The 72,089-nt window shown below is 35.0% G+C and overlaps 7 protein-coding genes and 1 non-coding gene across 8 annotated transcripts; 5 read left to right on the top strand and 3 right to left on the bottom strand.

Annotated features, from left to right (window-relative positions):
* Window positions 1-3,060: 3,060 nt before the first annotated feature.
* Window positions 3,061-3,603, bottom strand: LOC131659712 (uncharacterized). The gene has a single exon (XM_058928867.1). It carries the CDS (start codon window positions 3,601-3,603, stop codon window positions 3,061-3,063), a length of 543 nt encoding a protein of 180 aa, XP_058784850.1.
* Window positions 3,604-18,134: 14,531 nt separating this feature from the next.
* On the bottom strand, window positions 18,135-18,676 carry LOC131659701 (uncharacterized). The gene is made up of 3 exons (XM_058928857.1): window positions 18,497-18,676; window positions 18,272-18,418; window positions 18,135-18,188 (listed from the first exon to the last, which is right to left on the bottom strand). The coding sequence occupies exons 1-3, from the start codon at window positions 18,674-18,676 to the stop codon at window positions 18,135-18,137; spliced, it is 381 nt and encodes a 126-aa protein (XP_058784840.1).
* A 3,553-nt stretch (window positions 18,677-22,229) lies between these two features.
* Window positions 22,230-26,787, top strand: LOC131644663 (pyruvate kinase 1, cytosolic-like). Its single transcript, XM_058915224.1, has 16 exons — window positions 22,230-22,669; window positions 22,770-22,866; window positions 22,962-23,059; window positions 23,188-23,343; window positions 23,724-23,801; window positions 23,985-24,116; window positions 24,254-24,334; window positions 24,423-24,494; window positions 24,593-24,682; window positions 24,811-24,955; window positions 25,110-25,198; window positions 25,337-25,432; window positions 25,683-25,750; window positions 25,943-26,042; window positions 26,171-26,230; window positions 26,340-26,787. Exons 1-16 carry the CDS (start codon window positions 22,601-22,603, stop codon window positions 26,490-26,492), a joined length of 1,584 nt encoding a protein of 527 aa, XP_058771207.1. The 5' UTR covers window positions 22,230-22,600; the 3' UTR covers window positions 26,493-26,787.
* Window positions 26,788-27,517: 730 nt separating this feature from the next.
* TRNAR-UCU (transfer RNA arginine (anticodon UCU)) lies at window positions 27,518-27,590 on the top strand. Its single transcript has one exon. It is a non-coding gene; the product is annotated as a tRNA-Arg (tRNA).
* Window positions 27,591-27,730: 140 nt separating this feature from the next.
* On the bottom strand, window positions 27,731-29,769 carry LOC131644664 (uncharacterized). The gene has a single exon (XM_058915225.1). The coding sequence runs from the start codon at window positions 29,446-29,448 to the stop codon at window positions 27,931-27,933; it is 1,518 nt and encodes a 505-aa protein (XP_058771208.1). The 5' UTR covers window positions 29,449-29,769; the 3' UTR covers window positions 27,731-27,930.
* A 10,608-nt stretch (window positions 29,770-40,377) lies between these two features.
* LOC131620521 (mitochondrial import inner membrane translocase subunit PAM16 like 2-like) lies at window positions 40,378-43,797 on the top strand. Its single transcript, XM_058891638.1, has 4 exons — window positions 40,378-40,688; window positions 40,811-40,898; window positions 43,130-43,263; window positions 43,365-43,797. Exons 1-4 carry the CDS (start codon window positions 40,686-40,688, stop codon window positions 43,491-43,493), a joined length of 354 nt encoding a protein of 117 aa, XP_058747621.1. The 5' UTR covers window positions 40,378-40,685; the 3' UTR covers window positions 43,494-43,797.
* A 3,405-nt stretch (window positions 43,798-47,202) lies between these two features.
* On the top strand, window positions 47,203-49,347 carry LOC131659693 (uncharacterized). Its single transcript, XM_058928849.1, has 3 exons — window positions 47,203-47,768; window positions 48,762-48,898; window positions 49,130-49,347. The coding sequence occupies exons 1-3, from the start codon at window positions 47,203-47,205 to the stop codon at window positions 49,345-49,347; spliced, it is 921 nt and encodes a 306-aa protein (XP_058784832.1).
* A 17,126-nt stretch (window positions 49,348-66,473) lies between these two features.
* On the top strand, window positions 66,474-69,045 carry LOC131659686 (uncharacterized). The gene is made up of 2 exons (XM_058928844.1): window positions 66,474-67,620; window positions 68,293-69,045. The coding sequence occupies exons 1-2, from the start codon at window positions 66,616-66,618 to the stop codon at window positions 69,043-69,045; spliced, it is 1,758 nt and encodes a 585-aa protein (XP_058784827.1). The 5' UTR covers window positions 66,474-66,615.
* Window positions 69,046-72,089: the final 3,044 nt, after the last annotated feature.

The raw sequence follows: 72,089 nt of genomic DNA, 5'->3' as shown, positions 1-72,089 counted from the left end.
TTTCAGAGTCTTAATTTTTCTTATATGGTAGATTAGTGAGTTATAGATTCTTATAAAACGAACCAAATGACATTTGACAATCTTTGTAACAAAATGGTGAGTTATAGATTCTCTCATAACTAACAAAGTGACAATCGAGAATAATTGTGAGAATTCATAACATGTTTATAATAGCTAAAACCCAAACCCAAAAACACAACTCATTAATTATTAGAATAAATTATTGTAAATATCTTATAGTATATTTTATATTAATTTATACTATTTCTAAATTAATATATATCCAATATTCTAACATTAAATAAACTGATTCGCAAACCGAACCAGTTAAATCTAAAATTCGCGACCACCCAAATTGGACATTCTTGTTGCTTATCGGCTTCTTGATTTTTGACAATCTCAAAACATGTTTTCTTTCTCTTCATCAACAAAGGTTTTAAGACATGCTTCAAGAGAGGAGATTTCCAAGAAAATTTATTAGGAGAACATTTCATAGGGATGCTTCACAAATATGGCGAGTTATGGATTCTCACATAATGAACCAAATGAAATTCAACAAAATTTGTAACAAACTGGTGAGTTATGGATTTTCACAAAATGACCCAAATGACATTCGACAATCTTTATAACAAAATGGTGAGTTCTAGATTCTCTCATAACTAACAAAGTGGCAATCGAGATTATTTGTAACAAAATGGTGAGTTATGAATTCTCTCAGAACGAACCAAATGTAACCAGACAATCCTCGGATTCAAAAAAGTGAGTTACATAAATGCTCATAAAAACCTAGTGGGTCCTAGATTCTCTTAGAACTAAAAGGTGGGTTGGATTCTCTCATAACAGATTGGTGGATTCTGGATTCTCTCATAACATAATAGTGGGTTTTGGATTCTCTATGAAGGAAAAGGCAGGTTTAGGATTATCTCATAATAGAATGGTGGATTATGGATTCTCACAGAACAAAAAGGTGGGTTATAGTTTCTCACAGAACAAAAAGGTGAGTTCTGGATTATCACAGAACAAAATGGTGGATTTTGGATTCTCTCATAACAAAAAGGTGGATTCCTAATTCTCTCAGAACGAAAAGGTGGGTTTTGGATTCACTCAGAAAAATGTGGGTTCTAGATTGTCATAGAACAAACCAAATGGTATCCGAAAATCCTTGGATTCAAAAAGCAAGTTACAACATCCCTCGTAACAAAATGGAGTAACATCTGAAAAATCCTGGGATTCAAAAAGGAGGGTTACATAAATCCTCATAACAATATGCATGGTTGATTATGGATTGCTCATAATGAACCAAATGGCATATGGTAATCATCAGATTCAAAAAGTGAGTTACGACATCCCTTGTAACAAAGTGGTGGGTTCTGGATTCGCACAAAATGAACCAAATGGAATATGTCAATCTTCGATTTCAAAAAGCTAGTTCCAACATCCCTTGTAATAAATTGGCGGGTTCTGAATTCTTAGAGATTGAACCACATTTGATTATCATCGGATTCAAAAGTGTAAGTTATGAAAATCCTCAGAACAAAACAACTAAAAGATATATGGAAATCCTCGAATTCAACATGCTTATAAATTTGGTTGGACAAGAAACTAGCCTTTGTAGGTGTCAAGCAATGATGGACTTTGATCCAAGGGTACAATGTAGATAACAACCGGTCTTTGAGAATGCATATGAGTGCCACACATGATTAATTCTATACATGGAACTTTGAGATTTTCCTCAACATATTCATAATCAATGTCGAAAAAGTTTTCTACATCATCTATATCGACACAAACTACTTTTCTTTAAAAAGACTATTATTTAAAAAAATAATATAAGAATTAAAATAAATCTAAATTATTTTTAAGAAAAAAAACATATTTAACCTTTATTAAAATATGCCAAACCGATGGTGGGACAGACTTGAAATAATTTTTAAATAGTTTGTGGTTTGAGTTATTTTAACAAATTAGATCAATAAAGATCTTCTATTAAAAAAAAAGTTATAGGTCGGTCTACTGTGTTGTGTTGATCAATAAAGCAAATTAGTAACAATAAATCAAACTTATATTTCATATCTTAAATAATTAATATATGTAATATCTAAAAAAAATTAAAAACCAAATATAAAATTAACATAGTAACATTGAACGTTAACCATAAAATCAAATAAAAAAGAATCCTTAATCAATCTTAAAAAATCAAATTAAATCTACGCTAATTATAATTTAAATTATATCTGAAAGCATATAATATGTCCCGATTTAACTTTCAATCTAATTTTTTTATAATAAATTTTAGTGAAAAAATATCTTTTACTCTAAATATTTTATTATTATAAAATTCTCATCTTTTTGTTAATAATAGTAACGTTTAGATTTAGACTATATTTTAAGCTTTATATTAGTTGAGCCATATATGAAAGACAAATTGAGTTTCGATGTAGTTTCTTTCTTTCAATTTTATCCTTTATTTTAAATCCATTTTTTTAATTTTTTTTATACATAATCAAATATTATCTGACTCGAATTTAAGTTTTTAGTCAAATTAAATCATATCTAACTTTTAAAAAAATAATAACAAATTAATTAAAATTAATTCTAATTCAAATTAAAATAAAAACACAGTAAATAAGATATAAATCATTAAATTTATAAATGATAGGATTTCATTCAAATCTTTAAAATTAACTTATATTATAATAATATTATTTAATTTGAGAAATAAAATAAGATAGAGAAATTTGGCGTGTGAACATACTCTAAGTATACATTGATGTTAATAAAAAATTGAAACTATAATCTGATATAATTTCAATACTTATGTCCGGAAAGTAAAAAACTCAAAGCCAACTTCGCTGCATAACTTCACCGCATGATAATATTTTTATCAACACATAATTTATATATGAAAGTATAAAAACGATGATAAAATGTAACTTTACATCAAAATTACATGATTAATTTATAAATTTTTTGATATATTGATATATAATAAAATCTTCAATACTTTCACTCGATGAATTAAAAGGCTTACAGAAAACAAAATAAAAAACAATAAAATACTTATAATAAGAAAAGAAGTCTTCCAACTTCAAAAGAGATAAAAGCATCCAGACACGCATATTCAACTTGCTTAAGAGTAAGTGGAAAATTACTCCAATTACTCAAAGTAATTTTCTTTGGTTTCTCAATCTCTATACCAGCAACACGAAGAGCCAATGTTTTAAGCCCTGCAAAATTCAAAGCTTTGTCACTCATCTTTTTAGATGCAAGTGTGCGAAGATCCACAAAGCTTACAACCTGCAAGGAGAAGTCTCTAAGAAGCTTGTCCACGTCGTCTTTGATTCCAACACCGACAAACTTGTAGTTTTTGTTGCCCAAAAAAGCAATGAGTGATTCTGGAATAAACGAGGTGTGTAAAATTTGAAAAATAAGACATTCTCCACCGATGCAAAGTTGAAGGACAGCAGCTGTGTTTGGCATACCACGACGTTTAGCGAGGAGACATTCAACATCCAAGCCGACAATGACGTTGTTGTTGTCGTTGATGTAAGGCTTGATACTTAAAAGCCATTTGTCGACCATGGAAGGAACATTTGTGATCATTGTGTGAATAATGAAAGAGTTGAAAAAAACATCGTACTTGTTATGAGTTTTGCATGGGAGAGCATAATCAAAAATAGTGATAGACATTTTGAATTTGCAAGGTATAAGGAGTCCTAGATAGGTAACCAATACTAGTATATATAAGGTGTTTTAATATTCTGAAATTATTATTTTTTAAAATTGACATAAATATTTTAACAATTTATTTTGATACTTTCCATTAATTTTTGAGGGAAAAAAATCTCCATTAATTGTTTTTCTAATTTTTTAGTCAACGTATTATTGGGTTATTTTTAAAAATTCTTTAACTTTTTTAAATTGACATAAATTTTGTAACAAACTTATTTGTATTACTTTAATACTATCCATTAATTGTTTTCCGTCTTTTTTTAATTTTAGATATAAATTTTTAAAAAAAATTGCGTATTTCACTTAAATTTCTCAACAAACTCTATATACTATTTAGATTATATCCAATGTGAGATCTTATGCGTGAAATCTTTCATTTAGATTTTTTTTAATTGTTTTTTAATCAAAAATATTTCTCCAAATTACAAATCACTTAAATAGTAATTCAAATAATAAGAATTTTTATTATTTGAAATTAGAAATCAAGTTGTAATCAAATATTGATGTTTTTAAAAATAGAAATCAATTAAACAGGAATTAAAATCAAATAGAAATCAATTTAATAGTAATTCAAATTACAATTTTTTTAGTCAACGTATCAATTTTACAGAAATCAATTTAATAATAATTCAAAATAAATACTAATCAATTAAATAAATCAAATGACAACAATTTTTTTATAGTAATCAAATATATATTTTTTAAAATAGAAATCAAATATTGTTATTAAAACTAGAGATCAATCAAATAATAATTCAAATTAACATTAATCAAATAAACAGAAATTTAAATTAAATATTTATTGTAGTGTTTTATTCCTTTTGTCTTTCTATTTTATTTTATACATTTCTCGATTTAGTAGTTCAAAACATTAAAAAAAAAAAACTACTTAAAACTATTAAGAGGAGGTAATGACCCTATAATTAGGGGAAACAACTCCTTCCACCGCTTAATCACTTGAAGAAATATAGTTGGACTTGGATAATTTTATCAGGCTTGGATATAGTCAATCTAAAGAAGAAGAATAGGAAGCGGAGAAAGAGAGAAGACAGAGGAAAAACATAGAAGAGAGGGTAGTGAAGAGAGAGAAACAAAAGTGATAAATGAGAAGGTTGAGAATATGAAGTGATATATTAATTTGGGATTGTATTATCTACTTAATACAAATCTAAGGTTGTCATGATGATAACCATAGACAAAAACTCTAGGATTATGTTTATGTGGAAATCTCACAAAGCTTCTCAAGTTAAACCAAATTTCCAATTTTTTTTATATTTTATAGAATTCTATATTTAGTGGATTAGGTCTTGCTATCTCACTATTGTAATTCTCTTATCTTTTTTCCGTTATTTTATACTGAAGTTAAATTATATTAATCTAAAGGTTTTAATTTATATTTTAAATCAATATTAATATTGAAGAGAATTTTTTATATTGGTATGTTTTTTCAATATTATGGATTAAATAGATATTATGGGAGATTTAGATATCTTTCAAGAAAAAATAAGGGAAATAACAATAAGTTTTTTTAAAATCTCCAATATCACTTTAATAAATTCAGTATTAAATATGTTTATATTATATTATATTATATTAAATATTTTATTCACTTATTAAGTTTATCGTATTTAACATGATTATATATATATATATATATTTATATATATATTTATATATATATATATATATATATATATATATATATATATATATATATATATTATAAAATATTAAATTATTGTTAATTTTTTATATAAAAAATAAACTCAATATAAAATATCAATACAAATATATTTTATATTTATCTAACTAATTTTGTATCGATAAAAATTTAATAAAACGTATTCGCGCATGTAGATGTCTAGTCTTAATAATAAAAGTGGTGTGAATGGTTAAGTTCACGGGCATTTTTAGGGGGTCGAAGTTGATGCGGGTCTCTTCATCTATTTGCAAATTGCAGCCTCTCCTTTCTCACTGGTTGGAAAAACACAAACAACTTATTGTGTTGAATTATAACTTTATAAGGCACCATTTGCTATCCTTTCAGATGATGATTCAATGTTAGATTTGAATTTGTATTACTATTAGTTAAGCTTTTAATCACCTGTTTAATATAATGTTTGAACTTTGAACTAATAGTGTTTTGAATTATCTTTTAGACTGGACCTTCTCAGACTACTTTTTGTTGTGATATATAGACAACAAAGCTACTAGAATTAATATTGTTTCTGCCATGTGAATTTGTCTTATATCCTCAAGCTGAGCAAAACAGGTTCCCGAGTAACCATACCCATTTGGCTCCTTAGTTATTCCAATTTCAAATTCTTGATGTTTTCACCATCTAACATTTTGTTCAGAGTTTTGAAATTATCATTTGAAGGCATAAAGGAGATGAGCTACTTGAGATTTTCTTTCATGTCTTGACTTAATTATATATCTTTGTTTAGCTTCAAATTAGCTTCGGTTTTTGTCGTAGCTAATGATAGATTTTCTTGTAGTGTAGTTAGAGTATGTTGAATCTAATTATCTTGGTACTAATGAAACCCTACAAATGGAAGTTAAAAGCACAAAAACAAATCACCTCAACTGATCATTAAGGAATAGAAACCAATGTGTATTATGCATCAACAACAATTTTGAGGGAATTTTTAGTTAGTTGTTGCTTGAAAATTGGATTTGACCTAATGCACCACATCAATTTTCCAATTTTAGATAACACAATTTTCTCTCTAGCTTTAATTGCATCCAATCTTAATGAAAATGTTGAAATATGTAAAAGATCGTTTTCTTGCTTGCACAAACCAACATCTATGGCGGAAGAAAATTGGCTCGGTTATATATGAGAAAAATGTACAAATACATGGTCAATTTATTTTATCTTTCATAAATGAATTTTTCATTTATATTATTTTTAAATGTTATATAAAAATTTTAAAATAATAAAATTATTTTATATTTTATTCATTATAAATTAAAAAACTATTTTGATACAGTAATTTAAATATGTATTATCAAAAATTAAAACATAGTGAAATTTTAAACCAATCACACTCAAATAACACAATGATTGCATTTGTAATAAGTTTTTTTAAAAATAGAAATTTCTCTCTAATAATGAGATGTTTTCTTATCCTTTCCCTCTAAATTAAATTAATGTTTTAAAAATCGGACCGATGAATAAACCGACAAAATGTGTGGATCAAGATTCAATCGGTTCAACTGGTTAAACTGTGGTTGAACCACATATTAAATTTAAACTAAAAAATTAATAAAATATATTATTAAACATCCTAATAAATTAATTTATATCATAATTTATAAAATAAAATTCTCAAACAAATATAATATTAATAAACAAACTTCCAAAAGAAAAAGAATACAATGTAAGGTTCAATAATAAATCAGAAAATTGAATAATGACCAATATTTATATATTTGTCCTAATTCCCTATCTCACCACGGCAGGTTCTTCATCACTTGATGCCAGAATTGACCCTCGAATCGGACTAAATCGGTGGTGAAAAGCCAAAAACAGAAACATAAAAAATACATTGATTTTGTGAACCGTCTGGTTAAGCGAAACTGGTCCCAGTTCTACAGTTATTTCGATTTTTCACGGTTGAAACATTTTATCTCAATTTTTTTTGACCTAGCAATTTGTTGATCCAAACTGAACCGAATTAGACTACAGTTTAAGATTGACCTGGTTCAACCGGACTGTTTGATCTGATTTTTAAAACATTGCTTTAAATAAAACATACAAAGTTCGGGGTTGGAGATATGACATTTAAGAAAATGGTCGAATTGAATCAAATTAAAATTTAAAAAAATTGAAATTTGGTTAGTGAACCAAATATACGTTGGATAAGTAGTCATAGAACTAAATCAAATGAAAAACAAATCGAAAAAAATTGAAAAAGAAAAATTAAAAAATTTTATTTAATTTTTTTATGAAAAATTATTGATGGTTGAATTCTTTACAAATAATTCCGTTTAAAAAAAATACACAATAATTTTTAACGGTTTGGTACGGTTAGTGTAACGTCGAAAATTTTGATCCAAAATATTACTAAAAGAAATACTTATTTATAATTTGTGACAATTTTTTTGTCATATTTAAACAAAAATAATCATTCATGAAAAATTCTAAAAATCTTAATTAAAAAGATTATTATAATAAACTATTAAAGATGATACAAATCCCCATCTTTAAATTTTGTTAATAAAATAATCTTCTTTACAAATAAAATTACAAAGTTTAAAAGCATTTACTGAATCTCACAATTGCACGCATTATTTTATCCTTGTAGCTTCACGTATTGAACTCATTAGTACCTAATATATTATTTGTAAGGGATCAATCTTCCATCATCCATATTAAATCAAACAAAATATATTGTACGGTATTATAAAACAAATCATACAAAACATAAAAACTCAAGAAAAATCAAATAAAAAAACATTATTTTACAGATATCTCCACATGTGAATATGCATGCTCCTAAAAATAAATGATAATAAATGATGTAACTGATAGTGAAGAAGTTAGTTGAGTGTTAGTTAGAGTTAGTTACACATGTATGGCTATATATAGTTAGCTATCTTGTATCTCACTCTTCAATGAAAGTTTTGCATTCATTCTCTCTTATTTCCTACTCTCTATATTTTTCTCAAAGCTCTCAATCATGAGAACTATACATTGCTAATATTGTATCAGTCGCTTTTCATTCATCTTCATCTTCTTCTTCTTCCTCATAATTCTTGCTTTTCGATCCTTTCTTCTTCACCATGCCACCACGTGTTGCTCTTGTTGCGCATCGCATCATAAATGCAGATGTAGATTCAGTTTATTACATTCATCCAAGTGAAGGTCATCACTCTGTCAACATCACACCGCCATTGAATGGTTCTAACTACTTAGCTTGGTCTCGATCAATGCAACGAACTCTTGGCGCGAAGAACAAACTTGCATTCATCGACGACTCAATTCTGATTCCTGATCTCAGTGACCTTAATAGTTCAACATGGGAACAGTGCAATTATCTTATACATTCATAGATATTGAATTCTGTTACCACTCCTATTTCCCAGACTATTGTGTTTCTTGAAAATGCAATAAATGCTTGGAATGATCTTAAAGAAAGATTTGCCAAAGTTGATCGTGTTCGCGTTTCTAATCCTCGCATGGAACTCAACAATCTCAAACAAGGCTCCAGGTATGTGCTTGATTACTTCACTGCTATGCGTAGATTATGGGAAGAACTCAACTCTTATAAACCTATTCCATCTTACACATGTCCACAACAATGTAGATGTGCTGCTATGAGATTTGCTCGCAATTTTCGCCTTAAAGATCAAATTATCCAGTTTGTAATAGGTTTGAATGAGAAATTTTTAGTTGTTAAAACTCAAATTCTGTTAATGGATCCCCTTCCTAATATCAATAGAATTTACTCTATGGTTATTCAAGAAGAGAGTAATATTGTTGCATTATTCCCTAAACCTGATGATGATGTTCCTACTGAAGAGATTATATCTCTTGCTAATGCTTCTGATTCAATAAACTATCAAGATCGCAATATGTCTTCTAATTCTTCCAATTTTCCCAAGAAAGATAGCAGGTTATGCACTTATTGCCATAAAATAGGTCACACCATTGATGTCTGTTATAGGAAACACGGCTTTCCTCCATCCTTTGGTAAGAAGCTGGTCTCAGCAAATGCTACAAATGCTGATAATGGTGAGTCAAATCAGGTTTCCACTGGTGTAGAAGGTACATCAAGTAACCAACCTACTGGTATTACTCAAGAGCAATACACTCAACTGAGTAGCCTATTGCAGCAATCTAACTTGATGCTTCACACCCCTAACCCCAGTTCCAACCAAATTTCTACTTCTCCTGATTTTGGTCTTTCACCAAATGAGCCCCCAGGTATTACATATATATCAGCCCTTTCCTGTTCCTTTACCACCAAGTCTAGTTTTTGGCTTATTGACTCAAATACCAATGATCATATTTGTTCCTCTTTACATTGGTTTAGCTCTTATCATAAAATTAAGTCAATTAATGTACATCTTCCCTATGGTTCAATAGTTATAGTACAATATTCTGGCATAGTTACTTTCTCTCCTCATTTGTATTTGAATGATGTTTTGTACACTTCTAGATTTTCACTTAACCTTTTATCTGTCTCAAAGCTATGCTCAACCTTGATTGGTTTGGCTAATGATGTTGGAGACCTATATAGACTTGTGTTTTCTTCAGATTCATCAGCTGGTGATACACTTCCATCTCAGTCAAGTATCGTTCATAGTCTTCCTCAATGTCATGTCAATAATTGTAAAGTGATCCCTAATCAAGCCATTTGGCATTTTAGATTAGGACACCTTTCCCATGAGAGATTGTCCAAGATGTCTAAATTGTACCCTCAAATCACTTGTAATAATAAAGATGTTTGTGACATTTGTCAATTTGCTAAACAGAAGAAATTACAATTTAATTCCAGTATTTCTAAAGCTGAACATGCTTTCGAACTAATACATTTTGACATATGGGGCCCTATTTCCACATCCTATATTCATGGCCATAGGTACTTTCTCACTGTCCTTGATGATTTCAATATATTTGTCTGGATTATTTTACTTAAGTCCAAATCAGAAGTGTCTAACCATGTCCAACACTTTGTTGCCATGATAGAAAACCAGTTTCACATATGTCCTAAAATCATAAGAACTGACAATGGACCAGAATTTCTTATCCCTCACTTTTATGCTTCTAAGGGCATTCTCCACCAAAGGTCTTCTGTTGAGACACCTCAACAAAATGGGAGGGTGGAAAGAAAACATCGGCACCTCCTTAATGTAGGCAGAGCTCTTCTTTACCAATCCAAACTTCCCAAGACTTTTTGGTCTTATGCTATCTCATATGCTACCTTCCTAATCAATAGAATCAATACCCCCTTCTCAATCACAAATCACCATTCCAATTACTTCATAATAGGTTGCCTGACATGAATCAAATTAAAGTGTTTGGATGTTTATGTTATGCTACCACCTTACAAAATCATAGAACAAAACTTGATGGTAGATCCAGAAAGTCTATCTTTTTAGGCTACACTGTTGGTTTCAAAGGGTCAACCCTCTTAGATCTACATACTCATGAAGTTTTTATTTCTAGACATGTCTCCTACCATGAACACATTCTGCCCTATCAGTCTCAAAACTCATCTGCCACACATCAATGGGATTACTTCAGTTACTTGCCTGACAAGTCAACTGACATTTCCTCTAACATTTCTGATCCTACTTCAGCTACAACCAATTCTACACCTATTCCTCAACCCATTTTTCATTGTGATGATACTGCTTTACCTCATACTACTGATTCCACCATTCCACCACTTGATCACTCAATATCTCCACCTGGTCGTGTATCATCCAGACTGAAATCCAAACCATCCTATCTTTAAGACTATATATGTGCCTCTTTCAAAGACACACCAAATCAATCCTCCTCGGATATTCCTTATCCTAATAATTATCTTATGTCTTATTCAAATTTATCACCTTCTTAGTATCGTTTCAGTTTGTCAGTCTCTTCCCATCCTGAACCTAAGTCTTACACTGAGGCAAGCAAGTTTGAATGCTAGAATCAGGCTATGAAAACTGAACTGGAAGCTCTTGATAAAACTGGTACTTGGGAATTGGTGGATCTTCCACCCAATGTTAAACCAATAGGATGTCGTTGGGTTTACAAAGTTAAATATAGAGCTGGTGGAAGCATAGAGAGGTTCAAAGATAGGTTAGTAGAAAAAGGCTATAACCAAATTGAAGGAATAGATTACACTGACATATTTTCTCATGTAGCCAAAATGACAATTGTCAGACTTGTGATAGCTTTAGCTTCCATTAACAAGTGGCACCTACACCAACTAGATGTCAACAATGCTTTCTTGCATGGTGACTTGCATGAGAATGTGTACACGATTGTCCCTCAAGGAGTTCCTACTAATAAACCAAATCAGGTTTGCAAATTGATCAAGTCACTTTATGGATTAAAGAAAGCTAGCAGACAGTGGCATGAGAAACTTGCTTCACTCCTTGTGCTCCATGGTTATACACAGGCATTTCCAGATCATTCTATGTTTGTCAAACTCATAAATGATTCACTGACAATCCTTCTTGTCTATGTTGATGATATGATACTGGCTGGTAACTCCTTGGCAGAATTTCAAAGCATGAAAACCATTCTCCATCGAGCTTTCAAGATTAAAGATCTTGGCACACTCAAATATTTTTTAGGTTTGGAAGTGGCACATTCACAAACAGGAATTTCACTTTGTCAAAGGAAGTATTGCACTTACCTCTTATCTGACTCAAGATTCCTTACTTCCAAACCTGCAAATACTCTATCTGACCCAAGCATCAAGTTATTCAATGACAACAATCCTCTATATTCAGATGTACCTGCTTATAGAAGATTAATTGGTAGACTCATTTACTTGAATACTACCAGACCTGATATTACCTTTATTACCTAGCAACTTAGCCAGTTCTTGTCCAAGCCAACTATGACTCACTACAATGCAGCCTGTAGAGTGTTGAGATATTTGAAATCATGTCCATGCCGTGGTCTCTTCTTCCCCAGGAATTCCACTTTGCATTTAACAGGTTTTTTTGATGCAGATTAGACTGGTTGTGTGGATACTCGACGATCCATATCAGGCTCTTGCTTCTATATTGGATCTTCTCTCATCTCTTGGAGAACAAATAAACAAACCACAATTGCTCGATCATCCTCAAAGGCTGAATATCGAGCTCTTGTTGCAGCTACATGTGAATCACAATGGCTAGTTTACCTATTAAAGGATTTGAAGATCTCTAGTTCAAGCACACCTATCCTATTTTGTGACAGCCAAAGTGCTTTACACATTGCAGTCAAACCTGTTTTCCACGAGAGAACAAAACATCTTGACATTGATTGTCATATTGTTAGAGAAAAAGTTCAAAATGGTATGATGAAACTACTTCCCGTTGCCTCTCATAATCAGTTGGCTGACTTCTTCACCAAGGCATTGCTTCCAAAACCATTTCATGCTCTTGTTTCCAAGCTGAACTTGTTAAATATTTACCAAGGCTCAGCTTGTGGGAGGGTAATAAATGATGTAACTGATAGTGAAGAAGTTAGTTAAGTGTTAGTTAGAGTTAGTTACACATGTATGGCTATATATAGTTAGCTATCTTGTGTCTCACTCTTCAATGAAAGTTTTGCATTCATTCTCTCTTATTCTCTACTCTCTATCTTTTTCTCAAAGCTCTCAATCATGAGATCTATACATTGCTAATAAATGATCCAAATATAAAACTGCCACACAACAACTTCGACACAAAATTCTCTCATACTAATGGAAAAAATATTTCCTCACAGGCAACCAGTCACACATGCAAAAAATACACATATAATAAAATGCACTGATATACCTTTAAGAAACTCTTATTAAAGTACATCATTTTAAAATTTATTTCACAAAATCCTTCATCTTCAAATGCAATCGATTTCAATCTTCTTAATAAACTTTTAACTAGAATAATTCATTTGATTCACATCGTGAACCACATATAATAATAACAATCACAAACAACATAAAGTTCCATCCACATCACATCATCATACTAAACATACAATATATAAAACTAGTATTCATAATTTTAACAAGAATATAAATTTATCGAATAAAACTATACTTTAATTCTCTTTTTTTATAGAGCAATTATGTGTTAAGATTTTTTATTCTAAAATACATAATTATGAGTCTCGTTATAATTACTATGGGGAAATGCTCTTACCTTAGACGCTTTTCTTTTCAACCACATTTAAAGATTACCACAAATAAGATCCTATCTTTCTCAGGTATACACAAATTAATTCGAGTCAAAATGCAAATTTCTCTCTCCTTTGACTCCTCATGCGTATCTTTGGTTGAAATCAGGTGCAAATTGGTAATAGTAAATCTACTATGAAATATACTTTTTTTTTTAAAGTTATAATATCAAATGACAAATTAAATTTTATATCTTAAATAAGTAATATATGTAATCTCAAAAAAAAAAGTTTTAAAAATCAAATCTAAAATTGACATCGTAACATTGACCGTTGAAAATTAAATCAAATTCGAAAGAATCTTTAATCAATTTAAGAAAAAAAAATCAAATCTAAGCTAATTTTAATTTAAATCTATACCTATATATGGAAGCTTATAATATGTCCTGGTTTAATGTTGAACCTAACCTTTTTAGAATTAAGAAAATATTTTTTACTCTAAATATTTTATTATTATAAAATCCCTGTCTTTTATTAAAAGTAGTAAGGTTTAAATTTGGCAAAATACCCTGTTTGATCCCTTAAGTATACCCTCTGGTTCACTTTGGTCCCTCAATTAATTTTCGTGCCAATTTGGTCCTTTAAGTTTCTAAATGTAATCACGTTTGTCCTTCCGTTACTGAAACGTTAGCCAAAGGTCAGAAAAAGCGTCCAGATGGCAAATTGTGTGATGACGTGGTCAAGAGGATTCCATATGGCATAAAAATGGTTACGTGTACACATAATGATATTATAATCCCCAATTAACCCTCATTCAGTAGTAGCAAAACGAAGAAGGAGAAGTGGACGGGGACTGCGAACAAGAGAAGTTGAATACGAAGAAGGAGAAGGAGCGATTGCAACGAAGAGGAAGCAGATACGATTGAAGACGAAGGCACTATACCATGTAAGTATTTTCTGCACGTTATTAGGTATTGTTATAATTTAGGGTTAAACTAGATTTAGGGTTTTGTTTATTTAGGGCTTTCTGTAGATTTAGGGTTGAAATATTGTTAATGAACTGTGTTAGGTGAGCATGGACGAAATCCTGGAACTGAAAATTCACCATGGTGGTCATTTCGTTGACTCTGATTTTAGTGTGTACGAGGGAGGCGTGGTTGATAATTTGAAAGTAGATGCTGATAAGTGGAGTTATTTTGAGTTAGTAGGTGTTTTGAAAGACTTAGGTTATAGGGACTTTGAGAAAATGTATTACAAGGATCCACAATTAGGTATGAATTTGCTAGTTGATGACACAGGTGCTTTAGAAATTGCAGACCTTTACAGGGTGCACCAAAGTGTTGACATTTACATTGAACACACATTGTCTCAACTTGATTTTTATGATGGACCAGTGGATGATGTTGTTGTTGAGCCTGTAGATGAGGTTGAAAAGTTTCTTAATCAGTTACATGATGAAATAGCTGATAAATTGGATCAGATGAATGCTGACAATGTTGGTGTGGAAGAAGGGGAAGTTGGGTTGAATGGTGATAATGTTGTAGAAGAAGGGGAAGTTGGGTTGAATGGTGATAATGTTGCTGTTGAAGAAGGAGTTGCTGTGAACGGTGGAAATGTTGCTGTTGAAGAAGGAGTTGCTAATATAACTGGAGGAAATATTCATGGTCAGTCAAACAACATGGGTGAGGTTCATGATGAAAGTGATGATGATAGTGAGGATGAGAACTTTCAGTATGATAGTGCCCTTGAGGTGTCATTTGAGGATGAATCTGATGATTATGATGACATAGGTGAAGATGAACTTGCCGATCTCATTTCATATGACAGTGATGGAAAGTCTAGTGGGAAAAAGAAGCACATGAAAGATACAGGAGAATGTAAAGGGAGTGATAATGACAGTGATGATCTTCAAAGTGGCTGTGATAGTGATGACAGTAGTGGAATTAATAGGAAGAAGTACCCACTTTACAAAGAAAAGAAAGATATGTCCAACTACAAATGGGAGCTTGGTATGTATTTCACTTCCAAGAGTGACATTAAGGATGCAGTGATATCATATGCTGTGCAGAATGGTAGAGATCTGAAGTTCATAAAGAATGACAAGAAAAGAGTAAGGGTAAGATGTAAGGATGGCTGTCAATGGGAGCTCTACTATAGCAAGTTACCAGATGAGGATTATTGGCAAGTAAGAAAGATAATTGATGAACATAATTGTAGTAGGGAGTACAATGTGAAGTTGATATCTACAAAGTGGTTGAGCAAGAGAACTCAGAACTCATTGAAAAACAATCCTAAGTTGAAGGTTAAGGATATAAAAGAAAAGGCTTTGAGAAAGTGGAATGTGGGGATAAACAAGACCAAGGCAATAAGAGCAAGAGTGGCTGCCAGGGATAAGGTTGATGGGTCATTTTTGGGAGATTACAATAGGATATATGACTATTGTCATGAATTGTTGAAAGCAAATCCAGGATCTACAATTAAGATGAATGTGGACCCTGTTCTTGAAGGTGTTAATGACCAAAGACCATATTTTAAAAGGCTATACATTTGTTATGCAGCTTGTAAAGAAAGCTTCAAACTAAGTAGACATGTTATAGGATTGAATGGCTGCTTTCTGAAGGGACTCTATGGGGGCCAAATTCTGGCAGCTATAGGAAGGGATCTTAATGATCAAATGTTTCCTATAGCATATGCTGTGGTGGAAAGTGAAAATAAGGATAGTTGGACTTGGTTTTTGGAGTTGTTGATTGCTGACTTAGGAGGTGCTGATGAGTGTCTAACCTACACTTTCATTTCAGACCAACAAAAGGTAATGTACAACTTCCTCATTATATATTTATGTGTTGCAAACTTACTATTTCTATAATGCAAACTTATTATTTCTGTGATGTAAACTTTCATTTTCAGGGGCTATTACCTGCAATGGATGAGTTGTTGCCCAATGTGGAACAAAGATTTTGTGTCAGACACTTGTATAATAATTTTAGGAAAAGATTTCCTGGAAAGATGTTGAAGGAAGTTATCTGGAAGGCAGCAAAGTCAACATATGCTCAAGCTTGGGAAAGAGAGATGAAAAGAACGAGATTGGCCAATGCAAAAGCATATCTCCATATGATGAAGACTCCACCAAGGTTTTGGAGTAGATCCTATTTTAGGACAACCAACAAATGTGATACTGTGCTCAACAACATGTCTGAGTCATTTAACAGTGTAATTCTTGACTCTAGAGGAAAACCACTTGTGACAATGCTTGAAGAGATCAGAACTTACCTCATGGAGAGATGGGCAAAAAACAAAATGAGGTTCCAAGATGTATCTGGTAATGAGATTTTACCCAACATTAGAAAGAAACTGGAAATAACTAGCAATTTTACCAACATGTGGCTTGTAAGGTATGGTTGAGTATTGTCTATTAGTGTTGTTATGTATTGTTAAGTATTGTTTATTAAATTCAGCTATTGTTATTGTAGAATGGCAGATGAGCATATATTTGAAGTGAGGCATTTGGAAAACCCAGCTGAGACATTCAGTGTGAATCTGAAGGATTTGCGTTGCTCATGTAGAAGATGGGAGCTAACAGGTCTCCCTTGTGTCCATGCAATGGCATCCATGAAGAGTAGGAATTTTAAGGTTGATGATTACATTCCTGACTACTATAGGGTTTCTGCTTACAAGGCAGTATACAAGCATGTTCTCTACCCGGTGAATGGGTCTAATTTGTGGGTCAGGACTCCATATCCAGATGTTCAGCCACCTAAGTATAGGAAGATGCCTGGTAGACCAAAGAAACGAAGAAATCTTGAGCAAGGAGAGATTGATGGGAGTGACAAAAAGATGAGAAGGACATGTTTTATTATTAAGTGTTCTAGGTGCAAGAATGTTGGCCATAACAAGTTAACTTGCAAGGTGACACCACCAGCTCAGCCAAGTCAAGCAACAGTTATTGATGCATCTCAGCCAAGTCAAGCAACAGTTACTAATACAAGTCAGCCAAGTCAAGCAACAGTTACTAATACAAGTCAGCCAACTAGTACCCAGGTGCCTGCAACTCAGTCCTCAGCATCTACACAGGCTTACATGAGTGCAACACAATCTTCTAGAGGAAAGCAAGTGACATGACAATGTTCAAGGGGAAATGCAGGTAACAACCAATAAGATTATCTGCAGCAAAGAATGTGATTGGACCTACAACTAGAAGGACTACCCCAACAAAGAGGCTCCCATCAAAGAAAATTACTTAGTCTTACAATTAGTATTAATGTAATTTGAATTCTGTTTGAACACTTAGGGTTATGGTTAATGTATTTTGAAGTCATTTTGAACAATTAGGTTTGTTGTTTTGGTTATGTTTGTAGGCATTTTGAAGAAGTCTATGTAACATGTTAATGGTAAACATCATGCTGGAGTTTGTATTATCAACATGTTTATGTCAAATGCTTTTTGGAATAGTGTGGAAATATCATCAAATGTGTTAATGTCATGTTTGTTTTGGTCTGTCAAATGCATTATACACCAAATATGCCAATACTAAAACTCATTTCATTTCACAACTGTGTTACAATTACACATTCAAAATACACATTCAAAGTACACATTCAAAAACCAGAAACATCCTAATTGCCAATACTAAAACATCCTATAAAACCAGAAACATAACATTACAAAACATATAAACTTCCACTTTTGAAACTTCTTCAATTTGCCTTGAATTTCAGTCACAGCATTCCCTAAATCCTCATTTCTGCTCTTCAGTTTTTCAAATTCCTTGGATAAGATTTCAAACTTATGCATCAAATCATCACATTTGTCTTCCACCACTTCCTCATTGAACCACTTGAAAAAACCACAACCTCTTTGCTCAAACCCCTGTAAATAACAAATTTGTATCAACAACACAACCTCTTCACATTGCTTTAACATACCAAACCAAAAATTAGGGCTTACCTTGTAATTGATACATCCCCAAAATTTCTTTCCGAAATTCTTGTCAGTGTTTGCCCTACGAATCACAGCATCACCACCACAGTAACAAATTGGCATAGCACGAGCCCTACTAAGAACACAAGAATCGTTGCTTTCTGATTTGGTCTCTTTGAAGAACTCAGAATAATGTTTTTCCTTCATCGTTGGTGATTAACACAATGGAGAAGATGCAAAAGTGATGAACACGAATGAGAAGGAGAAGAGAACAAGAAGTGCAGAGATGGGGAGAAGGAGAACGTGAAATTGAATTGGGGAGAAGGAAAAACTAATATACTATGACACATCACCTGCCAGCTAGACTAAACAAACGGACGTTAGAGCCAACTTGACGGACAGGACTGACGTGATTACATTTAGAAACTTAAAGGACCAAATTGGCACGAAAATTAATTGAGGGACCAAAGTGAACCAGAGGGTATACTTAAGGGACCAAACAAGGTATTTTGCCTTTAAATTTAGACTATATTTAAAGCTTTATATTAGTTGATCTTTCATTTTAAATCTGTTTTCTAAAAGATTTTTTTCACATAATCAAATATTATCTAGTTAGCTCGAATTTAAATTTTTAGTCAAATTAAATTATATCTAATGCTTAAATAAATAATAACAAATAAATTAAAAATAATTCAAATAAAAATACAGTAAATAAGATATAAATCATTAAAATAAATAAATGATAGGATTTCGTTCAAAACTTCAAAATTAACTTATCTTATATTATAATAATGACCGACAATAATAATTATTTGAGAAAAAAAAAAGATAGAGAAACTCGTCATGTGAACATACCTACTGTAAGTAAATATAATTTCAATACTTATATCCAGAAAGTAGAAAACTCAAAGCCAACTTCACCGTATAATGATATTTATATCAAAATATAATTTGCATATGCAGGTATAAAAACGATGATAAAATGTAACCTTACATACATATTAATAAGACTAATAAAGGATATAACATGATTAATTTATAAATTTTTTGATATGCATATTCAACTTGTTTAAGAGTAAGAGGAAAATTACTCCAATCACCCAAAGTAATTTTTTTTTGGTTTTTCAATCTCTATACCAACAACAAGAAGAGCCAATGTTTTAAGTCCTGCAAAATCCAATGCTTTGTCACTAATCTTTTTAGCCGCAAATGTGCGAAGATCAACAAAGCTTACAACCCGCAAGGAAAATTCTCTAAGAAGCTTGTCCATGTCGTCATTGATGCCAACATCGACAAATTTGTAGTTTTTGTTGCCCAAAAAATCAATAAATGATGCATGTAAAATTTGAAAAATATGACATTCTCCACCGATGCAAAGTTGAAAAAAAAATAAGCTGTGTTTGGCATACCGTGTTGTATGGCGAGGAGACATTCAACATCCAAGTCGATGATGATGTTGTCGTTGAGGTAAGGCTGGATGCTTAAAAGTCATTCGTCGTCCATGGAAAGAACATTTGTGATCACTATGTGAATAATGAAAAGTTGAAAAAAATATCGTACTTGTTATAGGTTTTGCAAGAGAGAGCATAATCAAAAGTGGTGATGGACATTTTGTTATATAAAGGTGTTTTACTATTCTGAAATTGTTTTTTTTTTTAAATTGACATAAATATTTTAACAATTTAATTTGTTACTATCCCTTAATTGTCGACGCAAAAAATATCCATTAACTGTTTTTCTAAGTTTTTAGTCAACGTATCGTTTGGTTTAGGGGTGGCAAAACAGGCCGCCCGCCCCGCCTTATGCCCGCCAAAAAACGAGCGGGGCGGACATGCCCGCCAAGTAAAATAGGCATCAAAATCATGTCCGCCCCGCCAAGATGGCGGGTTGGCGGGCGGCGGGCTTACCCGCCTATTTTTATTTATATTTTTTTAATAGATTATTATGCTTTTTTTACCTTTTAATTAAACTTTTCACTTGTTTTTTAAAATAATTTTTTATAAAAGTAATTTTTTAACAAATTTACTCTAAAAAATATTACATATATTTATAAATAAATGTATAAAATAAACCATCAAGAATCACAATTACTAGAATTAACTAAAAAAAGAGTGAGCTTTAGAGGAGGAGCGGGTTTTGGCGAGCGGCGGGCTTTGGCGGGGCGGGTATGGCGGGCGGCGGGTTTTGGCAGGGCGGGCCCCGGCCCGTTTTGCCACCCCTAGTTTGGTTATTTTTTGAAATTCTTTATTTTTTTAAATTGACATAAATAATTTGATAAAATATTGTATTGCTTTAATACTACCCATTAATTGTTTTCCTTTTTTTTTTTAAATTTTTGATACAAATTAAAAAAAAATTGTGCATTTAACTTAAATTTCTCAACAAACTATATATACTATTTAGATTATATCCAATGTCAGATCTTATCCATTAAATCTTTCATTTAGATTTTTTTTGAATTGTTTTTCATCAAAAATATTTCTACAAATTACACAACACTTAAACAGTAATTTAAATAATAAGAATTTTTTATTGTAATTAAATAGCAATTCAGTATTGATATTTTGAAATTAGAAATCAAAGTGTAATCAAATATTGATGTTTTTAAAAATAGAAATCAATTAAATAGGAATTAAAATTAAATAGAAATCAATTTAATAGTAATTCAAATTACAATATTTTAATATTAATTAAATAGTAGTAAGCCATGGTGGAAAATGAGACAAGGTTAAATATCAAATGGTGAATGTATAGATAAGAAATTCAAGAAGTTAAGTTATGAATATGGAATCAGAATGTAGAGAACAATATTGGGAACCGCTTAACACAATGGTGTATCTAAACAAATGAATAGAACAACGATTGAGAGATATAAAAGCTCATGTGTGCAGGCATGCTTACTAAATAAGTCTTAGGTAGAAGTAATCAACACATCAACTTATTTAAGGTATATATATTCGTTGGTAAGGCTGCAACGAAGTAAAAAGTATAATTCTCATCGGATTTTACATGGATGATATCATCAACATATTTTTGAACAAATTAGAAAATTGTACCAATTACTACACATAATCGATTGTCTTAGAACATATTTTAGTGATTTGCTTGGAAGATCTCTAAAAAATTGCTTGGAGATGAATGTTTGGAAGGAGCTTGATTTAAATTAAAAATTTTGATCGCAAAAAATCTAAATAAAATAAATACTTTATATGCTCGTGTATTAAAAGCTTTATTGACAAAACTTCTAATTTGAATATTAAAAAAAAGATAAATTGATGATATTAACTCCTGGTATACTATTCAAACCAAAATTGTGAAGAAAGTGAATTTCCCAAAGACCTTATATAGCAAAAAAGGGGAAATATGAAAAACAATTTTCATATTTTATGGAGGTTCAGTATATTGCAAAAAAGGAAATATGAAAAACAAAATTCTTAAAATAGGCATAAAGTTAGTTAAAAAACAAAAAAGAAACCAAAAGCTTCCCTTCCATTCCAAAACCGCGTGCTCATCCTCCCTCACTCAGCACACCACCTCACCCCCATGCGCCACATGCTTTCCTCGCCTCATTTTTTTAACCCCACCTAACCCATCCTGATCACGTGCCTTCTAAAATAAACCACGTGCGCCACCATTCTCTACACGCTACCCCATAGCGCGTGCACCACACCTTTCCCTTTCTCCACGAAACAAAAAAAAATCACACCAGATATTTTCCTCAAAATAAAAAAAACAAAAACAACCTAATAAGACCATAGTCACCGTCGTACTACTTTTCTTTTCTGTTATAAGCCTCCATCGTAAACAAAAACACAAACCACAAAACGTGGTCGTTTTTATCCAACGGCCAGTATCTCGCCACGTAGCATCTTCTACACGAAAACAACCAAACCAGAAGAAAATTCCATCTTACCTCAAACATCAAACACTATCACTGAAACCGCTTACGAAAGTTGAAAACAGAAGAGAACTATATATACAGAAAGAGCGAAAAAAACCAGATACTGTTCAATTCAAAGGTTCTTCAGCGTTTGGATTCTTCACGTAGCACGCTACTACTGTTCAATCATCGATCTCTTGTTAATCGATTCTGTAGAAGCCGTTTTCGTCGATTAACAAACCAAACCAAACATGCCTTCCAGTCACTTGCTTCTCGAGGAACCTATTAGGATGGCTTCCATCCTAGAGCCATCAAAAGCCGTTAGTTATTTTTATTCTTGTTGTTTTCATTTGCAATCTATAGATCTTGATTTTTTGTTTTTGTTTTTTATTTTGTAATTATTGTTTATGATTATTGCAGAGCTTTTTTTCTGCTATGACAAAGATTGTTGGTACATTGGGTCCTAAATCTCGATCTGTTGAAACTATTTCTGGCTGTCTTAAAGCTGGCATGTCTGGTATGTTTTTTGTTTTACCCTTTCTTAAATTGTAACTGAAGATTTGATGAAGGGTTATAGATTAATTTCATGTGGTTTTTTATTGTTGTATACAGTGGCTCGTTTTGACTTTTCATGGTGTGATCCTGAGTATCACCAGGAAACTTTGGAGAATTTGAAGACTGCTATTAAGAGTACCAAGAAGCTCTGTGCTGTGAGTTTACTTCGTGTTTCAAGAATCTCTTGTCTGTATTTTTACTTTTCTGCTTCATATAGGTTTTATAGTGACGATAAATAATGATAAAGGTGCTGAAAGTTTGTGACTCGGATTGCGTTTGACAGGTTATGCTGGACACGGTGGGTGCTGAGATGCAGGTTGTTAACAAAAGTGAGACAACTATCACACTTGAGATAGATGGTCAGGTTGTTCTAACTCCCAACCAGGGACAAGAAGCTTCTTCAGAGATTTTGCCTATTAACTTTGATGGACTCGCTCAGGTTTGTTGAAATTTTCCACCTTGTCTGTTACGTGATGTGACTTCCTTGCATTTAGGTTGCTTCCACTGAACATTACCGTTGTTGATTTTGTTTGATTAGTATTTTATTTTACGCTGTTGCATATGGAGTATATGTTTTGTTCGAGTCATTGCTTTTTCCTCTAAGGGTTGCATTGCATGGCTAAAAGTAGCATAAATTTAATCTATTTGTGCAATTTAATTCTTGCTTACGATATTAGAAGCAGTTAACGTGATTGTTAGGTTGAATCCCGTGTGAAATTTGTTTTGTTTTTCATGACTTTGAGATATATGTTTGAATTCCTTCTGCTTTGCATTGTAATTTGTTGCTTGCATGATTTTCAAATTCTTAATTGTTTACAGGCAGTGAAGACAGGAGACACTATTTTTATCGGTCAATACTTGTTCACAGGAAGTGAAACTACTTCTGTGTGGCTAGAGGTAAAATAAGTCTAACCCAGAATGCAAAATTTAGTCCAATCTGAATTGCAAAATTTCTGTACATCAACAGTTTATTTTAAAGATTATACACATATTTCTCGTTGTTGAATTACAAACATAAGTAGGTCCAAAACGATAACAAAGAACATTTGACGAGTTCCACCTGATGTTGTGCTTGTGTAGGTATCTGAAGTCAAAGGCAACGATGTTGTATGTATTATAAAGAACTCAGCTACATTGACAGGGTCATTGTTCACTTTGCATGCCTCTCAAATTCATATTGATTTACCTACTCTTACAGAGAAAGACAAGGAGGTTAGTTGTGTTTTTCACTTAGATGTATGAATTATTAACATTTCACGACACGTGTTCACTGTGCCTAGAAAAGCTGGTTATCTTAAAGATGTGGGATTATTATATTTATTTAATAATTATTTAACTTTTTCTTTCAGGTTATAAGCACCTGGGGAGCTAAAAACAAAATCGACTTTCTGTCATTGTCATATACTCGACACGCTCAAGATGTCCGCGAGGTAATTTGAACTCCAGATTGTTTACCTGACTTAGTCATCTCATTACTCAATTTCTATTAGTAGGCCTTCATATGTTGTTTTAATGCAGGCTCGCGAGTTCCTTTCCAAGTTAGGCGATCTTAGCCAGACTCAAATCTTTGCAAAAATTGAAAATGTTGAGGTAAATTACATATCCTCATTTCGGTTTAAATTATTTTCTTAGTGGCTCGACTTAGTCAATTGTATGTAAATACTTTTTACATCTGTGTTGTTTCTTAGGGATTGACCCATTTTGATGAGATTTTGCAAGAAGCTGATGGTATTATCCTTTCCCGTGGGAATTTGGGTATCGATCTTCCACCAGAGAAGGTAAGTGTTGTTGATGAAATTCATTTTGTAGTTTGATTTACTTTTTGGGTCGCATTCTCTTGCAATAAATTTTGTTTATTTTGGTTTAACAAGTAAAAATATCAATCAACTTCAATTTGCTTTTGTAGGTTTTTCTATTTCAAAAATCTGCCCTACAAAAGTGTAACATGGCTGGGAAGCCTGCTGTGCTTACACGTGTTGTGGACAGCATGACTGACAACTTACGACCAACTCGTGCTGAAGCCACTGATGTTGCCAATGCTGTTTTAGATGGTAAGTTGCTGGTTATAAGATTCAGCATTCATCCTATTCTCGGCGATTAAAATAGGCGATGTACACTTAGATTTATATGCCAGTGATTGTCTACCGTGTTTCAGTTAGAAACACTTGATTGGTATGTTTGTTTAACTGTTAACTAAATAAACAGGAAGTGATGCAATTCTTCTCGGTGCTGAGACTTTACGTGGATTGTACCCCGTGGAGACTATTTCTACTGTTGGCAGAATTTGTTCGGAGGTAAGTCATTAGATGGCCCGTTAATTTTATTTAACATGCTTTGATTATGTACTTTATTTTTATGCCCGACTATGGGCTCTGTTGCATAAATGAATCTTGTTAACTAATATCTCTGCCTTCCATTTCATCTCCTTGTAGGCTGAGAAAGTGTTCAATCAAGATGTTTATTTTAAAAGGACGGTCAAACATGTTGGAGAACCCATGACCCACTTGGAATCTATTGCATCCTCTGCGGTAGGTTCATCTGAACATTTCTTTATTTCTATGCGTGCCTTTTATGTAGATTATCAGTTGTTTTTGTAAGTTCTCCTGGAGAGCAGAAAATAAGCTAAAAACAACTTATGAACATATCTTGAGCTGTTTTCATGAGCTCTTAAACAGTCTCACAAGTGTTTATGCCAGTAGATAAGCTCAAATAAGTCAATTTTAATAGACTCTATAACTTTGTAATCAGGCTTCTTACTTGCAAATCTTTACTTGTTAGGTACGTGCTGCTATTAAGGTGAAGGCTTCTATAATAATTTGCTTCACTTCATCTGGAAGGGCTGCAAGGTACTATCTTTATGTAATAGGATACGGATATGTTTGTATTTCGTTTATTGTGAAAAAGTCGCTCTCGCCTTGAGCTTAACTGTAGCAAACAAACACTTTCGTCAATTAATATCAGCGCTATTCTTTCTTGTCCCGCATCACGACTTATATCCTGAAGACTTTCGATCTAAATATGTTGTGTGCTCCTATCAGGTTGATTGCAAAATATAGGCCGACCATGCCGGTTCTCTCTGTGGTGATCCCCCGACTTAAGACAAATCAGCTTAAGTGGAGCTTTAGTGGAGCTTTTGAGGTTAGATCTTAACTTTGGATCTGATGATTAGAAAATATATTGACCAGGGTGTATTTTGTGGTTTACACTTTACATTGTATCCCCTTTTCTTATATCAAACTACTGAAAATATTCAATTTGTGACACAGGCAAGGCAATCACTTATCGTAAGAGGTCTCTTTCCTATGCTTGCCGACCCTCGACATCCTGTAAGTTTCTTTTTTAGTAACTCAGTTTTATTTCTTTCTTCGGTTGATTTTCATTATTCTATTGAGATTGTTCTTGATGTTGTTGTCATATGAATCTGTTCTTTTGCAGGCTGAGTCAACAAGTGCATCAAATGAATCTATTCTTAAGGTTGCCCTTGATCATGGAAAAGCATTGGGAGTTATAAAGTCACACGACCGAGTTGTTGTTTGTCAGAAACTTGGTGACGCATCCGTGGTTAAGATTATTGAGCTCGAAGATTAAACTGCATTAATCCAACAGCTTTAGTTCCAGTATTATTTTTGGGAGGCTAAATTATTTCCCAAGTTTTTGAAAGTCGCAGATCATTCTGCCACGAGTCAAGGTTATCTTGATTTTGATCACAAAATTATGTTCATGTATTATCACTGACTGTCTCACATAAAATCAAGGGAATGCGGCCTTGATGTCTAAAACTTTCGAATATTTTCGGTTTAATATTTATATAAGAACACAGCTTGAAAATGTGTTTGTTGGATACAATAGCCAAATTAATGACGCAAATAGTTTGTTATTTCAATTACCAATTGTGCATGTGTTCTATTTTATTCTTTATTCTCTTTGGTCATGAACAAGTATATTTGATGATGTAAAACTGTGTTGGAAATCAATATGATTTGCTTAAGTGCTAATACTATCATGATTCATTATTGTTTGGTAAAGTATAGTTTAATTTAGTTGAGGGGTAAATTTTAGAATAGTAGAAGAGGACAATAATCAGAAAGAATCATCATCAAGCATAAATAATGCTAGAGTGTTTAATAATACTACTCATTATCATTATGTATAAAGATTAGCAAATTCAACCGAGGTTGAGCGAAGTTGAGTGACTGATCTAACTATTTCTTAATGAAAAAATTAATTTTTATTGAATTTTTTTATAAAATTTAAATCAATTTCATACTCATTAAAAAGATGAAAATATATAAATTTAATAAACTATTATGAGATATTTTTTTATTTGTTTAAATAAATGAATTTGATTCAAATCATTAGCTAATTTTTTATAAGGTAAACTGATTGAATAAATTTAATGGATGATAGATTAATTGATCAAATTGACACCTCTAAATATATGAAATATTTTGATAAAATAAAAGAGAATAAAAATGATACGTATATTTAAAACCATTTATTTGAAAGTACTCTGATTGTTTTTTGAAGCGCAATATGGTCGCCACTTGAAACAATTGACAACCACATAATCCCTTAATAGAAATTATTACAGCAGGAGAAATCAGCATCGAGCAGCACCCGTGGCCTAATGGATAAGGCGTTTGACTTCTAATCAAGCGATTGTGGGTTCGAGTCCCACCGGGTGTGCATAAATTTTTCATCATTTTGGATACTTTTTTCATCATTTTGGATTCTGTAAATGTCACAACACTTAGTACAGCTTATATTTTGTTTTTATTCCATAACTAGTGATGTGAGTTGTTTCCAGTGTTCATGTTTTAACATTCCAAATTCATAGTACAAAGAGTTTCTATCTAACAGTAGCTTCACAGTCCATAAAAAAACAGACATACTCATTATTTTAAATAAATTCAATAACAACACCAAAAATAGAACCACAATAATTTCATCTATGTAGCCTAGTCTACATTCTATCTATAACTAGTTTCATCTATCATACAAATTCATCTTCTTCATTCCTCACTCTCTAAGTAGAAGAATGTTGCTGTTGTTGTTGAAGCTGTTGCTGTTGAATATTCATCAATTCAATCTCCTTCTTCCTAATAAGCAAAACCATTCTTTCATTTTCTAATCTTCTCCTTTCATTTTCAAGTTTTGCTCTCTTCATTTCCCTCTCTTTCTTGCTACTATACCTTGCCCATTTTAACCTTTGTTTTTCCAACTCAAAAGCTTGTGATTCATAGCTTATTTTCTGTTCCTCCAACTGCAAAATTCTGTTTCTCATCCATTGCTTTTTCTCCCATGGACTCTTGCCACCATCTTGAAAGACACCGCTTATTTCATTGCTAATTTGATTCATCAATGGTAATGATGATGATGACATAGAAACGGGAAGTCCTCCTTTTCTTCGCCTTTTCCTTGATGGTTTTCCATCATTCTCATCTTCATCTGGTTGACACTTTGAACCACCTTCTCCTGATTCATCTTCATCCTCATCAGAAAAGTCCTCTGATTCATCGTCTTCGTCTTCATCCTCCTCCTCTTCAGCTTCTCCATTTCCCATTTTCAACATCCTCAAACCTGAACCACTCAAATTCCCAACACCATTTTCTGTTGAATGAAAACATTGTTGTTGTTGTTGTTGTTGTTGCTGCTGCGATTGTTGTGGCTGCTGTTGATGTTGTTGAGGTTGATTCTGAGGTGTTGTTGTTCCACTTCCACCTTCTACCTGAAGTTGAACATTAGAACCACCCCCAGCATGACCACAACTATTATGATAAGCACACATTTCCCTAAAGAAAAGATGCTTAGAATTCAGCAATTTCCTAACTTCATCTTTCATCTTAGGTGTCAAATCCATTGAATCCAACAAATTCTGATTTTCAACAACCCTACAAGCTGTCCCTTTTCCAAGAATATCATTCACCCTCTTATACCTCTTATTCAAATCATTGAACTTATCTTCACATTGTTGAGGTGAAACATAAAACCCTTTTTCCATCATAGCCCTTGAAACAGATTTCCATTTCCCCTTCTTCTGCAACAAACCACTTGCTTTCTTCTTATTACCCATTGCATCAGTCCCTTCAGAACCACCTTCATCCCCAATGTAATAAACAGCCATTATCAAAAGCCTCACCATTGTATCAGTCCATTTCATTCTTTGCCAAGGCGAAAATTTCCTCTTCAGGTCACCACCACCAGAAGTTTCATCCGCTTGAAAACTTGGCTCATCCTCATCACTAACCTGAGAACCTTGCTGCTGCTGTTTGCTCCTGGATGAAGAAAAAGGAGGGTACCCGTGTTTCATTGATTGATGTAACTGTTGTTGTTGATGCTGTTGATGATGTGTGTCACTGTCATGAGCATGTGGAGCATAGGAAACAGCTTGGGAAAGGTGCAAATGGTGGGGATTTTGTTGTTGAATAGGGAGGTTTTGTTGCTGTTGTTGTTGTTGCTGCTGCTGTAAAGAGATATTATTATCAACTACTCCTACAAAACCAGAAGTAGTGATGGGAGAAAACATTCCATTGGGTTCCATCATTCAAAAACCACAGAACAGAACAAAAAGGAACAAACTTTGAACGAAATGGGCTAGCCCTTTTATCGAACAGTTGATATGCACAAAAAGGGTGAAAGAAAGTAGAGAATTGGGGTTAGAAAATTACGTAGAAATTTTGGGTTGTTGGTTGGTGTTATGAGGGAGACAAGTATATAATAAAGGTAAAGAAAAGGGTAAAGAAAGAAAGAGAGTGAAATGTGTGTGAAATTGAAGCAACCGGTTTTGTGAGAAAAACTGCCCATGGTTTTTGGGTTTGAAAGAGAGAGAGACAGAGTAGGAAAGAGAGAATCCACAGGTTTTGTGCAAAACTGAGGAGCCACAGTGTAATAGCGCCAACAAGGACGCTGGTTTTCGTTGTTATTATACCCTCGTCAAATAGCCCAATAATCCAATTATATATTTTACTAAGAGTTAAAAAGTTAAATTATTTAGAAAATAAATAATATAATTATAAAAAAATTGATAATTTCTCAATTCCAAACCATATGTTCAAGTTCATCTGTATCAAGATATATTATTTGAAGGATTTTCCAATAAAATATAAAATACACTATTATAAATATGTTTTTGATAAAGTTCTTGTGTTTAGGAAATTGAATCCCCGTGTGTAGTAGGGTTTATTTTGTCGCATTCACGCTATTAAAATGTTATTAATTGTTTGATTTTGATTGTATGACTTAGAAGAAATATATTTGATTTTTTTTTCAAAATTATTTGTTTTAAATCAGAATTATCTGATCTTGATCAAACGATCTTGTATTTTAGAAAGTGGTTTGATAATGACTCGTCCACCGTCTCTGCTAGACAAAAACAATATTGTAAGATCAAAGCAGGTAAAGTTGGATCATCTTATCCACAACCACATCCTCAATCTCAAAATGAGCCAACACCTAAGGACTTTGCATTTTAAGATGAGTCATATTCCGAAGTTTTCCATGAAACATCAATATTGACACATTACAAAGACCATATGACCAAACATGTATAAGAGGGAGAGATACAATTTGTCTTTTAATTTATTATTTCTTGAAATTTATTTTTCTTTCTTATTTTATATTGCTTCTAGTTTTTTTTCTTTTTCAGTTCTGCAACCTTTCACTTAAATGTGTCAATAACACAAAAGATCAATAATTTGACTACTCGAAATGAAAGATAGTTCACTAATTCCATAAGAGGTAATGGATTGACCGAGCTTGCCACCACATGTTACAACATGATTGATAATGACATGTTGACAACCTTTTTTTGAGAGGTGGCACGAGGAGTCATGCAACACCCATCTAGCGATTGAGGAGGTGAAAAATGACATTTTCCACCTATGATCGCCTTTTTGACTACGCCACATTGACCAAATCTGAAATAGCAGACATGATGGTTTAACTAATTGGGTCAAAACCATAATATGTTGAGCAGGAAATTGAAAAGACCAAGAGGGTCATGTACAATTCAAGTATCTGAAAGATAAATTTTATAGACACCTGACAGTTGAAAGTGTCATTGAGGACTATATGGTCAGACACCTAAAAAAATCAATACACCATCAGAGTGTATCTCCTTTACTTTGTGGGCTCAGCCATATTCCAAGATAAAAACGCAACACAAATTCATGTGGTGTATTTGAAGTATTTCAATGATCTTGACATGACTAGTGACTTTGTTTGGGACATTGCCTCCCTTGCTTATTTATATATAGAGCTTAGTGCCACCATAATTCAAGATCAAACAATTGCCAAAATCTATGACACTACTTCAGATAACATATTTATATAATTATTTAATTAGTTATTAAAAATATTTCTCCTTCTGTCCCAAAATAAGTGTTTTAGTTGGTCATTTCACATAGATTAAAAAAAAAGTGAAAAGAGAGAGAGAGAGAGAGAGAGAGAGAGAGAGAGAGAGAGAGAGAGAGAGAGAGAGAGAGAGAGAGAGAGAGAGAGAATGATATTTTTACCAAATCATTGCTTACTATTAATGTATGAAAATGATCATAAATACAAAGTGAGAAAATAATAAATTTAGAGTATTAATTAAAGGATATAATTGAAAGATAAAAACTAAAATTGCATTAGAAACTAAAAGCGACACTTAATTTGGGATAACTACAAATATGACATTTATTTTAGAACGAAGGGGATATATTCAATGTTGTATATTGATTAATATACGTTGATGCAAGCCTGGGTTTTTCATGATTTTCTCGGTATTTGCAACAATGACTACGAACTGACGTACACGTAGTTGCATGCTAACTACTTCAATAGGACTAAATGAAATCCTTTTCTAGAACCCTATTGATACCGTCTGGATCAATTATTTCTACAAGATGTGTTATACTACTCCGGCCTGATTTATAAGCAAAAATGCTCTTTTTAGATTCATTTAATAATGAATGTATCTAGTCTACATAAAAGACAAGATACATTTATTATTCAATGAATCTAAAAAGAGAATCTTTGCTTATAATTAAGGCCAGAGGGAGTATTTCCTTAATGCCAGTAACCACGACACACATCGACTCGATGGTATATTGTTATACTCTATATGTGGATCACATGCGGATTGCGTAAGGTGTGAAACATGCTAGAGAGTGTTACATTCATTTGGGTACATGAAGAGTATTAATAAACATCCTTCCATCTCTATCAGGTTTATGATTTGTCTATAGTAGGTTAATCAAAGGTATGCTACTTGGACTATGTGTTGTCTCTAGAAGACTGAAGCACCTATATCATGCATGGTTGGGATACTGAGCGAGCTATACGAGGTGGTATTTCATATATCACATTTCCACACCTAAGTATGAGATATTGATACAAACTGTGGAAAAAGCACTTGTAAATGCAGTTATTTTGGTCCTTGCATGCATGTGCATTCAAGACTTGACATGAGGTTTATTATTTGGTGTTTATTATTTGGTGGGAATGTATAGGAGGGAATTGCAGCTCACGATGTTTTCTAGGTGATTTCTAGATAGGCTAAGATTAGGCATGTCAACGGGGTGGAGCATAGACAATTTTTAATTCTCTCACATCTTGATCCAAATCCCCGTTCTTTGTCTTAATCCTCGACGAGAATGAATAATTAAGAACCAAACCCGTCCTAAAGGGATTCTGACATCCCTACTCCACTCCATTCATGTAGTGAAATCAATTTTTAATAGAAAATTTTCTATTCTGCCAATATTAACTCACATTACATATAAAAATAAAATAATCTCGAAAAATTCCATACATACATTTTAAATAATAAAATACAAACTAAAATATTTAAGTATTCACCATACATTCAATATTTTAAATGATCAAAACTAAATAATAAAATATAAGATGACATAAATATGACAAGTTTAAGGTGGATACTAGTGTCTCAATTATCTGATCCGTCATATTTTATAATATGTGAGAGACATTACAACTAAAGAGTATATTCATTCAGTAACATTTCATCATAGAAACATTTTTTTAAAATTAATTATTGAATTAAAAATTATTATCACACAAGTCATATCAATAAATTTTGACATTAACCTATACTTATTTCACATTTCATCAAGATGTGTCTTGATTAATTTGATGGTATAATTGCATATAACATATGTATCTTCATTGTATGTGAAATGATTGTAGGTTAATGTCAACTAGGAAAATACCAGTCCGAAGGACGGGATTATTATGAGGAGAATTGTTGTGTTTTTTTTCTATAAAAAAAAAAAAAAGAAGAATTGTTATGTTTTTTTTTTTTACAGAATAGAATTCTTATGTTAAATTTTAATAAAATATAAAAAGTAACATATTTAAGTGATTATAAAAAAATAAGATTTAGGATAAAATGACATTAAATTGTCAAATTCATCACAGTGACATCTCTGATATTTTTTTTTATATCATATTATATAATAAAATTTATCATTAAAATAAAATTATTATTATATAGATTATGTTTATAAAATTTAACATTGATAAAAAATTATTTGATAAAATTTAACATTGATAAAAAAATTATTTGATATTTTAAAGAGAAGGATAAAAAATAACAGTTTTGATGAAATTTCGTAAGATGTTAATTTTTATACATCTTACTGAGATATCAAATAATTTCTTATTGATGTTAAATTTTATACACACGATCTATAAGACAATAGCTATAAATTTAATGAGGAATTTTATTATACCAATATGCGATATCAGAAGTGTCATATTAGATTTTGATGTCATTTAATTATGACTTAACAAATAATATAATAATGTAAAATTGATAACGTTTAAATTAAATATATAAATAATAAAATAATTATTTTTATTTTGTATAAAAAATCAAATATTTTAAATCTAATTGAATAAAATGATTATGATTTGAATTTGAATAAGCACACTAAATTATCACTAATAACTTTTTAAAATTTGAGAATATTTGATTTCTAAATTCAAATATTTATTTAGGTTTTCTTTTATATATATATATATATATATATATATATATATATATATATATATATATATATATATATATATATATATATATATATATATATATATATATATATATATATATATATATATATATATATATATATATATATAATAAAAAAATAGTTCTTCTTTATATTATCTAATAAATATTAAACTGATCAAACTCAGTCAATTTATCCGGCAAACCAATTTAACTGAATCCGTTTAAAATCAAAAAATATATATCGATGAAAATCAAGTCTCTGAAATAAAACTGAAGTTTGCATTGAATTTGAGTTTTGTATTCAATATCGATCCAAACTGATCAATTGTTCAACTTTAATTTCACACATGAATTATGTTTTCTAACAAATTTCTAAGTAACTAGTATTTTGAAAAACAACCGGAAAATAATCAATTATAGAAGGTGTAATATAATTATTTTTGATATTTTTGTAATGATATTTAAAAATTAATAATTCAATAGTAAATATTAATATTGTATACACTTTTATACAGTCAAAGCTTTATTAAGTAAATATTAATGAAACAGTCAATAGTAAATATCAATAGTAAATTACAAAAAAAAACATTTAAAAAAAGGTAAAATTTTCACCTTAAAAAAGGAAATTTATCAACCAACCTCATACCCCTCTTACGCACCATTGAATTGATCATTTTCTCCTCGTGCTTCCGTAGAAGCATCTCCGAAAGTACTTTTTTTTATTAACGTTGTTATGTTCCGTAGATGCACCTACAGAAGTCTTCCGCATGTGCATCTACGGAATCAGCCAAGACCCAGTAAATCAGAACATAGACATTTTTAACCATAAAAGACATTGCATTGATATTACAATGAAATTTTAAACAGAAAATTAAGAAAACTAAGAGATCTAAGAAATTACAACGGTTAAAACAATGTCATCTAATCCATGCATCATTTGAATGCAATCCAAGTCGAATTTCACTTCAACTCACCAACGTTCTGTTTTTCCGGTCGCAAACGAGGTACTTGTACTAAGCCTCTGGATCCTTTTGATTTCTTCTCCAGATTTGTACTCCCCCTCTAAAAAAGACATGATAGTCCTCTTGAGTTGGTCGAAGAAATGAATATTCCAAAACTTCACCGACACGGGTGGTTTGACGGGAGAGAAAATGACATGCCCATCTCTTATGCGGTATTCCGGTTCAGGATCGGGACACTTTATTGATGTTCGGTGACATCCATCTGGCCTAATGCGAGACATTTTTGTGTTTGTGTTTAGGGTTTGTGCTTGTGTGTAATGCAAACCTAGAAACCCTAAATTTATAAAAGCCTTTGGAGAATATGGACCACACAATCTGTCATAGAAAGTTCCGTAGATATATTCACGGAAGGGTGATACGTAACACATTTCCGTAGATGCATCTACGGTAAAGACCTATAATTTTCATTGTAATACCCTTTCGTAGATGGATCTACAGAAGTTTCTCTGCTATTTTTTTAGCAGAACAGAATGCAGTAGGCAGCATAATTTAGGATACAAACCCACATAGGAACAAAAGACACAAACACACAAACACAAAAAAGGATTATATTGCAATGTTATAGAGTGCATATATTACACTTTGAAACTAGATAAATACATGAAAAGAGCTGTCGCCGGTTAAATCTATTGGTGGTTCCAATTTTGACTTTTCCGCATTCGAGATTTTATTGATATTCTTCAATCTTTCGAATTCATGCATCCTATCAACAAATACATCCGACCACGTCTCGGCAAGTTCGGTATGATGAAGATTCCATTCCGGTGACGTAGGTGGTATGGGGCATCCTGATTTCAAGTAAACTTGTACAAAATGATGCGATTTGGCGAGCCATCCAACACATATAATACAATCAATTGGATTTGTAGGAGGTGCGGTGTGGAGCGGAAATAAGGTTTACGAAAAAACATAACGCGTCAAGTCAATGCATACCATGTCATATGTGCATGCAATAAGATGTCCCATTTCCGGGAATCTCATCCAATGCGAAACCGGTGCGTAGGCGCCCCCCAAGGAACAAGAGTTTCGTTGACCGATTGAAATTTGGTTTCGTCTCCAAATATCCGTGTGTATAAGTCTTTATGGTTCACCAACTCGTCGACATCCTCTCCCTTACCAAGCAAACCCGATACGACCCAAAATCCGCAATTACCGTCCCCTGCCAAATTGACGATCCGGTCGATGTATTTATGTATAAAAACCGGCATCTCATCAATGAATAGAATTTTTGGAGCAATTTGTACCTTTTCAATTGATGGAGCAATAGTTGTTGGAATTAGAACTTTTGGAACAATAGGTGTCAGACAAATCACCCTTGCTATCACACAACCAATTTTTCAAAGTAGCATGTGCCGGCTCAACTCTATTGGTGGTTGTATTCCCAAGGTGCCAGACCTTATCAGTCCACGCACAAACCGTAACACCCTTCTAAACCCCACAACAATTATTAAAATAATCAGAGTAAAAACATGCAACCAAGGGCGCCACAATTCATTTTAAACCAAACATATGTCAACTGTCATGCATTATTAGAAACAATTCATCAAATAAACAATATCATGTTTAACACAGCGGAAAGTACGCATCACCGAATACAAGTAATTGATCAAAATCATAACCATTAAATAGAGTACGTAAATTGAATTCTAAACTAAATCGTTGCCAGTGTTACACTATCAGAGCATGGCTGACACGACACCAACTAACGGATGAGCTCTACAAGCTATCCTCACCGAGCTATAAGTCGCTACTCCTCAATCTGAAAATATCAACATGTAAGGGTGAGTCTCATTCGCAATTAATCAATGTTATAAATTCACAAACAACAAGATATCATGCATATTATCCACTCAACTGAATATATTCAGGTTTACAACAATAATGCACCAAACACATCAATTAAATCCATCACACCAAGTTATAACATTGGAAATCTTCCATTCATGTTATAACCATACATACATCCTAATGCAATGCAACTACATGCATGTGGTACCATACATGGGCTAACCCCATCCGACTGATCTATTCATCACCAAGATACAATCCAACCGGCACAAATTCCACACAACGGGAATTATTCCCACCATTTGACCCACAACATCACCGGGATCCATCACCAAAAAATGCGTATGAATGAATGCACACATATAACATACTTATAACATCACAGATCCGATGCACCGCATCGTCTCACCATAACTCACCATTTTCATCACCGATAAAGTATGTACATGTTATCAGCATCATTCAAATCAACCACATATCATTCCAACAATCATTACAATTGCAACACAATCATATCATAACCACATTATCGCATTATAATCATGTTGTCACAACATCACCACTAGATCAAAATGAACAATGTCATCACCAATAACTCACCAAAAGCAACATCGAACGATATATTCCGTTTCAACACCATCCACAATTATATCATATATAATTCACGCCACATATAACGTCAAATCACATTTATATCATTACAACATCACCACATTCTCACATTAACCAAATCATGCACACAATGTACAAAACACGCCATAAACGAAATAAATCGAGTTTTTCAAAATAAAATCGGGTCACTGCCTGTTAAACTATTTTATTAGGTAGAGTACTCAATTACCTTCCCAATGCACAAAGCGACGACTAAAACAGACTTACGGTTTGAAAGTTATGAATTTTAAAAAATAAAATATTTTTCAAAAAGCTCCAATGGTAACCGGTTACCATAATTGGGTAACTCGTTACCCTGTTCAAAAATTAGATTTTTAAGCTACTTTTTCTCTGGTAACCGGTTCCGGTAACTGGGTAACTCGTTACCCCATTCAAAACTGCACTTTTTACACCTCTGTTTAACTGGGTAACCGATTACCATAACTGGGTAACCCGTTACCCTGCACCCAAAATCAAAAATTCTGTAGCTTCCTGCTGCTACGATCACCTCTTTTACCCAAAATTCCAACTTTCAAAACAACAGAAAATTACCCAAAAGCATATGAATCATACATATACGTAACACAACAATTATAAACGCATCATTGCATCAATTTCTCCAATTCTAATCAATTTAGGGATTAATTTCCATGACCACTTCTACGAACTTCCATGAACAACTCTACCCCAAAACCTAACATATTCAAATCGAATTAAACAACTTACCAATCAATCCTACTACTCATGAATACATAATAGAGGTTAATCGGAAGAGTCTCCCCTTACCTTAGAGTTTGGTTTGGTTCTTCCCCTTCCTATGCTCTTCAGCCCTTTCACGTTCTTCTCCTTTCTCCAAATGTGCTCTTTCTCTTCTATTTTTCCAATTTCCTCTATTTTCCTTCTTTTATGAAAAATAGACCAAACTTTAGTAAAAGGCCTAACAACCAACACCCCCTCTTTACTAACCACAACTCTAACCCAATAACATTATTTCGCAAATTCTCCCAATAATCCAATTAAATATCGAATTTCCAAAATAATTAATTTAAATTCCAATTAAATTAATAAATGGAAAATATGGGGTGTTACACAAACAAACTTCTCTTTCACTTTGTCAAGAATGATGCTTTCAATGTATTTCAATAAATCGGGATATTTTTCACATATTTTCCGAAATTGCAATACGGCATCAGCATATAATTCTTTTGTCGATGAACTTGCAATACGAGCCCATGCATCCATTATTTGATCAACAATCACTCCGGGCTTCACCACTTTCCCACCTTTGGTCGCTACTTGTTTTATCCCCACAACGGGTTTAACCTTACTTCTCACATTACATGATATGTGATCGACAAAGTAATGCATCAGAAGAAGGAAATACCTTTGCAACCTCATTCATCAAAGCGGGGTCGCGGTCCGTAACAATCTCCTTAGGCATCTCGACTTGTTTTTTCAAAAGCGAGCGACACACCTCCAAGGCCCACCTAAAATTACCCTATTTTTCACACTCCAAAAAAGCAAAACCAACGGCAAATGTCTTCTCGGTGGATGTAACACCGACCATCTCGAATAATGGGAGTCGATATTTGTTGGTCTTGAAGGTAGAATCTAAAAGGAGCACTGTCGAGAAAGTGTTGTACAACTTTATGGAATCCGGATGAGTCCAAAAAACATCTTGGACCATAACCTCGTCATCGCAATATCTTTATCGCACCACGTATTTGTTATCATCCAACATTTTCAACAAATGTTGCATCTCGCTCCTATCTCCCCTACTCGCCTTTTTATTGCGGTACCGTTGATTATACACTTGCCTTATATTTGAAATATTGTCGGGTTTCTTCCTTTTCAATGTGGCAAGTATATTTTTCAGGTGAAAAAAATTCAAGGACATGTCTTTAATAGATGCCTTCTCAACCGGATTGAGCCGACATGCCACCGGATGACCTTGTAATTTTGCACACAAATCATGGTTATGCAAACCACAAACAACAGAGCATCTCCACTTTGTGCTAGCCAACATGTAACAACGGATTTTAAATGGACACTCGTATTTTCTAGTCCCCATGTCGTCTCTTTTAAAATTCTTTAGAGGAGGATGGTATTTCCCGCTTCTTTCGCATAATATTGTTACAAACGAGTTTCTTCTTGCCGTACCATTATCCGATCTTCCTATCACCACACCAAAACCAATATTAGTTGCGTTTCTACGAATTCATGTTAGCATGCTTTCACGATCATCAAAGTCTTGCTTGCTACGAAAGTCACCTCCGACATCTACCACATTTGCGACTACCCCATCGATAGTCGTAGCTACATAGACTAAAGTAGCTAATTCTCTTGAAATATTATCGGGGTGCACCATACCTATTTTGTCAAGATTACCCAAAATTACAAAATGCTAGAAAAAAACTGCTGGGACTATTCCGTAGATGCATCTACGGAAGTGTTCATCTTCAACACGTTCCGTAGATGGATCTACGGAAGCAACGCAACTTTTTTACAGAAAAATTCATTGACAATGTGAACAATGTAGTGGTTGAAAGTGATTATTTACCTGAAATTCAGACTCTTCTTGCTCCTTTTGATTTGTTGCACCAAAAAGTTTGAGTGTTAGAGTGAAATAAGGTATTGCTGATGTAGGGCTTTTAGGGTGTGGAGAATGATGAGTTTGGAGAAATGAAACAATGAGGGGAGTGATCACTCAGGTTTAAATTATATCAGACCCTTCCGTAGATGCATCTACGGAACAATGTGGCGTTAAGCTTTTCCGTAGATGCATCTATGGAAGCTTTCCTTAACTGATTTTTATGTGTATTTTTTCCCATATACACTAGTTTATTACACTTCCGTAGATGCATCTACGGAAGGAATTAAATTTTTTTAAAATATATGGTGCTTTCGGATGTGGATCTCCAGAAGCTGGAGACAAAATTGAAAATTTGCGTAACGATGGGATGGGTTGTGAGAAACTTTCTAAAAAAAATACAATGGAAAGAATGGAAAAAGTATTTTTTAAGCATATGAATTAAAAATAAATTTGATTGAGAAAAATTGTAGCAAATTTCCCTTGAATTTTCACATGAATTTTCTAAACATTCATCGTGAAAACCTCCCCAAATAAAATTCCCCATTGAAACCCTACTACTGTCCGCCATTGTCACCGGTTGCCAATCGAAGCTCCTGCTCTTCTTCGACGATAAACCAATTCACCAGCCACTGTCCAAAAAAACTACAAAACCCTAAAATCTCAATCTCAGACCAGAAAAATCCAACCGGCTTCATTGTATTGATCCTTAAGCTATGGTACGTTACGTTCTCTTGCTCCTTTCATGTCGTTTTCTATCTATTTTTGTTTCCGTGTTTTTCAATGAAATGGTGAAATGTTCCTGGTTTGTAGCAAAACTTTGACTAACTCAAATTTGCAGGCTTCAAAGATTCTCGCAAACTTGATTGTGATGGGCGGGGGAATCTTGGCAAGAGCGGTTGTTCAGGCATATCGTCAAGCGCTTACCAGTAAGCTTTCCAAACTATTCCTCTATATATTTCAGATTTGCGTGATAGTAAATGCTAGTTATTTGGCTCTACACTGTTTTTAAGAATTTAGGAGCTGAGTTTGGTGATAAAGATATAATTCACTTTACATAAAACTATCTCAAACAATTCTCTATTTCCCAGGTTTTCTTCCTTTATAATTTCATATGTAATTGCCTTAGCATATCCATGCAGTGGCGGATCTTGCCTAAAATATTAGGGGGAGCGACAAATATTAACTAAAATATTATAATTAAAATTTATAAAATTCAAGTACAGTTTAATCGCTAAAATGAAAGAAAAAATAACTTCAAAATAAAAGTAGAATATAAAACAAATATATCTAATCTCAAATTAAATTAACGTTTTCTACTCTTTTAAAGACTTGAATTGTTTGATAACTGAAAACTTACTCTTCAAATATCGATGTTGAAGCTATACAATTTTCATCTTTATCGGAAACTTTTCTTTTGAAAAACGCATCAATTATATTATGTTTAACCATTATATAGCTTAAAAAAATACACAAACAAGATTATTAACATTTAAATTATTAAACATATGTCCTCATTCAAATTGTTTAAACAATACTGATAGTTTCTACTAAAGCAATGACTCATAATTTCTAAAGCAATGAAATATTAAACACACTTTATGAAAAAATAAACACAATAAACAGAAGTCGTGCAAAGCCACTTAAATCTAAGGCAAAGCAGAATCTTTGAAAGCAAAACAAAGCAGAGCAGAGCCATTTTGGATAGTTTTATAACTTGCAAGAAGCAAGTAAAACAGAGCCATTATGTAATTTTGGTCTAAAGTTTTTTAAATGATTTCTTTTGAAATTGAAAGGAAAATATGATTTCAAAATGAAATTAACTCCAAACTTTGTTTTAACTATAAATCTCTAATGGATTTCAAAATGAAATTAGCTCCACACTATATTTTAACTCTAAATTCCTAATGGATATCAAAATAAAATTAACTCACAAATGAACTTAACTCTCACAACACATGATAATGTATTTTAATTTATAAATTGTAATAGATTATAACTTGTAGGAAAAAGTGCAGAGCAAAGCTATTGTCATTCATTTAGAAATTAAGAGATAGAATTACACAATCACACACCTTTTGATTGAATTTTGTTTGACAGTGAGGGGGGAAAACAACGACGCCACCGTCGAAACCGTGAACAACGTCGTCCTCATCACCGAAGCCGTTGTTGAAGTTGTGAACAAAAACATCGTCACTGTCGAAGCTGTAAAAAACGCCATCACCGTCACCGCGTTAGAACTAAAAATCATGTATATACAAGAAGGACGAATATTTTGATGTGTGTTATTGTGTTGTGGCTTAGAGAATGAAAGACAAAGAAAGGATTTCAGAGAGTGAATGACAAAGAGTTGGCTTGAAGAGAGTTGTATTTTTTTTTACTTATGCTATGCCAACCCATGTTGTTTTAGTTAATGAAAAAAATTTAAAAAGTGAGGGGTGCAGCAGCTCCTGCCCGCCCCCACCTAGATCCGCCACTGTATCCATGTTCATTCGAAAGTTTTCTAAACAATCATAAAGGGACTTAATTTTGGGCTTTCTCTAACCCTATAGATATTGTACATATATCTTGCTTGCTAATGTGGCAACACTATGGAAGCTTTAGTAGCAGATGGATAAATAATTAAATATAGTAGTTAATGATCTTAGCAGTATTTAAGTGGAATTTGATATGTTAGTCTACCTACTTTTCATCTGTTCCATTGCTTCTGTAATTCAATTCAATGCTGTGATTAGTGAACTATCAACTTAGTTCCTTCCTATCTGTTCCATTGCTTCTGTAATTCAATTCAATGCTGTGATTAGTGAACTATCAACTTAGTTCCTTCCTAGCTTAGGTAAATGAATCTTTGGTTGTTACACTTGATTGAAAAAGCGCATGAATTTTTTTTCCGTTGTTTGATTTGTTTGATCCAAGCATATCAAGAAGACTCTAATGATTCGCTTCATCTTTTTGATAATATGCTACATTACTTTTTGAATAACATAGGTATCCAAATTCCAATATAACATCATCAAGACTCTGTCCAATACCTACATTCCTTACTTTTTATTCCTTTAATTTGTCTACTTAACTTGTATTATTTCAGGTCTCTCTACCAAATCTATCTATACAAATAGTGACTGTTAATTCTCATTTTCTCAACATTATGTTGTTCTAGATGCCTCAAAAAACGGTGTTGCACAAGAAACAATTCAAAATACTATTCGCAAAGCTAGCACAAAGATAACAGAGCAAGAGGCTCGGCAGATTCTTGGTGTTTCCGAGGAAACTCCCTGGGAGGATATTATCAAGGTTAGTAGTATATCATCTCTCTGCCGTTCGCTTGTTTTAAGGGTTCAAAACATACTCATCCTTGTTTCATCACTGTGTTAAACATAATTGTTTTTGTGCAGAAATATGAAAGAATGTTTGAGAATAACGCCAAGAATGGGAGTTTTTACCTGCAGTCAAAAGTTTACCGGGCGAAGGAATGTCTGGAATCTATCAAACAAAGCAACACAGGTGATGGAAACCCTACTTGAGGACTCAGTTTTACTCCATCAATTTTGCTCCATCTTAGAAGTCTGTGGTCATTTTGGCCACCATGTTGTGTACGATTCGCGCAATCAAAACTAAATTTGTTTTATTAGAAAAATTGTTTGTAAATGATTAGTTGGGAATTCATTACAAATTATGATTAGTTAGGCTATTAGAAGAAAAAAAAGTTTACATAAATCTGCCCTAATTATATTTTCGTCAAGGAATGGATATAACCTGAATTCAGCCATTAACTTTAATGCGATATGTTATTTACATCAAATTTCAACGCCATATACAATTACATCATTTTATAACTATTGATGTGAGGACTGCAGAGAGAAATACAAAGCAACACCATATGCAAAATTGTATAAGCATAAAAGTGTTGGACATCTAAAAAGTGTTCAAATAACATTTCTCAACTTTAATATCCATAAATTAGAGACTTTTTCATTCTCAAAATCAACTCACAAACACCACTTGGATGTACTACTAAATACTTCTCCCTCCGTTTCACAAATGTCGTTTTACCAAAAAATATTTGTTTGAAAATAAATGTCATTTTCACTTTTTAATGTAGTAATGATTGTTATTTTTTCAATTTTATCTTTCAATTATTACTTTGTACACTACTTCCAATATATTTATAATACAATGTTTTATGACAATTATTATCTTTTTTAATTAGTAAAAATCTTAAACAACCCTCATTTTAAAACGGAGAGAATATTCTTGATATTAGACCATTGAATGAGACAAATCAATATTCCATACATCATGTTCAAATCATTAGAGGTGGTGGCATGCACACCACTCTAAGAAAAACATGTTTGATCGATCTGAATATAATGACTCTTCCTCGGTCGTGGAAGGAGGAGCGAGTTCGATAGCGGGCAGAAGAGGTGGTGGCCTTTTTGCCCCTTGAGCGATTGGACCAGAGTTATTGGATCGTCCCAGAGTAGACATGGATTGGACTGTTCTTAGTTGTCAGGCAAGTCCAAAACACTATTTTCTCCCTTGATCGGAACCAAACTCTGATACTAATTATTGAAAAAATAATAAAAAAATAAATTTTTATGTACGTGGAAGCATACCCAGAAAAGAATAAAAGAAAAGAAAAAATTCAAAAGTAAAACTCACAAATTTATTATTTTCTCTCATATAATTGCAATTTTTGAATAGAAAATTGAAAATCCTCCAAATTATAATTTTTGAAAAAAAAAATACAAACTCTCTTAATTATAAGTTTTGTACGAAGAAAATTTAAAAATTCTCTTTCAACCCCAATTTTTTGGACGAAAAATTATTTTGTCCATCCAATATCATAAACAAATTTCAAATTCTTTAAAAGTTTGTCATGTGTTTTTATGCTAAATATTTATTCTCTTGTGAATCAAATAAATACTTAAGTATATACTTCATTACCCATTTGAGTTCAATAACTTATTTATTTAAATTACCATTTAATTCTCCTTCAACAAAATTTCACGTGCCAATACATTTAAAAGGATTATTTTTTTTGTGTAGCCATGTTATTGATAATAGACATTCATGAATTAACAAATGACTAATCTCTTTAAAAAAAAATTAGCTAGTCACCTTTTATGGAATTTCTTCTTTCAACCAAGTTTTTTTCATCTCCAAGACTCAAATTTGAAACTCCATTTAAGAAATCAAAGTCATCAAAAAGAGTACTTTGACTGTTTCTTGAAGAAGCTGAATACTATTTTCATGTATAGACTCATTTATTTCATTGAAGACTATTTGACCGTTATAAAACAATTGAACACCAGGGTAAAAAGTACCAATGAATTTGCTTGCTCTTACAGTATATTAAAGTTAAACTGTTCTGACACATTAAAAATGACAACAATATATGATCTTTGTACACTTTTCACTCTTGAACTTTTTCCTTATAGATCAAATTTTCTTCCCTTTTACTGTGTCATTTCTCATTGCATAAGCATATAGAACAGAAGTGACTACAAAAATAGTATGGAACAGCATAAGATATGCTTACACCTTCAGTACTACAAATTTTGACTATTTTTTCCCCCAAATGGTTAAACTAGAATTTATTGAATTTTCAATGCTCTTATATTTTTAGAATTCTCTCTTGACAAACATGTCTTGATGATATTATTTGAACATTTATATTTTATACATGCAGCTATAAAAGGCTTGTTATTGAATCTGTTTCTAGATAAACGATTTAGTTTGTAAATGTATTATACTAATAAATTTATATCAGAAATCGCAGTAATACACTATAATTGAGGTTTCACAATTTTGATATTTGTTGTATATTTTATATTCCTGGTAGTAGTGTACTGTTCTGCTAGTTACGTTTTCTTTCTAGTTGGGTAACAACATGTGAAACACTAGTGCAACATGGGAAACACTAGAGATATTTTATCTGTCACCCCATGCTTAAATTTAGCACCCCACAATTTATCATAATATAAAGTTATATTTAAAGTTTCAATACATTGAATGCATGTATTTTAAGAAAATATTTTTTTTAAATATGTCATTAACGTGTGCCTTTGGGGCACACGTTAGCTTTTCCCATATTTAAATTATCATTGTCAAATTTTTATTAAAAAAAGAGTGCACAAAAAATTCGATAGTACAAGTGAGAAAGGTTGGAAATCCACAAAAATCTATAATGAATTTCTATCAATCTTGATGAACAAGATTGATATCACCACACAATAACGATGAACAATGTAAAAGAAAGAAAGATAATGATTTTCTGGAGAGTTTCTCTCTGCCCACAAACTGTGGAAAACTTTATTATTCACTTGCAACTGCATATTCTGTGAATACAACTCAATTGACTTGATTACAAAAAATAGGGCTCCCTCTATTTAGACCATCTCCAATGGTCTTTTTGTTGGGTGCCGTACGCCAGGTGGTTCAAAAGTTGAAAATTCAATTCTAACACGCAAGCGGAACATGCAAGTGCCAAGCAACAGTACTTTTAATAAAATAATAATAAATTTTGAAACTGTTGCTGAACGTTACAAAGAAACGACTCTTTTTTTTTATTTTTTATTTTTTATAATTTTGATAATTTATTTGGTTATAAATAGATGCAAATGTTACTCAAAATTTATCTCACAAATTTATTCCTTACTCGTAATAATTTAAATTTTTCTCTCACAATTTCATCTTATTAGCCTTCAATTGATCATATATTTTATCAAATTTTTTATCTTTTTAGTTCAAATTATTATTGTTAAGGTCAAATGGACCCTAATCAATATAATTTTCAACAATCTATGTTCCATCTCATGCAAAATCAACAAAATTCTAATCCTCAAAATTCTCAATTTCCCTCACCGCCACCAAACTCTACCGTATTTTTTCCGTCACCAAACAACTCAAATATGTATTTCAGACCACTGATAAATGGGTTAATGTCTGAACGTCAAGTTTCAAAATTTTCAACTCAAGTTGGTATTGAAAATACTACAATTGAAAAAGAACAAAGGCGTTCTGTTAAAAAAAAACCTCGAGAGGTACTCACAAGAGAAGAGAATACACTTCTTATGCAATCATGGCTCAATGTTTCAAAGGATCCAACTATGAGAGTTGATCAAAAATTCGATAGCTTTTGGTTAAGAATCACTGATAGTTATAACCAATATCGTGGGCAGTCACGAGAAAAGCTACAAGGCCAATTAAAATTTCGATGATATCGAATAAATGGTTGTGTTAAAAAATTTGTTGGGTGTTACAAACAAGCTGTTCATGGAAAAAAGTGAGGCATCAGAGAAAGATATCTTAATCAATGCGCATGCTTTTTATGAACAAGATGAAGGTGCACCATTCAATCTTGAGTATGCATGGCGGCTTTTAAAAGATGAACCTAAATGGATGGGAGTATTCACCAAAAATTCTTCAAAGAGAACAAAGAATTCTGCTAGTGGTTCATACACGGCATCGCCAAACTCAGAGACACCTTCAAGTTATGAGTTAAACTCATCATCTCCAATGGAGCGTCCAATGGGACAAAAGGCGGCAAAACGAAAAGGTAAGGCAAAGGAAAATGCAAATGAACCTCCTTCTAGTGTTATTTTCGATACAAGGAATAAGAGAATGGAAGTAATGGAAAATCTAGCACGACTTAAGGAGGAAGAAAACAAATTAGTCAAGGAAAAGATGGAGTTTGAAGCAATGCAATTCATAATGTCAGACACTTCTAAGATGAATGATAGTCAACGTGAATTTCATGAAAAACGTTGTAATAACCTAAAGCAAAAATACGGATGGTAATAATATGCAATGTTCTAGTATTTATTATATTTAAATATTATGTAGTACTTGTTATGTATCAACGTCTATTGTAATAAGATGCAATGTTATAGTATTATTTTTATTTAAATATTATTCAAACTAGCCGTTATTCAAACTAGCCGTTATTCAAACTAGCCTTATTCAAACTAGCCGTTATTCAAACTAGCCTTATATATACTTTCATTCTTTTCTCACTCTTCTATCATTTTTCTATCACACTTCTCTCATCATTCTCTCACTCTTCTATCATTTTTCTATCACCCTTCTCTCACTTCAATGGATTCAAACAATTCAAACAACCTCAACAAACTTTTTTGGGAGGTGATTGAAGAAGAACTTATGGACAACACAGATGAAGAACTATTGTTGTCAATGCTCGAGAAGGAACGTCAATCTAGAAGTTCATCAAGGCGAAAAAGAAGATCAGTGATAGATCGGAATCGTGAAGAAGGGCATATATGATTATTCAACGACTACTCAGAAAATCCAGTATACACGAATGCCCAATTCCGTAGAAGGTTCAGAATGCATAGGCATTTGTTTCTTCGAATTGTAGAAGTCCTTGGAAATCATGATGGATATTTTCAAATGAGGGTCGAGGCAACTAGTAAAATGGGTCTTTCACCATTGCAAAAGTGCACTTCTGCTGACATTATAGACGGATATGTTTGAATTGGTGAAAGCACTGCAATTGAGTGCTTAGAGAGATTTGTAAGGGACGTGGATGAGGTATTTGGGGCCGAGTATTTAAGAAGGCCTAATAACAATGATGTTGAACATCTTTTACAAATGGTGGAGTCACGTGGATTTCCAGGCATGCTAGGTTCCATTGATTGTATGCATTGAGAATGGAAGAATTATCCTATTGCATGGAAAGGACAATTTTGTCGAGGTGATCATGGTAAACCTACGATTATGCTTGAAGCAGTGGCATCACAAGACTTATGGGTTTGGCATGCATTTTTTAGTATTACAGGTTCAAATAATGGCATTAATGTGCCAAACCAATCCAATGTGTTTAACGATATTTTGGAAGGACGTGCTGCTACTGTGCAATATACAATCAATGGGACTCCATATAACATGGGGTATTATTTAGCAGATGGTATATATCCTGAGTGGGCTACATTTGTCAAGACCATTTCAATGTCGTAGGGAGAAAAGAGAAAACTATTTGCTCAACATCAAGAATCAGCTAGAAAGGATGTGGAACGGGCATTTGAAGTGCTCCAATCTCGATTTGCAATTATACGTGGCCCAGCGCGTGTCTGGCATATGGAAACCCTCAAGCATACCATATATGCTTGCATCATATTGCACAATATGATTGTTGAAGGCGAACGACACACATATGGAGGTGATTTTGATTACTCTTATGATAATGTAGACGACACCTACTCTACAACGGAAACATTTAACGGTCCTCATCCGAATCTTGCAACAAGACTACAAAGAAGAGCAACTCTTCGTGAAAAACAAGTTCATCGCAAACTTCAAGGAGATCTAATCAAGCATATTTGGGAACGTTTTGGACATGAGGATGATGTAAATTAAATTTGAGTAATTCTATTATGTTATTTATTTTTATTGTTTTTAATTATATGTCATGTATTTGAGATTAATTTTATTTATCATTTTAAATTTTATGTTTAATTATCATTTTAATTATATGTTGTTTATTTATTATATATTAATTTAATTATCATTTATTTGAGATTAATTTTAATTATCATTTTAATTATATGTCATTTATTTATTTTATATTAATTTAAATTTAAATAATTTAAATAATTATTTTAAATAAAATAAAATTTAATATGAATAAAATAATATATATAGTAAAATTGTGGGACCCAATATGGGTTCTTTAGAATTGCACCATTGGAGTAAAAATTAAGTGAGTTGCTTTAAGATGATGTGGCTTAATGGGTCCCACAAAAAACCCAAAAATGAGTTGCACCATTGGAGATGCTCTTATAGATTTAGGTTACCTTTCTCTCTAAGCCAATGCCCAAAAATATAAAAGCCCAAAATACCTATTTTGAAACTAAATCAAATCTAATCTATTAAAGACCTAAATAAAATCTAATATATTTTAGATCTAAATCAAATCTGTGTGTAGCAAACTATTTTCACACTTCTAAATCAAATCAAATCTTTACGACACACGGAATTACAATTTAACACATCACCTAATTCATTGTATCTAAGCTATCTATGTTCATCATAGCTCTTAGTCTTCTGAACACTTCGACTTGAACTTCATAAACTCCTTCTCCCTTAGGAAACTATCGATCTTCTTATTTCAAGCTCTTGGAGCATGCTTCAGTCTATACAGGGCTATATGCAGCCTATACACCTTTCTCTCTTCGCGATGTTTCACAAATCCAACTGGTTGTGCAACATAGACTTCTTCGTCTAAGGGTCCATTTAGGAATGCACACTTCACATCCATCTGACATATGTGCCAATTGTTTATTTCTGCTAGACCAACAACCAACCTGATTATTTCGATTCTAGCAACAGGTGCACAAACTTTATCGAAATCTATTCCTTCCTTCTGGAGAAATCCTTTTTCCACGAGTCTTGCTTTGTGTCGAGTTATTTCCCCTTTGGGATTCATCTTCACTTTGTATACCCACTTGACATCAATTTCCTTTTTGCCTTGAGGCAATTCGAAAAGTGACCAAGTATTATTGTCTTCGATGGATTTTACTTCTTCGTTCATTGCTTTCACCCACTTCAAATCCTTCAATGCTTCAGCTGCATTGATTGATTCGACATCTGCATAGAAAGCATAATGTACCAGCTCACCTTCATTATGAACCACATCATCTGATGTAATCACACAATCTTGCAACCTTCCAGGCATGTGTCTTGTTCTCTGAGGTCTTCTTGGGCCTGCATCACCTCTGACTTCTTCTTGTCGAACTTCTTCTCTTTCGACTTCAGTGGCTGGTTCATCACAAAAGATTCTCACTGAATTCTTCTTGACATTTTCATTCCAATCCCATTCTTCAAGCTCATCTATTATCACGTCTCTTCTGATCACTACTTGCTTGTTCACTGGGTCAAACAACTTGTAACCTCCAGTAGAATGATATCCTATTAGGATCATTTGACTCGATTTGTCATCAAGTTTTCTATTCAACTGATCTGGCACATGTCTATGTGCTATAGATCCAAATACCTCCATATGACTCAAGTCAGGCTTTACACTAGACCAACATTCTTCTGGAGTAATTCCTTCTAGCTTCTTCGTTGGACATCTATTCAAAATGTATGTCGCAATCGACATAACTTCACCCTAAAATTATTTAGGTAAATGCTTGCCTTTCAACATACTTGTCACCATATTCATGATGGTTCGCTTCTTCCTTTATGCAGTTCCATTCTACTGTGGAGTGTAGGGTGGCGCCACCTCATGCACAATCCCTTCTTTCTCACATAATATGTCGAAGTCTTTCAACATATATTCTCCACCACCATCATTTCTCTGAACCTTGAGCTTTCACTCACTTTGTATTTCAACCATAGATTTAAACTTGACAAATACCTTGATCACTTAACTTTTCTTCTTGATCAGGTAAGTCCACAGTTTTAGACTAAAATCATCTATGAATGCAACAAAGTATTTTTTACTTCCATTCGAATCCACCTGGATTGGACCACATACATCGGAGTATATGACTTCAAGAATTTTCTTCAACTTGCTTCCTGCATCCTTGCTGAAGCTGTTCTTTTGCTGCTTCGCCTGCACACATTCCCCACACACTTCTCTTGGAATGTCGATCTTTGGTAACCCTGAAACCATATTCCTTCTTTTCAACTCCTTAATGTCATTGAAGTTGATATGGCCTAGCCGATAGTGTTATATCCATTTATCTCTGCTAGTTGTAGTTGTAAGACACTCGTGCTCCATCACCAGGGCCAGCCTTGGGCCTGGGCAAGCAGGCCCACAACCTAGGGCCTTGAAAAAACAGGGGCCTCGAATTTAGAAATTATGATTAAAAAATTATGATACAGAAAGAATATAATAAAAAGTTTTAGCGAAATTAGTTACTAACTTGTGCTTGTAGCCTAGCGGATTAGAACTTGCTTTGCGAGCTATAGATGTCACCAGTCCGAGTCTTATTGACTTTCAAATGTTTTACTATCGTTTTTTTTACAGAAAAATTCATTTAGAGAGAATATAAGTATAGCAGCAGTTCAATGAATTCCTCATATAATTATTGTAACAACTAGTTTTTCTCACATATTAATTATAAAATAATTTATATATATTCAACTAAAACTTACAATGACATTTTAAATCAAATTTTATTTTCCATAGTTACTTATTCTAACCCTTATAATTTTGTCTTAATTTATTTTAGTATAAATTTTAGAGACTATTTATATATTATAATAAAATTTATCATGCAATTAACTCATTTATTATCAAACTTTTATGATGAAATCAAATTCATTATTATTTGTGCTTTACTTTTTTTATTTTTTGATCATAGAAATAAATTTCTCACCAGTTAGATAAACTTGTGCCAGGAGATGGTTTAGGCCTACTCCTACATTTTCTAACCATATGAATTGGTTTTCCGTAATTAAAGCAAGAGAAAACACCATTTTCATTTATTTGAGATGGTGGATGGTGCCTAGAAATTGGAGCAATTAAGGCCTTTAAAATATTCTCATTCTTAATTCAGTTAATTATATTACGATTTTGAATTCTTTAATGATTTGCAGATGACTTCTTATCTGCGTTGAAAATCTTTTTGTTGTTAGAAACAACCCAGATTTCATATTTTTGATTTTGTCTCCGAAATTCTTCTTGAGGCGAGTAAAAAGTCAACTTTTGTTAGGGGCCCATTTTTTTGTTTGCCCTGGGCCTCTAAAAAGTAGGAACCGACCATGTCTATCACATTGAGTTCAATCTTGAAGGTTCTATTCTGAGACATAGGGGCCTTCAAGATTAACCTCCCACTTGCATCGACAACTCTCATCATCTTGTCTTCGATCGACACCTTGTAGTTCTTTTCGACCAACTGCCCAATGCTGAGCAAGTTGCTCTTCATGCATGGTATGTACAACACATTGTAAATCACTTACCTTTTTCCATCTTTCCTCATAATTAGAAAGTCTCCAATACCTTCACCTGCTAGAGTATTGTCATTTGCGAATTTCACCATGTTCTTCATTGAGGGCTTTATGTTGACAAACCAATCTTTCCTTTCAGACATGTGTGATGAGCATCCTGAATCCAAGTACCATTGATCCTTGAATTTATCTTCATCTTTTGTTGTAACCATCAGCAACATCTCTTACTCTTCTTATTTTGAAAACTTTGCATCACTTTCTTTGTTCTTATTCTTTTCTGGACACTTTGTAGAATAGTGAACATACTTCTGACAATTGAAACACCGAATGTGACTCTTTTCGGGATTTCGACCATCACCTCTTCCTGTACCCGCAACACCACCTCTTTGATTGCTTTGGTATGAGGGTTTTCTCTGATTCCACCAACTTCATTCTTCCTGACTTCGACTAGTCGAATTGTTGTAGCCACCTCTACCTATATTTCCATTCCAACTTCCTTTGTCTTTCTTTTTGTTTGCTAACTGAGCCTACAAAGCCACATCATTCTTTGACTTTCCTGTAGCTCTTCTTTTGTCAACTTCAACAAATCATTTGATTCTTCCATGGCTACCATCACATGGTCGAACTTAGGGGCCAAAGACCTCTTCGAAACAACAACTCTTGTTGTTAACGTTTCTCCATATATCTTGATTTGATTCACTAGTTTCGTAACCTTAGTGAAGAAATCAATTATGCTTTCGCTATCTTCCATCTGAATAAATTCATTCGTTCTTTTGTGAGTTTGTAACCTCGTCTCTTTCACCTTCTTAGCGCCTCCAAAAGATTTTCCAATAATCTCCCAAGCTCTTTTGCAGATTCGGAATTACTAAACTTTTCGAAGTTGTCTAGACTCAGACATTGATGAATAATAAAGAGTGCTTTATAACTCTTCTTCTCCAATTCTTCATGTTCTTCCTTTTCTTCTTTTGAAGCGTATTTTCCAAGCTCTTCTACTCCATCCTTTACAAGATCCCAAAGACCTTAACACCTGAATAGAACCTTCATCTGTTTGCACCAATTCTCATAATTATCTACTTTCAGAATTGGGAGACTTGTTGGATAATTTCCATTGTCGTGATTCACCTCCATCGTGATTTCTTCTTCTTCCCTTGATCGATAAACTGAAGCTCCTGATACCAGATGTTGGAAATCCACCAAAATCTATGATTAATTTCTACCAATCTTGATAAACAAGATTGATATCACCACACAATAACGATGAACAATATAAAAGAAAGAAAGAAAGACAATGATTTTCTGCAGAGTTTCTCTCTGCCCATAAATTGTGGAAAACTTTATTATTCACTTGTAACTGCAAATTTTATGAATACAACTCAATTGACTTGATTATAAAAAATAGGGGTTACCCCCTCTATTTATAGATTTTGGTTAACTTGCTCTCTAAGCCAATGCCTAAAACTATAAAAGCCCAAAATATCTATTTTGGAATTAAATTAAATCTAGTCAATTTTAGACCTAAGTCAAATCTAATATATTTTATATCTAAATCAAATATGTGTGTCACAAACTATTTCCACACTTCTAAATCAAATATACATTTATACTAATTTTTTTAAAAAACTAGTGGGTGAAAAAAACTTACCAATTTTTTAAAAAATACCATTGTGTACCAGATTTTATGCAAAATGTTGAAAAATACGGTAGTGTAAAGTCATCCATTTTGAAAAGCTTATATATTTACGTGACTTTTAGAAGAACTTCAAAAAATCCGATAGTGTAATATTCAATAGTTGAGATTTTGCCGATAATTTTATACGGTTGTGATTGCATTGACACTTGTGTGTGGTTCATAATGAATCCAAAATTTTATAAATATGGATCATGTATTGTTAAAAAATTTAGAATGTCTAAATATTTGATTATGGGAGTTGTGTCCTTCAACGATGTCAAACTTGCTATTGATTTTCAGCTACCCGAGGACACCACCAATCTAGCTGTTATGAGATCCTAATAGATAATTTGCTACCCCACAACGAGAGTTTAAAGGTGGGAAAGGTTGAGTTTTGTGCTCCATGGATTGGTACTAAAGGAAAGGTAAAATACAACAACATTGAGTTGAAGATTTGATGGTTATATGGACAACATATCACTGTAGACAAACAAAGGGACCGATCGAAGTTGATGCGACAATTTCTAGGTTTGTCGATGATAAAATCAAGATGTTTAAATATCTAAAATCATCTACTAACATCTAGGTTTTGTTGTTTATTATTGTTTTGTTAAGTTATGTAATCGTCTGTGTTAAGTTATGTTAATCGTTATGTGTTAAGTTATGTTATTTGTCAAATATTAAGTAATGTTAATCCCCGCAATAATGAAAGCAACATAATGTTATCTAATAAATTGTATGGTGCAAATGTTTGAGTAATACTATAACTAATATACAAACTTTATGGAGCAAGGGAAGTAATCTGAGGAGAGGGTGTCATAGCCCGGTCAGAAGAACAAAATTTGATGCCATGAGCATCACAAAGATCATAAAGCATCTTCAGCTTATCCATCTTATTTGCGAAATGTGTCATACCCCAAATTTGCTCGTCTTATTTCTAACAGTCGAATTATTTTAAACTTGGGCTTTATAAAATTTTTGGTTTATTTGTACTAACATTTTTTATTTTTCTTATTTAAAAATATATAATAGTTTACTTTGAATTATTTGTATTTTTAAATAACAAATATTTATTGGACCTTCATATGCTTTCAAGTGCCTTTTTATTTCGAATAAATGAGACAGTACAATTGATAAGGAGATAAGGCTTCCAAGCATAAGGTCACACTTTCAAATCTTCCTTTATTTTTAAACATTTTTTCTTTCATTTGTTACTAACCTTATTACCATTTTATAAAACACAAAATTACATCTTTATTATTTTAATTTTAATTTTTGTTTCTTATTTTAAGCCATTTTTAAATATATAATTAATTTTTAGTTTTCCTTCATTTTATGCACAAAAATAACTCAAAAAATCATATAAAAATATTAATGGTAGTTTTTAATTTTTGTCTTTGTCCAAATCAATATCATTGAATTTTTTGATTTGATTTTTTCTAGTTCTAGCAAGAATCAAAGCAAATCATTTTTTTTCAATACTTTTAATGATTTTTGATCATGTTGATTTTTCATAATAATTTTTTCCATTTTTATAAACCTACTTTTATTAATATAAATAGGCACATTAGGCCATTCACATGAACCAACTAACAATTCACCATTCTCTCACTACTGCTCATTCTCTAAAATATTCACGTACATAAATCCTCACAAAACAATACCATCCTTACATCACTTTCATGTTTACACTGTAAATTCACGTACACAGTATACTTTTCACACACCAAGTACAAACTTTTTTCAATATTTTTTCTAACCTTTTTAGGTTTTTTTACAGGAATGCCACAAACCAAAACAAAATACCACATTGCCACATATTAAAGAAAAAAAAAACTAAAATGCAATCTTTTTTACTTTGGGTTCTTCCAATGCATGGACAATCATGTCACGATTTTTTCTGCCAGTTGGGATTCGGCCAGGGGTTGGCTGACCCTGAACTAGGCCTTTTTTTCTTCGATTTTTTTAATAATTAAATGATGCTTTTTATTAATATTATTAATTAATTATTTAAACTATTATTTGAATTTAATATAATATTTAAATATTATTTTAATAAATTTTTTATAAAAAATATTTTAAAATTTAATTGAATTATTGTTTTATAATAAATTAATTAACAAGAATTTTTTAAACTAAATTATTTAATACTACTATAATATGGTCGGTGCATCATTGGCCGATCCGTTGAAACGAATATGCGAAAAAGGCATAGGTCGGCCAATAGATGGCCGAGCGCATATATTTTATTAACTATTTGTTTCCTATAAATAAGCTTTATTTGCCTATTGGTACTCACATCAGTTACAATCAAAGTCTTATTTTAACTCTTGAAGATGTCTTCAGACACCTTTCCAGCGTTCCCATTTATCAAGAGAGATGCAACACTATTTTTTCAGCAATAAAGCCTCTGTTGATTATCAAACTCTAGAACACACAAACATTTGAGAATCTCTAGAGGCACTTGATCCACTGGCTAGACGAAAACATTCTCGACAGTGAAAAGATAAGGAGAATTGACAGCCAAGTCACGGTGTCAGGTCCAAATGGAGTAACGCTTTCCTGGAGACCCGTGAAAAATGATGCTTGTGTCCTTATGATGATGCTAGGACAAGATGATATTGTGTTGATGGTTGTAATCTCTTAGTTATGTTTTATTTGTTTCCTGTGTCGTAGTTTTATTTGTGGCTGTCTTTATTTCGTTGTCTTGGAATGTTGTTTTAGTTCTGTTTTATGTTGTTTTAGTTCTGTTTTATCTGTGTTGTTATTTATAATTGGAATGAAAGCTCAATTAAAAAGACATTATATTACATTAATAAATCCAGTTAAAGTAAACACTATGGCCTATTAGAATGACCTGCTACATTTGGACATTTACTCCGGATATGGCCTACTTCACGACAGATCTGACACATTCTCTTTTCCATTTTCACGTCGCCCATTTCAGTTCTAATCCAAGTACTATTTGGGTGACCTCTTTTCTTCCTACGCATAGTCTCATCATGACAAAGAGTAACTCCTCTATATTGCAGCCAGTTTTCCTAATGTGGGAGTACAAGGAAGCTTTCTTGGTAGACTTTAAAAGTATTGTGAATCTTGAACACGCCTGGAATGTGAATGGTGTAGTCTTGGCGTATACTTGCAAAAGCTGCAATAACATGGGAACAAGGCAGATGAAACACTTGAAATTTTCCATAATCACAAGTATGTTTCCTCAGATCAACGCTGATAGCACTAGTTGGTCGACCATCATTGTGGTTTATTCTTTCGGCCGCCATAAAATAGAATCTCTCCTGGTCGAACTACATTACACTATAATTGCTTGCTTTATTGACTTCTTCATCCATCCCCTTGATACAATTGTCTATAAAATCTTGACCTGATGCCAATCTCTTTGTCCAGCCATGGCTGCGTTTACCAAATAACGCTCCCATCCAAAAAATATGTAGACTGTACCAAAGAAGTTATTGGAAGGTTTTGGTCTGCCTTTAGCAGAAGTCATTTGTCCCAGCATTATCCTTTGCAAATGCCCTTGTCCACTTCTCCTAGGAAATATTTTCAATCCACTCCAAAGAATCTCTATTTGCCCATCAAATTTCAACTCTATAGTAGTTATACATCGACTCCGTCAATATATATCCTGTTATAAAATAATCAACATGTTAAACATATGAATTTTAGTTGATATATGTACAAGGTATAAAAGTAGATTATTACCCATGTTGACGAGTTTTTTACGTAGTTCCTTGTCTCTGATCGTACGCATGAAGTTTTGCGCGATGTGCCTGATGTAGTAGACATATGAAAACGAAGGATCTTGCCATCCATTTGCAGGATTATCATAGGAACTTTTAATCGATGGATGTCTGTCTGATATCATGCATAGATTGGCCTGGGGTATCGCGTGGTTTCTCAGATTCCGAAGAAAGAAACTCCAAGCATCCTTGGTTTCACCCCCAACAATTGCAAATACGATTGGAAAAATGTTACCATTCCCATCCTGAGCAACAACCATCAACGAGGTCCCTCTATACCGTCCATACAACCATGTTCCGTCAACTTATACAATAGGCTTATAATAAGAAAAATCATGGATACATGGTTGAAACGCCCAAAATAGACTATGGAAGATCATCCTATCACCCAAATGGCTTCCTTCGTTTGAAAAGGCAGGCAAGGTTTGCAAATTTATTATCATACCAGGAAGATATGCTTTTATTACCAACAACCATTATGGAAGGTCATTGTACGACGTCTCCCAATTTCCATACATGGATTCTATGTCCTTTATCTTTGCAAGCCACGCTTTCCTATACGATATATTATACCCATACTTTCCTGTGATGTGAGAGATTATAACCTTTACCTTAAGTGACGGGTAAGTGTTAATGAGATCCCTGATGCATTGATTGATCATTTCTGATGTAAGTTGTCTTTGCTCTTGTGACATTGAAGACGTCGTGCAAACATGTGGTCCACGAAGCTTACCAATCGTCCACTTTGAGTTCTCTTTGTGAATTGAAGCTCTACATTTGAATTGGCAATCAGGATTCCTGCACTTGATTACGTACCTTTTGTTGTCAGATTTATACACCGAGTAGTAAGGATTATTGGTGATATGCTAATGTTGTATAGCACCAACACACGCCTCCTTGTTGTCAAACTCCATTCCCACATGTAAATAATCAACACCATAGTTTGGTCTGTATGAACCAAATAGTGAGTCATGTTGTGCCTCCTCTAAACAGATATTTCGCATGTGCGCCGGTGGAGCATACATACTAATCGGTTGTGCATTTGTAGTCTGCGACGATACACCGATATCTAAATCATTGTCATCAACATCACTACCACCAAAAGATCTTCATATTGCACTTCATGTATTTCATCGTTACTGTATTCAGCCACTTCATCGTTTTGTGTGAACGATTCATTGTTTTGTTTTGGCTCTTCATCAGTAGGTTAACTCAAATCGTATTGATGAGAATGTGACTCTTGTGTATCCACGTAGATGAATATTATGATGTTAATTGTCTTATTTGGTTTTATGATGAGTATTCTAAAGTTAGTTGTTTCATTCAGTTTTGAGATGAATAGAGGGAAATTTATGGGTATTATAAAGTCAGTGGGAGTAAGTTTATGTTTCTTATATAACGTGTAGTTTTATTGTATTAAGTAAAGCTTTTTATGTGAAACCGAAAAGTCTCTAATGAAAATTTAGTGTGAAAGATCTTAGGGACGCCTCTTTTGTATTAAATTATTTTTATATTTAGATATTATTCTCAAGGTATTATTTAAATATCAAAAAAAGTTTTATTCAATGAGGTTGAAAGTAACTATTAGGTTTTAATTATAATTGTCTTAAAGTAAATATGGAAATTTGAAATTTTGAGTATTTTCCTACGCTTTGATTGTGAGATTTTTATATGTGATTTTATTTATGTATGCAAAAATGTGTACACTTGAAAAAATCAATATTGAATTGTTGAAGAAAAAAGAGCAACCATGAGGATCGTTATAAAGACCAAAAGAACTTGTGCTCACAAATTGGAGATCTAACAATGGGGAGATTATTAGTATATTTGACTCCGATATTTTAGATGTCAAATAGACATCCTAATACAGGAAAAAAATGAAGGTAAATATTTATGTCCCTCAGTTACAATTCAATATAAAGTTTTGAAAGACCACTCAATTTATATTGTAAGACAGTCATATAGATTTTCAACAATATGAGTTTGGTTCTCCTCTAGTTCTTATTATCCAATTTATGTCCTATTTTCAAACAAATGTGTGACATTTGGCAAAAGAAATTTCAATGGCTACGATTTAATAATTGAAAATCAGATTTTAAAAAAAAAATTGTACCGTTCATCTTCTCTTTCTCGTAATTTTTCTTTTTTTCTTCCAAAACCCTCATTCATATTCTACCTTCTACAAAACTCAAAGAACCTAATGCGTCTTATTTCCAAAATTTTCATTTACCCCTATTTTAATATTTGTTCTTCTGCCATAACCGGCTAATGCACTGTCGTAAAGATACAACAACTAGGAGAAATGATGTGGAGTGATATGGCGGAGATTCAGAGTGATACAATGATTCAATAGAGCGACATAGAACAATAAAGCAACAAGAGAGTGATACACATGTCAAGAAGAAGTATATATGAGTTCACAACATCGATAAGGCAAAACGATTTGGGTTTATGGATTGTGATTTTTAGGAACGTGGAGAAGAAATAGAAGAAGATCTGAGTTTTTTTACAAAAAGAAGAAGATCTGAGTTATTGAGAGTCCTCTCTTTCTAATGGTTTATTGATTTTGTAAATTAAAAATACTTTTAAACTTATAATCTGAACCTTTGAATCATTTAATGGCCACGTGTCACATATCCATTAGCTTATAAGTTATTATTGTTGAAAATATATATATATATATATATATATATATATATATATATATATATATACACACACACACACACACACACACACACACACACATTTGGAATTTATGCTAATAGACTCACTAATCAAATACTTGACATATAAGGTCTTTGATATAATTTTTGTCACTAAGGATGAATTAGATTAGTGGGAGTCACTTCTTCTTTATGTTTTATAATATTGTTTTGATATACCTATGCAAACTTTATGTTAAGATTATCTGCAGAAATGAAGTTTACGAGGTTATTATAGTTATAACCATTTTTGTATCGTTTATGCAAATATTGAATTTGGAAACTTCAATTTGATCTCAAATAGAGTCTTTTGTTAGACATGTTGAAAATAGGTATGATTCAGAGATCACATTACATGAAATTTACATGTCACTCGCCCACTACTACAGAAAACCCCTTTCACAACGGTTGGAAAAGGGATACCATCACGCGGATCATACCGTTGTTAAGTAGGGTGTGGTTGTAAGTTCGTTGTTTCTATCACGGTCTGGAAACCGTTATTGAAAGGCAGGACGCGCGCCACTTATCACAACGGTTATACTTATAAACCGTTGTGATACTTACACATAGGTACCGGGTTCGAAAATCATCAACATAAATTATGTAAATCATAAATGACCTTTGATCACGGTTACAATATATAACTGTTGTGAAAAGTACCCAGAGTTTTTATATAATATGTAGATTGCTTGTTTTCCATACACCTCACTAAAGAAATACAAGATTTCAAATTGATGAAGAAGTCTATAATCTGAAAATTAAGCTATTCTTGAAAACCAACTTAAACAAACCATTATTTTCTGATTGCATGCGTCCCATCGTGTATTTCATGCTCTTTTACATATATATTATGGTTTATTGGTCTAACTTCTTAGATACATCGTAATCTTCGATTATAGTTAAATTTCCATCATCATCACTTATCATCGTAATTTTTATTATTGAAATTTTTACGATCATTAGTGCAGATGATAAGGCAAATTATCTAATAAATTGTAGTTAATGAAATTTAACTATAATAGAAGACAACAATGCATCTAAGGAGCCAAGTCATTATACCATAATTTATATGTAAAAGAACGCCAAATGAACGATGAGACACAAGCAGTTCGGAAGCTATGATTGATGTAAGTTGGTTTTCAAATACAATTTAATTTTTAGATTATAGTATTTATGTCAATTTAAATGAATGTATTTTAAGTGGGAGTTAGTGAAACAAACAATCTACATAGTGTCATACCCCAAATTCGCCCGCCTTATTTCTAACACTTAAAATTATTTTTAACTTTGATTTTATAAGTTTTTATTCAATTTTACTAACATTCTAACAGTAATTTTTACTTACAAAAAATATGTAATAGTCACTTTAAATTATCTGTATTTTCTAAATAAACAAATTTTGCTTGACAGTTCCCGTGTTTTATAGTGCAATTTTATTTTGAATAAATTAAATAATACAATTGACAAGAAAGCAAATTTAAGGACTTACTAGTGTCCAAGGTCGCAGATCTGAATCTTACATTTTGACATTTTTTCCTTTTTGTTGTTAATAACCTTATTTTTATTCAAAAAATCATACAAATATATTTTTTATTCTAATTTTCGTTTAATTATTACTATTATTACTAATTAGTAATTTTATTCTATTTTAAATACTTTTCTCCTTTCATTATTAGATTTAATTAGATGTTTAATTTATAAGAAAAAAACAAAATAAAAGAAAGTCTATTTTTTTTTATTATTTTTAGTGCTATTGATATTTTATTCCATTTTTAGAAATCCATTCTTTTTCCTTTTAGTCATTATTTACCATTTAAAAAAGAAAAAAAGAGAGCTTATTCTTATTTACCCTTTTTTTACTATTATTATTTGCTATTGCTATTATAGTATTTGTTATTTTGGTAATTACTATTGTCTAAACATTATTAGTCCAAATAAAAAAAAAATACAACACACTCCTTTCTTCCAAACTAAAAAAAAAAATCAAAGTTTTAAAACCTTTTCAAAACAACATTCCAACAAAATCATCTTAGTTTCCAAAACAACCTCAAGACAATATCATAAAAAATTGAAAGGAATTACCACATAGAACAAAGCTCATAATGTTAGTTATTTTGTTTGTTCAATACCATTAGTCAGGGCCGGCCCAACCCGTTTAGAGGCCTAAAGTAAATTTTAAAGTGACGTCTTTAAAATGTATTTCAAAATATTAATTTTGTGGTTGTTAAGAGTTGAACTAAATACCAATAGGAAAAGAGGCCTATATATTAACAATTCAACTACAATAATATATTAATTCAAATGTCATTAAATATTTTTATATCTAAATAAAAAAATTTTGAGGCCTTTTTTAAAACCAAACTTTTGAGGCCTAAAACCCTAACTTTAGCAGTTTGGCCCTTGGGCCGGCCCTGCCATGCTTGTATGAGAGACTATAAGAACACGGAGAAAGAACCGAAAAAAGAAAGGCCAGTTTCATTCTCTCCTCACTCTCACGTACTCTCTCCCCGCACACTTCACAAAAATCTACACTCTTTTACATACTTTTTACATCAATTTCTATACTGTTCTGGTCTGGGCCGAGCAGGCCCAACCCTTGATTACCAGCCGAGCAGGCCCACTTCCCTTGGGCCCAATTACTGAACAGATAGGGGCTGCCCGTCACGAGGACTTTGGCCGAGCAGGCCCAAACTTTTGGGCCCACGTGCTAGATAACCGTCAAGGAGTTATCCACGCACGAAGATCACGCGTCACGTCCCAGCGAAGGATTCGGTCAACCATCTCCGAACCCTACGCTATGTGCATCCAGAACGTGAGTCTCCGGCTGACTCAGCCCTAGCATGGGACGTTCTGGCAGTTCCCTAGCACGTGGGCCTCCAATTGGATTTGGCCCAATTAGGGAACCTTGGCCCAGCGCTGGGGGCTATAAATACCCTCTTTCACTAGAGGGTCAGGTATTCTATTCTCAACTCTAAACCTCATTCTCTGATAGCTACTGACTTAAGCATCGGAGAACCTTGCAGGTACCCCCCCCATCTTGCTCTTCAAGCCAGACTTTACGCCTTGACGATTCTTCTGATCAGGTACGATCAGTGGCTCCGTCTGTGGGAACCTTGCTCCCCCTTCTTTAACAAAGATCAAAGCATAACCTTTCACCATCGTCATGGCCAATAACAACACACCCAGTCCTGATCCCTTTGTCCTGGAACAACTGATTGAAGATTCCAGCCGCGAACTGACAAACCGCCGCCGGCAGGAACGTGCTTTTACCGGACAGAGGCAACAGACTCAGCACATTCAACATGTCCACGGCCTTCAACAAGTCCAGAACGTCGAACAAACCCGTCCTGAAGGACAGGTTCAGAACGGGGAAGACGGGCAGACCCGGCCCCAGACTGAACCAGACCAGCTCCAAGTGGTGAATGAAACTGATACCCGAGACGGGCAACACGCTTCCTCGTTCACCCACACCTCTGACAGACGAAGAAGCCGTAGCCCGGACGAGGAGGAACAGATTAACATTCCCGAGGGCGCTGATCCGACTGCCATTCTCCTACTCAAAGAGCTGCAGAAGACCAACCGCCTCATCCGCCAACAGGGCGACCGCTTCCACGACCTGGAAAGGAGGCGACGATATCGCTCCCCCCAACGGAGGCGCCATCGGTCACGTTCCTATTCCTCTTCGCGGTCTCCCCCGAGGAGAAGTCGCAAGCGCAGTCCATCTAGGTCTCGCTCCCCCTCGAGGAGAAACCGGCGCCAGCGGTCTTATTCCCGCTCTCCACCTCGGAAGACGCGGAAGAATCAGAAACCTGAAACCACTGAAGCCAAAGATCTCTCACCCGAGCAGGAGCACCAAGGCCCCTCCAAAGCCGTGCAGAAAGTCCGCGAGCATTCTCCAAAAGACAACCGCAAAATCTCGGGCAAACCACGCACTAAGCCCCAGCAGGGCAGACATTCAAACTCCCCTGAACCCAGCGACGAAGAGGATTTCCGCAGTCCCTTGTCCGAGCAAATCCGGCGTGTTCGTCTTCCCCGGGGGATGGAAAAACCACCAGCCTTGGACCACTATGACGGGACCACCGACCCCGATGACCATATAAGGAGCATCGAAGCTGTCATGGACTACCACGTGGTACGTGGATCCATCAAATGCCGCATCTTTCCGACCACACTAAGGAAAGGCGCGATGAATTGGTACATGAATCTGCCCCCTAACTCCATCCACTCCTGGACCGAGCTGAAGGATCTTTTCCTAAGCCACTTCACCGCGTCTCGTCGGCAACCGAAGTCAGAAGCAAACCTTGAGGCAGTAATCCAAGGTACCAACGAATCTTTGAGAGACTACCTCGACAGGTTCAACAAAGAAGCTGTCCAAGTGCAGACCGCGGACTACATGAAAAGGTACCTACTCGAACGAGGGCTCCTCCCCGGAAGCGACTTCAAAAAGGCCATCAAGATTGAGGAGGTCCACTCCATGAACGCCCTCCTTCGCAAGGCTCAGGCCTTCATCAGATATGAGGAAGCAGAGGCTGCGACCACGAGAGCGTCACGGGACAACGATGCCGCTCGCGGTTCCAACCATGACCCCTCAACTTCGAGGCGCGGGCACGAGAGAAGGAAAGACGACAGGTCTCTCGACATCAAAGAACGCCGGGGACCTTCTGGTCGTTTCAACGAATATACCCCGCTGAACGCCTCACGGGAAAGGATCCTAGCCGAATGCCAAAACACTGACTTCAAAAAGTCGAACATCAGACCCCCGAAGTCAAACCCCGCGAGGCCAGGAACCGACAAGTCCAAGTACTGCAAATACCACAGGAGCCATGGACATATGACCGAGGATTGCATTCACCTCAAGGACGCTATTGAAACACTGATCAAGGAAGTTCGCCTTTCAAAATACACACAGAAAGGGGAACCTTCCCGAAGGGACGACCACAGAAACTCTGACGAAGGGAATTCGCCGGACAACAGGCCCCTACAGGTAGCCCTGTCAGTAACCCGACCTGAAGATTTCATACCATCGGTCAGGGCACCTGCTGCACTCAGCAAATGTGAAGGATTCCCATTCGCCATGGTCGTCTCCAACGGCGGAGATCCGGGCTCTCTCACCATCAGTTCAGTGAAGAGAAAGTTCGATGAGCTGCTCAGTGCCAACGCAGACCTCGGCCCCTGACTGAGAAAGTTCCGAGGGAAATCTGAACCAATCACCTTCTACCTGGAAGAACTACCCGGCGGAGCTCCAAACGCCACGATTCCTCTGCTCGTCCGAGCAAGAATGGCGAACTTCGATGTTCGACGGGTCCTAGTCGATGAAGGCAGCTCGGTCGACATCATGTACTCCCATCTCTTCCAGACACTCCAGCTGGACGACTCGCACCTCACTCCCTATGTGGGTTCAGACCTTCAAGGCTTCAACGGAGCTACCACTAAACCATGGGGCTACGTCGAGCTGATTGTCACTTTCGGAGAAGGGGAGGCTTCCAGGCAAGTCAAAACTAGGTTCTTGGTGATCGACTGCAAAACCCTGTACAACTGCATCATCGGACGCCCCACTCTGGCCGAACTGACCGCCGTACCCTCCACAGTCCACCTGAAGATGAAGTTCTACACGAGGACCGGACGAGTGGCCACCATCAACGCCGATATCGAAGCAGCCAGAAGAATCTTCGACGCTTCCGTCAAAGGATTAGAACTGATCGCTCCGCCGACCAGCTCCAACAAAAAGCCAAGGGCCGAAGACAAGCATCCTCGAGAAGACCAGCATCAGACAACCAACGTCAGCTCGGTCGACCTGGACGCCCGGTTTGCAGAAGAAGAACAAAAGACTGGGGAAGAGTCGAGATCTAAATCACCTCACCCCTTCCGACCAGTTCCGGACGGAGATTTCGAGCTGGTCCCCTTGGGCGAAAACCCTGACAAAGCAGTGAAAATCGGTAAGGGGATCCCAGACCTTCCGAGGAAGCAGCTCATAGCCTGTCTTCGAGCCAATGCTGATCTGTTCGCTTGGAGCGCCGCGGAAATGCCCGGACTCGACCCTGAGGTCGCCTGCCACCACCTCTCCATCAATCCAGCCGCAAAGGCCGTAGTTCAACGTAGGCGTCGGCAGTCTCCCGAGAAAGCGGAGGCTGCCGAGAAAGCTGTAAAAGACCTCTTAGAGGCAAATTTTATTTCCGAGGCCAAGTATTCAACTTGGCTCTCAAACGTTGTACTTGTTAAGAAATCTAATGGAAAATGGAGAATGTGTGTTGATTATACTGATGTTAACCGGGCATGTCCAAAAGACGCCTATCCGTTACCAAACATTGATAGACTGGTCGACAACTCGGCCGGCTATAAATTATTATCTTTTATGGATTCTTATTCAGGTTACAACCAGATCCCGATGGCGAGGAGCGACAAGCAGTACACGGCGTTCATGACCGAGTCGGGCAATTACTACTACAACGTAATGCCCTTCGGTCTCAAAAACGCGGGCTCCACGTATCAACGGATGATGAACAAAGTGTTCCAAGGGGAGATCGGCGATACCCTCGAGGTATACATGGACGATATGATCGTCAAGTCTCGGGGGGACACCGACCACACCTCCCATCTCGAGCGCGTATTCGAGCGGGCCAGATCCTGCAAGATGCGCTTCAACCCGGAGAAATGCACATTCGGCGTCCGAGCAGGAAAATTCCTCGGTTTCTATCTGACCGAACGGGGAATAGAAGCCAACCCGGATAAATGCCGAGCGTTCTCCGAGCTCCCTACTCCCAACAATAAAAAATCCATCCAAGTATTAAACGGGATGCTCACTGCGCTATCACGTTTCGTCGCGAAATCCGCCCAGCACGCCCTCCCTTTCTTTAAACTGCTACGCAAAGAAGCAGCCTTTGAGTGGTCCAAGGAGTGCGAGCAAGCACTAGCACACCTCAAACAAGTACTTTCCTCGCCGCCCGTCCTTTCTCGACCCGACGACAACGAGCCTCTGTACCTTTACCTGGCCGTCTCAAACGAGGCAGTCAGCGCGGCTTTGATCCGAGAAACCGTAGACGGGCAAAAACCTGTGTATTTTACCAGCAAGGCCCTACAGGGACCCGAGGTACGATACCAACAGATCGAGAAAGTCGCCATGGCCCTAGTAATAGCGGCCAGGAGGCTACGATACTACTTCCTCGCTCACACAATCTTCGTTCGGACGGATCAACCCATCAAACAACTCCTCAGCCGACCAGACATGGCCGGCAGAATGTTAAGATGGTCCCTCGAGCTTTCGGAATTCGACGTACAGTATGAGAGCAGGAAGGCGTTAAAAGCTCAGGCGCTGGCGGACTTCGTAGCCGAAATGACCTCTATCACCGACTCACCCTACGCAACTAAAGACAAGTGGACCATCTACGTAGATGGCGCCTCAAGCAGCTCGGGCAGCGGGGCTGGCATTATCTTGGAAAACGGCGAGGGTCTTATCATAGAAGTATCTTTAGTCCTCTCCTTCAACACGTCAAACAACCAGGCCGAGTATGAAGCCCTCCTCGCGGGACTGCGACTCGCCGAGGACATAGGAGCACGAGAGGTCAAGATCTACACTGATTCCCAACTCGTCGCATCTCATATCAGCGGCGAGTACCAAGCCAAAAACGACGTGCTCGCCGAATATCTCACGCTCGTCAAAGATAAGATGAAAAAATTCGCCAAAGCGGAAGTTGAGCATATCCCCCGAGAACACAATTCGCGCGCCGACATACTGTCCAAACTTGCGAGCACGAGAAAGAAAGGGGGAAACAAATCGGTTATCCAAGAAATTCTGCCCAGGTCAAGTGTAGGCGAAAACGCGCGAGCTCCACAGATATTCGCCATCGGGGACGACCAATGCTGGATGACCCCAGTGTACAACTTCCTCACAAAAGACGAGCTCCCCGCCGACGCGAAAGAAGCCTCAACAATTAAGAGACGAGCGTGCTCATACACTATCCTCGAAAATAAGCTATACCGACGAGGTTTCTCCATCGCCTCCTTAAATGCATCGACGCCTCGCAAGCACTAGAGGTACTCCAGGAACTCCATGATGGAATCAACGGCCAGCACCTCGGTGGACGATCACTAGCTAGGAAAGCCCTCAGAGCCGGCTATTATTGGCCGACCATGCAGCAGGACGCCAAAGAGTACGTCAAGAAATGCGACAAATGCCAGCGTCACGCCGACATGCACCTGGCACCCCCGAACGAGCTCAAATCTCTCTCCTCACCTTGGCCTTTCTCTACATGGGGAATGGACCTCCTCGGACCTTTCCCGGTCGGCTCCTACCAAAACAAATACCTGGTGGTCGCTGTAGATTACTTCACAAAATGGATAGAAGCTGAAGCACTCGCTAAAATCACATCCCAAAACGTACTCCGATTCTACAAGAGGAACATACTCGCTCGATTCGGGGTACCACAGGCGATAATAACCGACAACGGCACCCAGTTCACGGACAGAAAATTCCAGGAATTCGTGGCCAAACTCGGGACAAAGCAGCACTTCACTTCAGTCGAGCACCCCCAAACCAACGGACAGGCCGAAGCCGCCAACCGGGTCATCCTCCGTGGATTGAAGAGAAGGCTGGGCGAGGCGAAAAAAGCTTGGGTCGAAGAGCTACACAGCGTCCTCTGGGCGTACAGGACGACCCCGCATTCAACCACGGGCGAAACACCATTCAGGCTAACCTATGGCACAGAAGCCGTGATCCCCGTGGAGATCCGAGAACCGTCTCGTCGGACTGAGTCACCTCTAGAGGAAGAGCTCAACGACGAAGCCATGAGAGAAGAGCTCGACATGGTCGAGGAGATCCGAACAGGATCCTCCCTGCGAGAAGCGAAATTGAAACAACAAATAGCGTTAAGACATGACACCAAAGTCGTCAAGCGCTCCTTCGAAGTCGGAGACTTAGTGCTCCGTAGGAACATGAAAGATTCACGCGAAGGCAAACTAGCCCCAAACTGGGAAGGTCCGTACCAAGTGTACGATAAAATCGAAAACGGTGCGTATTACCTCGAGAACCTTCTCGGCGAAAAACTAGCTCGACCTTGGAATGCTGAAAAACTCAGACGCTACTACAGTTAGAAACAACCTAACACTACCCGGCCGCTCGTGACGAACACGAGGAAGATACGGGCGAGGATTCGCGCCATGGTACAAGCGCGTATGCTCCACGACAGCTTCAGTCGGATAACCCTACTAGGAGGCAAAGCCGACCACACGGCGGGCCTTACACACAGACCCTCCGCGGAAGTACCTGCACGGCAGAACCCCAGCTCGCGATGGGATCGTTCACGCCGCGAGCACCTGGCCCCGACCGCGGCCTCGCGCTCGCTTATAGCGCACACCTGCTCTGCGCACCCGGACCGTTCCCCACACGCCCGGGCCATAAACCTCGGTCGAGCACAAACGTAATTCAAGCATAAACACAAAACATACATCAGATAAGCACAAATAAACATTGGAGCATAAAACTATTAAAAACCGACCAAATTGGCCGGAGATATCCAAATATTACAAAAATTATCCGGGCATCACCCAACTAGCTACCTTGGCACGCAGGCCACAAAATGCTGGCACGCAGGCCACAAAACATCGGCACGCAGGCCATAATAATAAAAGACTGGTCAAACATCGCCATCTTCATCCTCGGCACCCTCGTCCTCACCCTGGGGTTCCTCCTCATCTTCCCAGTCCTCGAACTCCGGGTTCGGTTCAATTCGCCCGTCCACGACCTTATGGTATGGACCAATGCCCTTCGTCACCAAACGCGGGTTGAGGACCTTCAGCTGATCCACCGCAGCTTTAAAACCGACCCCCAAGGTAGCAACACAGTCGACCTCCAGCTCCCTCACCTTGCCCAGAAGCTGAGAACGCGTCACCAAGGCTTTCTCGTCCTCATCTTCCTCGGCAGCAGGGAGATGAGCCCTCTCCAACTCAGCAATTCTCTCGCGGAGCCTTTTTCCCTCGGCCTCCAAGTCCGTAACCTTGTTGCGCTCTTTGACGAGATCCTCCACTATCCCGCTCTGGACCTCATACTTGTCCTTGTACTGTTCGAACTCGTGCTCCAGCCCATCGTACTTGATCTGAAGAGCATCGTAGTCCTTCTGAGGACAGACATTCTGAGCGTTAAGAGCCAAGGCCAAGGCGGCCACCCTCATCATCCCTTCGAGGTCCTCGGACAAATCCTTGTCTCGAGTCACCCTGTCCCGCTTGACGATGTGCCTCACCTCCTCCCGCTCGAGGAGAACATTTTTCTTTGAGAAGATCCCCCTATGCAGAGTACAAGAAGGCAGCACAATGTCCTCCTCGGAGGGGTTGTCGATGATAAGAGGGCGAAACTCCCCGGTCCCGTCATTCTTTTGTTTCTTTCCGGCCGGAGAACCACGCGAGCTCGTCCCGACTGACAAGGGAGAGCCACTGTCGGGGACACTCGCGGCAGCCGCCTTGACCTCCTCGACCCGCGATCGCTTCCCAGACACTTTGGCGGCCCCCTTGTTCTTGGCCCGCATCTTCGTCACTTTGTCGTGCAAGTCGGCCATTTTTCCTGCAAAATAAAGAGTTAGAACCAAAAAGGTGTTGTTTGAGCAAATAATAGTTATCTCACCTAACAAAATCATAGCGTCCCCGTAACTTCCGCACTCGAGGACAGCTTTGATGTTGATGTGTCGAGGCTCCAGCATAGGGCCTCCATCCTCCTCGAATAGGGGATCCCCGTTGGGATATGTACATATTGCCGGTCTAAACCCGTCCACAAAAGAAGCGAGCCGCTGATACCCCCCTGTATCGCGCTCGTTGAGATCCTCGTCCCGGAAGATGTAATAGTCAGTCCCACGCTCGAAATGGTCAGGTTGCCACTCTAACGGGAACCGAGCAGCTGGGCCCACTCTCCTCACCCCATCCTCAATATACTCGCGCTCCTCGAATAAATGACTCTCGGCATCAGGAGTGAGCGGCTTAATTATAAAATACCGGTTCTTAAAGTGCTTGACAGAGTCCTGGTAAATAGCGAACAGCTTCTTCGGCTGCTTGAACGACACCCAACTCCACTTGCCGTCCCGATCACGCAAC

Source organism: Vicia villosa, linkage group LG1, assembly GCF_029867415.1.
Source record: "Vicia villosa cultivar HV-30 ecotype Madison, WI linkage group LG1, Vvil1.0, whole genome shotgun sequence".
NCBI lineage: Eukaryota > Viridiplantae > Streptophyta > Magnoliopsida > Fabales > Fabaceae > Vicia > Vicia villosa.
The sequence above is the reverse complement of the archived record's forward strand: the minus strand, read 5'-3'. Positions and strand labels throughout refer to the sequence as shown.

Bases quoted from the DNA above. Each gene is read 5' to 3' on its own strand.
- LOC131644664 (XM_058915225.1), bottom strand. From the start codon at position 29,448: ATGATGGAACCCAATGGAATGTTTTCTCCCATCACTACTTCTGGTTTT.
- LOC131659701 (XM_058928857.1), bottom strand. From the start codon at position 18,676: ATGAAGGAAAAACATTATTCTGAGTTCTTCAAAGAGACCAAATCAGAA. The intron at 18,419-18,496 runs GTAAGCCCTAAT...TGTTATTTACAG, and splicing joins GGGGATGTATCAATTACAAG to GGGTTTGAGCAAAGAGGTTG. The intron at 18,189-18,271 runs GTGACTGAAATT...CTGGTTTTATAG, and splicing joins ATGAGGATTTAGGGAATGCT to GATGTTTTAGTATTGGCAAT.
- LOC131659686 (XM_058928844.1), top strand. From the start codon at position 66,616: ATGAAGTTCTACACGAGGACCGGACGAGTGGCCACCATCAACGCCGAT. The intron at 67,621-68,292 runs GTATTCGAGCGG...TTCGACGTACAG, and splicing joins ACACCTCCCATCTCGAGCGC to TATGAGAGCAGGAAGGCGTT.
- LOC131620521 (XM_058891638.1), top strand. The intron at 40,899-43,129 runs GTAAGCTTTCCA...ATGTTGTTCTAG, and splicing joins ATATCGTCAAGCGCTTACCA to ATGCCTCAAAAAACGGTGTT. The intron at 43,264-43,364 runs GTTAGTAGTATA...GTTTTTGTGCAG, and splicing joins CCTGGGAGGATATTATCAAG to AAATATGAAAGAATGTTTGA.
- LOC131644663 (XM_058915224.1), top strand. From the start codon at position 22,601: ATGCCTTCCAGTCACTTGCTTCTCGAGGAACCTATTAGGATGGCTTCC. The intron at 23,344-23,723 runs GTTTGTTGAAAT...AATTGTTTACAG, and splicing joins ACTTTGATGGACTCGCTCAG to GCAGTGAAGACAGGAGACAC. The intron at 24,683-24,810 runs GTAAGTGTTGTT...TTGCTTTTGTAG, and splicing joins TCGATCTTCCACCAGAGAAG to GTTTTTCTATTTCAAAAATC.
- LOC131659712 (XM_058928867.1), bottom strand. From the start codon at position 3,603: ATGATCACAAATGTTCCTTCCATGGTCGACAAATGGCTTTTAAGTATC.
- LOC131659693 (XM_058928849.1), top strand. From the start codon at position 47,203: ATGGTTGTGTTAAAAAATTTGTTGGGTGTTACAAACAAGCTGTTCATG. The intron at 47,769-48,761 runs GTAATAATATGC...TGCATTTTTTAG, and splicing joins CTAAAGCAAAAATACGGATG to TATTACAGGTTCAAATAATG. The intron at 48,899-49,129 runs GTATATATCCTG...TGATTGTTGAAG, and splicing joins GGGGTATTATTTAGCAGATG to GCGAACGACACACATATGGA.